Source organism: Pyrus communis, chromosome 6 (genome assembly GCF_963583255.1).
Source record: "Pyrus communis chromosome 6, drPyrComm1.1, whole genome shotgun sequence".
Classification (NCBI taxonomy): domain Eukaryota; kingdom Viridiplantae; phylum Streptophyta; class Magnoliopsida; order Rosales; family Rosaceae; genus Pyrus; species Pyrus communis.
In genome coordinates this window covers 9574035-9646123 of record NC_084808.1, presented here as the reverse complement: position 1 = coordinate 9646123, position 72089 = coordinate 9574035, and the positions used below count along the sequence as shown (strand labels likewise).

Below are 72089 nucleotides of genomic sequence, written 5' to 3'. Positions count from 1 at the left end.
GTTGTTTTGTTTTGCTCGAGGACTAGCAAAAGATAAGTGTGGGGGTATTTGATAGGAGCATATTCATGCGACTTAAATGGCTTGTTCTCGTGCATTTACGTTATGTTTCTTTAGTTATTTTAGTACTTTAAGCTATTTTCGTGTGTTTGTAGGTCCAAAGGGCTAAAGGAGCAAAAAGATGCATTTTGGAGACTTTTGGAGCACTTTTGGGCTAAGGATGGATAGCTTATGCTTGGAGCCAAAGTGTTGGACGAAATTGAAGACCTAATTGAAGACCAAAGTGTTGGAACCTTGTTCCCTTTAGTTTTAGGACATTTAAACCTTTCCTATATCCTTAGCCGTGCATAACATTCCAACATTCCACTTCTTCATTTCAGCCACACTCCCACATATCATTACTTATCATCACCACTTATCACTTATCATAATCACATATCATACACTTATCATCACCACTTATCACTGATCATAATCACATATCATACACTTATCATCACCACTTATCACTTATCACTTAACATGCACCCATCACCTAACACAAAACCTTGCAGCCACATCCATTCCACTTCATTGCACATGCATCTTCATAAATCAGCACATACCCTCACCATTGCCGTGCATACCCTCACTCTTTAATCATTTCCAACCCACATGCACCCATAATCATTCACATAAATCAGCCACATGCATTCACTCTTCATAATTCAACCACTATGCCGTGCATCCCCTCACTCTCTAATTATTTCAGCACATGCATTCACCCTTTAATCTATTGCAGCCACCATCAACAAAGAACCATTCATTAACCATTTACTCTTTAATCATTCAAACACATGCACCCATCACCCAACACTCTCCTTTGTCGTGCACATCACTTCATTCCAGCAATCAAAACAATCTTTGCTGTGCTTCCCCATTCATTCCAGCCAAATACACACTTTTCCAACCTAGCATTCATCATCATTCCACACCTCCATGGCAGCCACCAACCAACCTAGCTATCATGTTTCCCCTTTCATCATTCCCTCACATTCTTTAATTCAGCCAACACATGTTTACACATGCATTTTCAGCACCAAAGAATCCTTGCCGTGCACATTCACATTCATTTCCAGGTTGTCCCCTTGCATTGCAGCCACATATTCATTGCACATGCATTTCCAACCCACATGCATCCTTTAATCATTCAAACATGCAGCCACATTCCCTCCTAGCTGTCATGTTCCCCCCATTTCACCTATAAATAAGCATCCATTGCAGCCACAATTCATACACTCATTCATACACATTTCAGTCACAAACACCAACCATTTCCTCATTGCCGTGCTCTCCCTTACAATCCAAACACCATCCTTCCATTTTCACCACTCCCCAAACCATTCACACCATCAAACTATCCTTAGACCTTGTGCTACAACGAAGAGGAAGAGAAAAGTGCCTAAACGTTCATACAATTCAAGTTTGAGTTGTTGGAATGTTTGGGTGTTTCTTTGATTTCAATGTTTAAATTCAATTCTCTTTGTTTTGTACGTATGAGGAATGGAAGAGAAGAGTGCCTAAACGTTCATACAATTCAAGTTTGAGTTGTTGGAATGTTTAGGTGTTTCTTTGATTTCAAAGTTATGAGGAACTAAACCCCCCCTTGGCTAGGGGGGGATTCGAAATATATGTTTATGCTTGCATTTTGATTTGATTACTTCTAATTGCGTTTCATAAGTTGTGGATTCAATTTGTTTAACTGTTTGATTGATAACTTATTTATGTATGTTTATTGAGAGTGCACACTTAATTTTCATACATGAATATGACGCTAGAATATAAGTAAGTTTCACCTAATAGTTACGAACTTATATTCACAAGTAGTGGAGGTTGCTTATAAACAATCGCGTTAAACGAATTCTTGGCATAAGTTTCATGTGTATTCCATAGTAACGAATGCCTCGTCAACACTTATAATTTTCATAGAGCGTAATGATTATTGCTTGTATCTCTATTATGCAATCATGTAGGGGACTTGTGGGGAATGTTTTGGGTTGTCGTATGCAATCATCCAATTCAATAACGTTAGGAAGATTTGAAAGTTAATTTAAGCGGATCTAATTAACTTGGAGCATTGAGAATTCATGGTTCGTTGAAATGCAATTGTAAATCTTTTTATTATGCAAGTATAACATGTATAGAGATGAACCCCGTAGCTAGCCTTCATTCCATTCAATTCTATCACACATTCACATTTACATTTTGCTTTAATTTACAATCTGTACATTTAGTTTAATTTCGTCAAAACCTAAATCCCCCTTTACTTATTTGTCCAATTTAGTTAGAAAGTATCTTAGTTTGTGTTTTTAAGAGTTTTGATTAAATTTATTTCCCAAATTCGTCCAAAATCACCAAAGTGCTCAAAACTGCCCAGAAAGTGTTTTTAAGGCAGTTTTGAGTGTTTTGGGTGATGTTTGAGTCTTTTGGTTTGTTTTAGTGTTTTAAGCGTTTAGCTTCGCATTCCTTGAGTTTAGTTTAGTGTTTTAAACTTTATTTTACGTTTTTGAGTCAGTTTCCAAGTGATTTGCAATCCCTCCTAATCCCCGGTTAAGAACGATCCCTACTTATACTTATACTACAATTGACAAAAAGAGGGTTTAATTTGTGTGCGTATAATTATCGCATCAGCTATCCACCACCAAATAATCATGCAAACATGTTATGTTTCATTCAAATTCCTTCTATTTCCAGATGAAGATGCTCAAGTTGGCTCAATGTTAGAACTCAACCTATTACTCTTTCTTATGTAGTATGTTAAGAGAATGGCGTTTTCAACTTAACTTAGTCTCTAACATGCAATCTAGAATGGTGTGTTCATAGATTTAACAAGTAGAAATCATTAAGAATGAAAAGAGTTTGAGTCATCACAAGGCATCGTAAGTACTGGCGTTGTCTTACTTATCCTAGAAATTGGTTCACATGTTAATCGCAATTAATAGGTACTACTCTAGAACATATGTAGGTCCTCATTCGACAAGGGCAGACACACACATATTCATAGCATTAGAATCCTAGATATGCTTACTAAGTATGCATCCATAGAAAACACATAAAGAATTCATCAATGAGACAAGTAGTGAACCAATTTTCATCCATTCATAAAAGTAATTCAAACGAAATGTCATAACAAACTTGTAATCATATTCGGGGCTTCAAACATCCCCTAACTACTAAAAATTTAGTTACACAATCCTTAAGTTAAAACAAAAGATAGACATGACTTTGAGAAAATAGAATCGAAAGAAATCGACTGAGGCCTCCCCTCTTTCCTTCCTTCCCCAACACTACTTTTAAACCAATTCTTGCTGCATCATTTTCTTCTCCTTAACTCACCCACTAATAGCCATTTAGTGATGACAATAAGTGAGAGGAAATGGTGAAACAATTGTAACTCCTTGGGTAGCCTTTATGCCAATAACTCCCTCTTAATCCTCATCTTTAATTCCATTTCCTCTGATATTTGAATAGGTGTCAGCTGGTTTGTTCTTGATTGCATCAGTTTTGGCTGATAGTTTTATTGGATTTATTGCTTTCAATGCTTTCTTGTCAGTTACAAACTGCTCAGCTTGTTGGGAACCTTTCAGTGTTAAAACGGCCATAACTTCTTCTAGAAAAATGATATTAACAATCCGTGAAATGCTCCAGAAAATAGACATCCGTAGCTTTCCAAACATATAAGGCTCATTCTCTAATTCATTCTGAGCTGTCCGTAACTTAATTCCAAAGTCAGCTGACGTGCACAGGCAGTTTTGACGAATTTGTTACTTAAAATCCCACTTGTGCTATTTTTTTTTCGTTGCTTGACAAATCCTACAAAACACAAAAACAAAGTAAATAGCTCAAAAATATAAGGAACTAACTAAGAAAAGACAAGTGAATTTGATATAAAATATATATAAATATGAGCTTGTCATAAATTAAGGGCTAGTAGGGGACTATGACCGTGCTTGGTTAATCCGCATTGGGGGGTCACTAGTGGTCCTGCTTGGTTAATCCGCAATGGGGGACCATATTATTTATGGATCGCGCTTGGTTAATCAGTGATGGGCGATCCTTATGGCCATGTATACTTAGGAGTGATCATGCTTGGTTAATTCGCGATGGGTGATCACTGCCTAATAGTTCTATAGGTGTGACTCTGCTTGGTTAATCCGCTATAGGGGGTCACTACCTACTTGGTTATCTTGACCCTGCTTGGTTAATCCGCGATTGGGGGTCACTAGTGGTCCTGCTTGGTTAATCCACGATGGGGGACCATATTATTTATGGATCATGCTTGGTTAATCCTCAATGGGTGATCCTTATGGCCATACCTACTTAGGGGTGATCGTGCTTGGTTAATCCGCGATGGGTGATCACTCCCTAATAGATTCGTGGGAGTGACTCTGCTTGTTTAATCCGCGATGGGGGGGTCACTACCTCCATGGTTATTCAGGGGTGGCTCTACTTGGTTAATCCGTTATGGGGGCCACTTCCTGTTTGATTACTTATGTAGGCTTTGGCCGAACCGCGTCCCTCTAGCTCTAGTTTCTAATGTACATATGAAAGTTGGGTTTTGAGAATCTTGTGGTTTGAATTAGAAAAGCCATTGGATGTTTGGGTGACTCATTTGGAGTTTTCAGCAACTTGATTATGATTTCATAAAGCATGATTCTATACTTGATGTTTATAGATTGTGATCAATGGTTTGTTTTTATTGAATATCACATACTTATATTATTGTCAACTCATCCGAGCTTCGCAGCTTAACCAAGTTCTGATTTGCCAGTGCACCATTCCCTTGATGTAGGCACTAATTTTACATACGACAGGTCTGGGTAGATTACGAGAAACCGTTTGGTATTTTGGTTCCGTTGAGTGGTCAGGAACCCGATGTTGTTGGATTCCGTTAAGTGGTCCGGAATCCTTACTTTCACTAATTCCCATAAGATTAGTCTAGAACCCTAGATTCGAGTGGATGGGAATTAACCCTAATAGACCTTGTGATTATAAATTAGAATTACCATGTTTATTACTCATAATCCAAGTAGGGAATTATGCAGAATTCCTTAGTTAAATTCATGAAATGATAAGTTATCGTATTGATTGATTAACATAAATAAATGCTAAGATCATGCATTTTTATTCTTGAATTGATTAATTGATGGGATTGCGGAATGACTTTGGATATGGATGTTATTATTATGATTACTCTAGTTGATCAATGTGGCTTGAGAAGAATATTGTCCTTCGTCATTTTTTCTTGAACATATTGCATGGTATGCATTGTGATATATTATTGAGACATAGCGATTTATGTGATAAATGTTCGAGTATAGTGAAATGGTGAACTACGAGGCTTGATCCTTATTGAGGGTACATAGGCAGTCTAACGAGAAGGTTAGATGCAGCCATAAAATATACGAAAAATCACTACTCAATTTGAGGCTTGAGCATGCTTGGCACATATTCTGGAGGAGGGGTATGTTAAATATACGGATACTTGGTGACGTCATGTATCAATCCTGGATGTATGTAAGGATCGGGGCTTGACACCATGGCTAAGGCTAAGCCAGCAGCAAAGCTGCTGGCGTGGGCTGAGACTAGGAATCGGTCCAGCAAGCCAAGAAGGCTACTATAGATGAGCCGGAGCTTCAGGTCCGTGTCAGGGATAGGCCCAGCATGCTTCTGGCATGCATACTAGGTTGAGTTTGGACTAGGGCTACAGTCCCGTGTGTAGCCAACCCAAGCCAAGGCCTGGTTGAGTTCCGAGAAAAATAGCAAGCCCAAAGGGCTGCGTGCTAGGTCCAAGGCATCGGAGATGCCGTCCCAAGGTCTGTCGCCACGCATTTGGGATTCAGGCTAGCACGATGCTGCCATAGTGGTGTTGCGGTGGTGCCGCAAAATCCCATAATTTTTTTTTTTGGAATTCTAGGGTTAAAAACCCTAATTGCTTCTAAATTAATTTCGATTCGTTGACTCACAATTCCACATAGCATATATGCTAAATGCATGAACAATTATATATATTGACAAAATATATGAACATATATACGATATATATAATTGGAAGGAAAATATACATATAGAGGGTTCATGCATCATGGGGAATGTTTTTATGCTTCAAGGTTTTTTCAAATATCTTTATTTATTTTAGAAGAACCTGTGGCAGAAAACAATTGAAAGCCCTTGAATTTGTAGAAGATAGCCTCATCCTATGATCCTTCAGTTCCTTAGCTTCTGGTAAGAGTGTGCTGATAACGTGTTGTAGGCCTATTTGACTGAACTGTATAAATGACAGATTGGGAGAGGGGCTGGCAACAACAAAGAAAGAAGAGAGAGATTTAATTCTAAGGTGTGTGTTGTATCACCCCCTTATGCCTTTATTTATAGTAGTAGGATAGGTAGAATCCTTACCCTTTTAGGGTTACATCTCTTAATAGGTAATCAACTCCTAATAGGAATAAACTAGATACTCCTAGATATACTAGGATTTACACAATCATCTTCATAATCCAGTAGGACTGCAACAAAAACAAGATTTTATTTATTTATTTATGTCTACTTGATTATCAGAACACTAATTTTCGTAACTATTATTTTTATTTTAACAAACGATATTATATACAATAGGGTGCAGGAGTGGGCTAATTTCCAGGAGTGGGCTAATTTCCGTAACTATTATATCTCTCTCAAATTCTCAATTAAAAGGCTTATTTGAATTAATTCTTAATTTAGACAATATTCAAACAATAATTGTAGCCTTTCAACTAGTTGGCATTTGTGCAGCTGAAGAAAAGTGGGAAAGAAGTGCAAAGCTAAAAATAATCTCAAAAATCATGGAGCTGACACGTGGATTACTTCCCAAGAAATATGCCGCTATTAAATGAGCAGGAAATATTATCATTCACCATGTGCAACTGAGGTAAAGCAGACAATGATCAACGACTGCTCAAGGCACCCCTGCTTGTAGGAAAAGTTAAAGGTATCTATGATTGGATAATTCTTTATTAATATCATAAATACATTCCTAATCAGAGAATACCTCTTTCAAGTAAGTAATCATAATTCCATTTATTTAGGATATTTACCTAATTACTCCAAGATATTTATTTACACAAATATCTTGGAATATTCTCGCTTAAACACAAGCCTAGGGCTGGGCCACCCCTAAACCCTAGAAGGCTAGCCCATTAACTCCATCTCTCCTATAAAGACCCACTTTATCTCCAAAATTCCGGGGGCTTTTGCTACTCGCAAACTTCTAAACATATTCTTTTCATAATTCTAACTTTGGTATCAGAGATTTTTGGACCAAAGCCCCTCCCCCCCCCCTTCCAATTCATCCTGGGTGCATAAGGCTTTTGGCCCTAATCTTAGGTTTATTATTTTGCAAGTGCTTTTTCGTCAAAGGAAGAGATGGCGGAAATTTGCATCCACAAGAAGGACAAAGAGAAAACTCGTAGAGAGATGTATTAATGCTAGGTGTAAAACGTACATTTTATTTTAATAATGATGTGAGATGATTAAATTCGTTGGACATGAATGGTCAATATTTATCTAAATACACGTAAATATATGAATAATAAATGTAGAGACTCGAGATCTTTTCCTTTTTTCATACAATTTAGTTATATAAAAAATCCGACATTTCAATCTTCAACCATTGGCCGGGTGAAGGAAGTGCCTCATTTTGTATTGCGCATGAGCCACAAAAAGCCAGGGTCGACCTTGACCTCCAAGGACCTAAAGATAATGAAGAGGTAATCATACATACATCCATACTAAGCCCACCTATCTCTCCTATGCATTTTTTAAAGTCTCAAGTCGAAAACTTGACCGAGTCAAATACAAGTTACATTGAATGATTGCTACATTGAGAATTTATTTTGTAAAACCACACATCTTGCACACGTGATTAAGTTAAAAGAGTAATTTTAGGTAAATTAAATAATGTGTCACCAATAAAAAATAAACACGTTAATCAATATTTAAGTAATAATTCATCAACTTCCATATCATTTGTTTACAAAGTCTACACATTTACTCTTCGTAGTATTATCTAAGTTAGATTGGTACTTTCCTTTTCTCTCCGAGAGTGAGACCAAAACTAAAGTTTTTCCTTTAGCCACCACCCCTAATTCCAATTAGGCTCGGACGTAGCCCTTCCTTATTCCTCTATGCTTCCTCTTTCTTTTTTTTCTTTTTTTTTTTTTTCTTTTTTTTTTTGTCCTATTGTTTTTCCCTACTTTCCTTCCTATTTTGCTTACCTTTCCACCTCGATTATCACAAATTTTTTCCTACTACCCTCAGATCAAAGCATCCATCCATCCATATACATGTCCTTCATTTGGCTTCCACTAATACCATCTTTGTTCCAATTTGCAATCAATTTTAATTGCAAATTGTTGCAGTCTTCAATTGAAAAGGTGCCTAAAGTTCCGTTGTTCACACCAGCTCCGCTGGCAACAGCACCTCCTTCTCTCTTTCTGCCTTTTCTGGCATTGTTGCTTGTGGTAATCCCATAGGCTTCTTTGGTTTCTCTTACTCAGTGACTGCAATCGATGAGATGTTATCTGACAGAAGACGAAATTCTTCTTCTTTCCATCTCTCATGTGCTGGTTCCTAGCTATAGTTGGTGGTGGAGGTTTGTGATCGTCGTGGAGTGTTGTTCTAGCACTTTCAGCGGCGGCATTGAAAGGAAGTAGTTAGGGTTAGCCTCTGTGTTCTTTTCTGTTTTGAGCTTTTGGGTTACTATTGAGGTCCGTTCTTTTGCTTGTGTGAATATCGTATTTGGGCCCCTAATTGTGTAATTTAGTTGTGTTTTGTTATTAAAGTAACTTTTAACAGAAAAAAAAAAAAAAAAAAAAAAAAAAGAAGGGCCATGACCCAAGTTAGAAATAGTATCAACACTCACCTCTTTCTATTCATTTAAACATACTAAACACTAGACAATGGGGGAACCACTTAATGACCAGATGGCCTTGGCCCCTTGTGACCACCATGCCTAATCGTCGAGACCTTTGCTCTTTTACTTCTCATATGAGGCCATGGCGACCTGGAGAGATTGGTAGAGTTGGTTTTGGGGTTGAGAGAGTTTGGAGATAGGATAGAATAAGCAGACAATTCTTTAACCAATTTTTTATTTTTGGTATTTAAACCCATTTAATCAATTTGGGTAACTATTAAATTATAATTGGGGCCCATCCTAATGAAAAAAGTCTGAAATTTGTAGAAGTTAGTACTTATTTGATAACCATTTCGTTTTTAGTTTTTAAATTTCACTTTTTATGTTTTAGATATGAGAAAAATATATGAGAGAAGTTAGAAGTGAGGAATAATGATGGGAGACTCAAATTCCTCCATTTAAATTGATTGTACCTTCGAATAATTAGTAGGTAGTTCAACCTTTTTTATTTTTTCCTTCATGGTAAACTAAAGAAGAAATAAGCAAGAATGATTGAAAACAAAATCTTGAAAGTCAAATCTGAAGATGCAGTATTAAGTTTTATATGGATTTTGTTGAGTTTTTGAAGTTTATAGACTTTCATGAATTTAGACTTTTACTGAATATTACTCCATAAAAATTCATACACTTTTCAACCATATAATTCTATGGGAAATAAATGAGGTAAATGATAAAATTTTGCAGAATTCTCATTACTGAACTGGTGATCATGACGAGGACAAAGTGGTCATTTTGTATGTTTTTTCTTGTATATTTCTTCTTCGTTTCTCACACCATTCTTTTTTTTTTTTCGTAAACTTCTCACACCATTCTTATCTACCATTCTTCATCACACACACCCTCATGTATCTTCTTTTACCATTAAATGTTGAAGCACACAATTAGACCAACGAACAATATGGTGAAGTTGACTCCACATGTGCACTTCTTTTTTTGTTAAATAAATAATATATTAAAAGGGCAAAAGCCCACAGAGAACAGCAACAGAAAGCTGGGCAAAGAAGAAAATTCAAGGCACCAGCAAACGAAAGGGAAAGCCTAAAAACCAAAGTCTAATCCACGCAGGGGAAGGCAACAAACAACTTAGACACTAAGGAGCAACAACATTCCAGTTATGGAAAACCTCTATGTTAATGGTGGAAGGCTTAACTTTTAAAGTACACAATCGACACCGAATCATATTGATGATCAACTGAAGAACTGTAGCAGGAGGTTTCCTACAGTTGTTGAAGATGCGGTTATTCTGCTCACACCATACGCAGTAAACAGTGACAGCCGGTGAAAGTTTTCTAACCTCCATGGGAATCCCCCACCATTGGGCCGCTACACACTCCACAAAAGAAGGCCATGGAGGGTGGAGCCAGGGAACCTCACACCTCATCAACACGTGCCGCCAAAGACCTTCACTATAAGGGCACTCAAAGAAAAGGTGAGAGTGAGATTCCAACTCAGAGTCACACAACACACAATTAAGATTGGCAAGAGGAGCACATTGATCAATGCGATCTAGCGTAGTCAGCTTATTCTATATGGCTAATCACAACACAAAACTTGCACGTGGAATAGACACACTGTGCCACACTAGGTGGTTCCAAGAAATTTTAGGTGCCACAGGACGGATGCAATTCCACATAGAAGACGAAGAGAAAATACCATCTTTGCTAGGAGCCTAAAAGAAAGAATCCAATTCTGAGAAGAGGGCATAACATTGTAGGAATCTAATTGAATGTTAAAAAAAGTTTGCTTGGTAGTAAACGGCCAACACCACTCAAGGGCCCTAATCACAGAAAATAGCTTAGAATTTATACGAAGACCAGAGGCCAACACTACTTTGCAACCCCAAACGTCTAAGAGAGGACCATGAGGGTGCCAGTTATCATACCACATAAAAGTAGACGACCCCACTGAAACATAAATAAGAGGCTTAATAAGTTCCCGAAGCTTTAGAAGTTTCCTCCAATTCCATGAGCAAGTAGACGGCACTTTTAGGCTCCAAAAACACTTATCTTGAAGGAAATATGCTTTGATCCATTTAGACCACACATTACCACCTCCATGACTGAACAAAAACCAAATATGGCGAGCCATAAAAGCTAAATTCCAAGAGTGCAAACCTTTAATTCCCAATCCTCCTTCATCTTTGGGGCAATAAACCTCCCTCCAAGACACTTTAGCAAAATAATTCCCCGATACCTTGCCGGACCAAAGAAATCGACAAAAAAACTGCTCAATGTCTTTCGTAATCTTTTTGGGCAAGAAAAGGTGAGAAGCTCAATAAACCTGAAGGCTACCTAAGATTGAAATTACCAATTGTAAACAACTAGCAAAAGACAATGATTTATGCTCCCAGCTACGAATACGATTATCCACTTTTTCAAGTAAAGGCACACCATTAGCATATGTCAACTTAGAACTGATCAAAGGCACCCCAAGATACTTAAAAGGAAGACACCGCTCTTGAAACCCAAAGCAGCTCACAATTCTAGTTATGTCTCTAGTTTTTACTCCAGCTAGAAAAATATTACTCTTAGAAGCATTTGGAGTTAAACCGGAGAGGTGAGAAAAGTAATCGAAAGCCTCCTTTAAAACCTTTGCAGAGAGTAAGTCTCCATGGTAAAAAACAAGCAAATCATCCGCAAAAGCCATATGAGTAAGTCTAATCTTATCACATCTCCAATGGAATCAAAAGTGAGGGGAAACAGCCACTTTAGCATGCATAATTAAGGAAAAGACCTCCATGGCAATAACAAAAAGGTAAGGGGACAGAGGATCCCCTTGTCAATGACCACGCTTCCCAGGAAAAAAACTAACCAGCTCACCATTAACTGCCACGGAGAAATAAGTACTACAGATACAACATCAGATCCGTTGAATAAACCTTAGATGAAAGTTAAAAGCTAACAAAACACCAAGCAAAAACTTCCAATCCAAAGTATCATAGGCTTTGCGAATATCCACCTTAATCACTCACCTAGGAGTTCCATTATTCAGATGGTCAGCACGAAAAAGCTCTTGGACAAGAAGAATATTATCTCCAATACGACGACCTCCCACAAAGGCAGATTGCATATCACTAATTATGGTAGGTAGAGATGATTTTATAAAGGGTGTTACAACAAGAAATAGGCCCAATATCCCCCATGGAAGAAGGGTTAGGGATTTTAGGCACAAGGGCAAATATAATGGTGTTAAGCTCTCACAGTAACTGGTTGGAGTTGAAGAATTCCTAGACTGCAAGAATAATTTGATCACCAATTATAGGCCAAGCTTTTTGAAAGAAAAGGGCATTAAAGCCATCTGAGCCTAAGGCTTTATTAGGCTTCAAACTGAAACGCACCTTACCAATTTCTTCACCAGAAACCTCTCTTACCATAGCATATCAGAAGGAATAGGACTTGTGACAAGGTTAAAAGTAGCAAGGTTGACTTTAGAGGTAGGAAAAGCAAAGTCACAGCCAATAAGACTTTGAAAAAACCCCACAGCTTCATCTTTGATCTCCCTTTCAGCAGTAGTAATAGACCCATCATTTTTACAAATCGAGGCAATACGGTTTCGGTTAGCCCACTTCTTAATAGAATTGTAGAAAAAAACGGAATCAAGAGCAGCCTTAGCATTCTTAACTGTAAGAGAGACATGAAGGGAGGGAGCACATTTTAACTTCTTCAACTCAGCCTTAACAAGCTTTAGCTTCTTAGCTACCTGGAATTGATGGCAACCTTGGATATGAGTATTAAAAGCTTGTGCAACAATAGCTCAAAAATTATCATGGTTAGCATAGAAATTGAAGAATTTAAAAGGTGACTTTCTTTGAGTTTGGAAAAGGCCCACAGGAACCACCCTTGGGTAGTGATCAGGGGCACCAGGAGGCAAAAAAATAGTAGAGCTATTGGGAAACATAGATAAGCAACCACTGTTGAGAAGGACATGATCCAACTTGAAATAGATTACCATGCCATTGAATTGCTTATTGCACCAAGTAAGAAATTGACAAAAAAATATCAAATCATCAAGGCCAACATCAAGTAAACAACACCCAAACTCAATAATAGCATTAGACCTCAAATTAAAGCCCCCATCAATTTCGCAGTGAATCAAGCAACATTGAAGTCACCAAGGACAATCCAAGGGGCATCACAATGGAGTGTCTAAAGTACCAAACATTAGCCCAAAGAGCCTTGCAATGATTTTCATCATTGGAGCCATAAATAAAGGAAGTATAAAAACTTTGCCCGTTAAAAGAATTTGAATCTGACAATGGATAGCTTAATCAATCTCCACCAAGTGAGAAACATGAAGAATAGTAGGATTCCAACCCACCAAAATTCTGCCATTAAAATGGCAATTGTAATTGTTGATGGTCATTCAATTCCGAAAGACAGATTAAGCAACAACATCAATATTATTCACACAAACTCTAGTCTCAACCACACCAACCAAACAAAGCTTATTTGTATCGATGAAATTACGAACCTCGAGTTGCTTAGGAAGCCCATTTAGCCCCCTAGATTCCAACAAGCGAGATTAATCATTTGAGATTAAACATGATCGATCATGGGCACTACAACCCTTACCACCAGCCTTAGCTGTACCTTTACTTTTATTATTCTTCTTTTTCTTCTTCTTATGGTGAAATCTCTGGGATGGGAAAACATCAATACCCTTACCCAGAATACGGTTAGGCCAATGATATGTATCTAAAGTGGTAGTGGCCTGAATTTCAGAGTCAAAGACATTCTCCAAAAAATCAAAGGCTTTTTCAGAGACATTTTCCAAAAATTCAAGGGCTTCAAACGAATTTGACACTGTCATAACATCCTTTGAAGGAAGGATATTCTAACAGGACTAGAAAGGGAGAGTGGGGTTGAATAGCAAAATAATTGGCATGCAACAAGGCCTTTCCAATTCTACGTCCTTTTTTAAACTCAGGGGTTCTGAAAATTTCATGGTCAGTAGTAGGTGGTATTCTGGATGTTGCAATGGTGGGGATTTCAATAGGAGTAGGTTTAGGTTTGTGGGGACAAGAGGGTTCCAAATGACCAAATGTTTTACAATGAAGACAAATACGGGGTTTACACTAATTCTTAACTTTTACTTCCACAGAATGGGGAATTTCCCCTTCCTCCTTGTGTTGGACGTCAAGATTAAAGGAATCAATAAAAGGCTCAGAAGCATCAACTTCCACAAATATTTCCTTCATGGTGGTGGTGCTCCTTGGTAGCAAATTTGCTCATCTTGCCATCGTATTGGGCCTTGTGGATCATCGTGGTGGGGCTGATTTTCGTCCTGCATCATTTGATGCGGATCTTTGAACGTAGAAACTTCTGTTCGCCGTGGTTTCCAGATTTCCCATCACTGTATTTTTTCCCTCACCTCTATTCAAAGAAATAAAAAATTCAAGGAATAAGAAAGTATGAAAAAATTTACGAACGAACGAGAAACACGAAACTTTGAATGCAAGAGTCTTCTTCAAGCGTGTGAATCAAACTCTCAATGAAAGTGAAGGAAATATTTGTGAAAACTAGTTCATTTGAGCAACATCTATGCATGCAATTAACAATTAAAAGGCAAAATCATGCTTGTATGCACTCAAAAATAAAACTTTACCCATAAAATTTAAAGCCTAGTAGTTGGGTAAACCAAGACTGAACTCAAGAACAAAGTGAGTTGAGAAATCTTATACCTTTTTTGATTCCTCTTTGCATAAGCAAAGGCTAATCACCCAAGGAGAGGGCCTTCATTCCTTGCTTCTTAGCTCCATGTATTTCTTGGAGGAGGATGGTTGAAAGGATTCTCCAAGTTCCCAAAATAGAGAACCTCTAATTTTTCCACACCAAGGAAAGCATTGATGAAGAGATGAGTGACCTAGGAAGAGATAGATGCTAGTAATCTCTTCCAAGGTGGCCGGCCTCCTAGAGAGTCAAGAGAGCTTTTGTTTTCATCTTTTCTCCAAAAAAAACCCTAAGGATGAAATAGCTATAAAGTTGCGCTTATACCACTTCACAGTGTAGTGGCAAACTTGCAATTAAAGCAAGTTCACTACTCTTTCTCTATTTGGCCGGCCTTAAAGGTTTATAGGGCTTTCAAGCCCTTTGTATTTTCAAGTTGTCATACAACTTGACTTATTGGACTTGACATTCAAGTCCAATTGGGCCTTGCAGCCCAAAACTAACCCGAGGTCTAAAATGAACTTATTCGTTTGATTAATCATCATATTAATTAATCCTTGCCATAAATAATTAAACCATTTAATTATCCTTCCTCATCTCCATTATTTCTTCAATCTCTACCTTACACGGTGTACGATCCATTAGGTTCCTTTTAGCGAGGCAGTGGGCGATTATAACTCTTCATATCGATTGTGAATTGAAACTTACTTTCAATTCTCCCTTTAGTAATTATACACGTTTAGGGCTTCCACAAACCATGAGTGACACCTAGCCGTATGTCATGGTTACCCAAGCTAATCAGAAGAGGTGGAGAACCTATTCAATTTAGGATTACAATGCAATACGGTCTTTCTCTAATACAATTCTCTTGACCAAATTGTTTGGTTTGATAGTTTATTCATGTCTACTATCCAATGTGATTCTTTTACTTATATGATTACCTTGAATGTGATTTGGAACGACTTCCTAAATCTCATTCATACTCTGACTATAGATTCTTAATCATATCATAGAGTATTCTTCCTCAAACGGTTTGAAGGTTAGACATCCCTCGTTGCACATTCACTTGCCTCGATGGCTAAGTGGCTTAACCCCAACAATGTCATGGACACCCTCTGATGAAGTGACTTTGACATAGTCAAAGATTAAGGACCTAACCACAAGACAACTATGATGCCTCAAGTCAAAGGATTACTTTGCATTATCCCAATCATGAGTTTTCATGTGACATGAGTATGAGAACTCCTCGTTGATCGTGTTCAATGAACTCATTCTCTATTGAGCACCTACATGCTTGTCTTGGTGTCAATCACATCAATGACTCGAGACCAGTCACTCTCCTTAAGAGAAGACATAGCACATACTGATCTTAACGGACTGTCAATGCCCAATTGGCAATCCTATGATCAGGAACGTTTAGGATATGTATACGAAAAAGAATGGTCTCATGTATCTAACTTCTTTAGATCACATTCTCCTAGTTGCATATTCCTTGGACTTATTGTTTAAGCACATAATATTTATATGAGACGGCTTAAAACAATAATTTTTGCCCTTTATATTAAAGTAGATTACTTTAAAAAGTGAAATGTTCGTAAAGTGCCATTATATGATTGGTTTTAGGGCACATTTCCAACAGAAAGCACCAATTTGTGGATGCAAATTTCCGCCTTCTCCTTCTTGGACAAAAATGCACCTGCAAAACAATTAACACCTTAGTCAAGGCCAAAAGCCTCACTCGCCCATGATGAATGAAGAGGGGCTTTAGCTGAAGAACCTCCGATGCCAAAGTTAGAATTTGAGGGAAAAGTGTTTAGAGAAATTTGGAGAATTTTTCTAGAGAGTTGGAATTAGGTTTTCAAAGACATGAAGTGGTATTTATAGGGGTTTGGTTGGCCCTCTTTGGAGAAATGAGAACTGGCCACATATGGTGGTTTTTGGTTGTAATTGCAAGATAATATGTCAACATAATATCTTGCAATCAATTAAAAAATTAATTAATTAATTAGGAAATTAATCAATTAATTTAGGTGATTAATCCTATTTTGAATGAATAATTGAAGGTTACCTTGTGGGGAGGATTTGATGAGGATGGATGAAATAGCTTTTGAATAAATACCTATTTTGATCACTTTTGACCTTGATTGTACCATGATTGTCTGATGCTTGTGCGTAGAAGTTCCAGTGCGCTTTAAGGATAATATTATCATTTTCCACCCAAAAGTACACGTGTCGCCTCCATAGGCATGGTAGGGGCAGCCAAAAGCCACCCGTCAAGGGTAACGAAGCCAAGGCCTACCTAAGGGAGGAAACCGAGCCCAGAAGCGCCTTAAGGGCAAAGCATAAGGGCAAAGCATAAGGCCCCAAACTTCAAGAATAAGGGCAAAGCATCTGAAACCATGGATGCGGACATGTGCTATCGCTATGGTTCAAAGGACCATGGGTCCTGTGTTTGCCGAGATCCCCAAAAGGTTGTAGTTGAATATCATTCTTGTTGTAAGAAGTTTGAATCAAACTTTGTGCAAGTGGAAGAACCAGAGAGTACCAAGATAGAGGTTTTTGACTTTCAGGAGGATACCAACCCTGTGGAAGATTAGAATCTGGACATGAACAATTTTTAATTAAATTTTAGAATAATGGGGCCGAATTCCACCTAGTGGCCAACTCATCCCCCCCTTGTTTTTGGTTTAATTTTGAACAATTTCCTTTATGTTTGGATTATTTGTTAGTGATTTGTTTTTGGATATTAAGTTTTTATTAATTACCATCCTTGAATACGTAAATTATTTTGAATGGATATTTGTTTTAGAACTTTTATGCATAAGACCGATTCAAATTAATTTTTATTTCTAGGTATGACTTGTGGGAAAGTTAGTTGTCTAGCAGATAATGCAACCACGCACATCGTTTTGCATGAACGTATCTATTTCACTAACTTCATACCTAAGAATACACCTCTGACAACCCTCTCAGGCCCATCCAACCTGATCGAAGGATACAATAAGTCACGTATAATGTTGTCCAATGGTACAATCTTAACCATTGATAAGCCACTTTATTCTCTACATTCTGGAAGAACATTGTTGAGCTTCAAGGATATTAGAAATAATAATTACCATACTAAAACCTATGTAAAAAACGGAGTTGAATTTCTATGTATCACTTCCTACGAATATGGCTAGAAGCGTATTCTAAAGAAGATAGAGCGTGTTCCGAGTGGTTTGTATACTACGACCATACACCATATAGAAAGCCACTATGTGGCTGGCCCTACCTCTGGGACCACGCACGAAATTACACTTTGGTATGATAGTTTAGGACACCTTGGACTATCAGCAATATGTCGTATCCTCAAATCATCACATGGGAATCCACTAACCCGAAGTTTAGGTTCGATTCAAGGAATCACATGTCAAACCTGCTCCATGGGAAAGCTCATTATTAAGCCTTCTTATGACAAGATTCCTTCGAATCCTTCTATTTTTCTACAAAGGATTCATGGGACAGTTATGGACCGATTCATCCTCCCTGCGGACCATTTAGATATTTTAAGGTTTTGTTTAACGCTTCCACACATTGGTCGCACGTGTGCTTGTTGTCCACAAAGAACGCTGCATTCTCCAAACTCTAGGCTCAGGTTTTCAAGCTCAGGGCTTACCACCCTAATTATTCGATCAAATCTATTCGATTGGATAATGTTGGAGAATTTACATCTAAAACTTTGATGACAATTGCATGTCGGTTGAGGTTGAAATTGAACATCCAGTACGCCATGTTCACACCCAGAACAGCGTCGCAAAGGCATTCATTAAGCTTTTACAAATGATTATTCGATCATTGGTCATACGTACCAAGCTCTCAATCGTTGCTTGGGGCCATGCAATATTGCACTCAGGCATGTTGGTCCGCTTGAGGCTTGTTGCAACGCAACCATATAGTTCCCTTAAGTTGGTTAGCGGATACAAACCCGACATATCGCATCTGCGCATTTTTAGTTATGCGGTCTAAGTGCCAACTTCGCTGCCCTTATATACAAAAATAGGGCATCAACGAAGGATGTGAATCTATTTTCAGATATGATTATCCTTCAATCATTCATTGCTTAGAACCTTTGATAGGCAATCTATTCACTACTTGTTTCGCGAAATGTCACTTTTATGAGACAGTCTTCCCGTCGTTAGGGGGAGATAAGAATGTCAACGTTCCTGAAGAATGACGTGAATTATCGTGGACGACTCCCACTTTGTCTCATTTAGATCCCCGCACTGCTCAATCTGAGACTGAAGTGCAATGCATATTAGATTTTTAAAGCGTAGCTCAAAGCATGCTAGATGCTTTCACCGATCTAGCGTCAGTGACATGATCACATATTCTAGTTGCGAATGTGCTTGCAAAGATGGATGTACCAAATGTACCGACTTCCCTCATAGAGGCCCGGGATGCCACTTTGGCTAATCCATGTACATTAGCAGCAAGCCAATCATCTACCCCTACACACAAGAGTGGCTGACCACTTGGTTCAAAAGATACACACCCCTGGAAGAGGAAACCCACAACACAAGCCCCTGAAGAGTCTACCATGAATTCAACTGTCGCCTACTCATTCTATCCAACTTATGAGGAAATTCTAGATTACAGAATAGTCCTTGAAGAGACAAATCTACCTCCTGAGAATCGTGATTTCGGTCCATTATGCTAGCTTGGATGATGTTTAGTGTAAAAATGAGATGATCGTCGACGATGCATTAACATAGTGTCTAATTCAGTGATCGAAGCATCCGAGATAAATCTTTAAGTAGAAAAAGTCTACGAGGGCTTAATAGGGACTTAGACCATGACTTGTCCTGATATTACATTATGGTTACCAAGGCAGTAGCTACTGAGATCATGTTGAGCGATGACATTGAACACTATTCCATTGATGAATGTCGACGTTGAACTGATTGGTCAAACTGAAAATAAGCAATCTAAGTCAAACTCGATTTGCTTGCGAAACGTAAGGTGTTTGGACTTGTAGCTCTTACTCTGCCATATGTAAAAGCCCGCTGGCTACAAGTGGGATTTCGTTCGGAAGCTTAATGAGAAGAACAAAAATGTGCGTCACAAAACTTATCTTGTTACGCAAGGCTTCTTACAATGCCCTAGGATTGACTATGACGAAACTTATTCATCCATTATGGATATGATTACTTTTCGCTACCTTATCAGTTTGATAGTTTCCGAAAAACTAAGTATGCAGCTGATGGATGTAGTAACTGTGTATCTCTATAAGGATCTTGATACGGGCATTTATATGAAAGTTCCTAAAGGACTTACATTGACTAGATCAAATATTTCCCAACCCCGAAACACGCTCTCAATTCGGTTGAGCGTTCACTCTATGGTTTGAAGCAATTTGGAAGAATGTGGTATAATCGTCTGAGTGAGTTTTGACTAGTCAGGGATATGTGAAGAATGAACTATACCCTTGTGTGTTCATTAAGAAGTCACATTTCGGTTTTGCAATTGTTGTAGTATATGTCGATGACTTGAATCTCATCGAAACTCCTGAAGAGCTCGCGAGAACTGCCGCGCACATAAAGTCAGAATTTGAGATGAAAGATCTTGGAAATATTCAATACTGTCTCATTCTCAACATAGAGCACCGTTCGGATGGAATCTTAGTACATCAATCGAACTACACCCAGAAGGTGTTGCGGCTCTTTAATGAGGTTACAGCGAAGCCTTCGAGTACTCCTATGGTTGTTCAATCGCTAGATGCAAAACAAGATCCCTTCCGTTCAAATGAGGATGATGAAGAAATTTTGGAGCCTAAAGTTCCTTATCTAAGTGTGATAGGCGTTTTATTGTGCTTAGCTCAATTCACTAGACCCAACATCTCTTTCGTTGTTAATCTTTTGTTAAGATACAGTAATGCACCAACTTGCAGACACTGGACTGGTATTAAAGACATCTTTCGCTACCTTAAGGGTACCATGGATTTGGGTTTGTTCAATTTCCCACTGGGTTTTTGCTACCTAATAAGGTTTTGACGGGGCACCCACCTTTGGTTGATCATATCCCTGATGACGTCCCATGGACATTTCATTTGACTTTGCATTACTCACCCATTTTTCCTTGGACTATGGATTTTTTCCCTACTTGGGTTTTTACCATAGCCTTAGGGATTTTTATTTTTTTTTATTTTTTTTATTTTTATTTTTATTTTTTTTATTTTTTTTATTTTTTTGAGACTTAGTTCCTTATGTAAGTTCCAACCTTATTGAGAATAGCGTGTTCCCAGAATCAGTGTCGATGAGTTGACTTCCTCAACTACTACATGATGCCGAATCTACTTGAGTATTTATACACTCAAGGGGGAGTTATAAACTTATTATTTAAGTGTGATTGTGTAAATCCTAGATTAGATTTGATTCTAGTTATTCTTCCCTATTAGGACTTGTATTCCTTGGAGGAGAAGGATTTCTTCTCTCCATTATTACTATAAATAAAGGCACTGTGTAGTGGGATTAACACATCTCTCTCTATATTTTCTCTATGCCACCAGCCCCCTCTCCCTGTTAGTTAAATATAGGCCACAACAGTTTTCAGTTTTTTTGAAAACTTTCAAGTCTTGTATGATAACCAAAAATAGTAACCGAGCAAACTTTAAAAAGAGTACAAACACAAACTAAAATTCAAAGGGTGGTACCATCCAAATGCCTCTCTCAAATTTCTGCAATCAAATTGAGTGAATTAAAAATAATCAACAAAAATTAACAAATGGTGTTTGAAAGGTAAAAAGAGATGTGTGAGTAGGTTGCAGTCTGTTGTGCCATTTTATGTGTCTCCTCCTTGTCTTATGACTTAACTAAGAGATATTTTTGTTAACTTTTATATTTGGCACTTAAAATTTAAAAAAAAAATTCTAAAATACGAAAAAATACGTGAGCATCGTATGGAGGTCCGTTTCAAGGAAAACCTAGCAAAACTCTAGCACTCTTAATCTTTAGTTTTTTTTCCCTTGATGTTGGTTAACAAGGTGAGCAAAGCTCCCAATCTTTTCACCATCGTTGTACTGCTATTTTTTGTATACCAATTAAAATCTGAATGGAAACTTTAGCGTATTTTCTTGTGCAACACCTAGTTCAACATATCCAATCCTTGAGAGTTAACAACATACACACAATCTCAAGTGAATATGAATTCTCTCGATGAGCACCTAATACGAGTACTTGGCCACCCTATCAGATAATTATAAAGTTCTTCATTCGCATACTCAACTTTTCACCAGTTGGCAGCAGTATTCCGTTTCTTCGAATCGTTTTATCTTCGTGAGATTTATTGTTTGTCATTTCGTTGGATAGCAACCTCTACACACACTTCAATGGCAAAGATGACACCGTTCATGATGACCACCACGACGGATCCGCCATCCAAATTGTATGAAGTCCGATCCTTCACCCCGGTCGTTTTACCATTCTTCTTTGTTCCGATAGGGTTTGAGAGGTGGGAGGGGAGATCGACGCGTCACACTTTTTTCTTGAAACGGGCCTCCATATGCTGCTTGCGTATTTCTTCGTATTTTTAGATTTTTTTTTTTTTTTTTTTTTGTAATTTTTAAATACTAAATGAAAAATTTCAGAGAGTAATCACTTAATTAAGTAATAAAACGTGTCAAAATGTTAGCAAGAAAACAAAATGAAAAACGTAAAAGGGACAGACACAAATAATAGAAAACCGCCAAAAAAAATCCGGGTATCTCCCCGCGGCACCTACATTCATGATTCATTCATTGGACAGCAGCTTCCGTTTCCCTGCTCATCTCCAAATCTGTCGTACCTTTACTCAAACACTTTATCAAAATCCAAATCTCTCTCTCTCTCTCTCTCCCCTAAAACACATGATCGCCGCTAATTCTCCGCTCAATTCCGCAATCCTCATCCTCCGCACCGCCGACCCGACCCGAAAGCACTGCTCTTTCGAGCCCCTGTGTTCCAGCAACCACCTAAGTTTTAGCTCCTCCGAGCGTGGGTTGTGCATCACTCGGACCCGGATGGACTTGCTCCGCCGATTTGTTACCGGAGGATGCGTCCGTGACCCCGATCACCAGGGGATAAAGGTGGAGATCGATAGCGGCGGCAAAGATGTATTTGCCGCCGACCCCAAGGGCAGCGGCGTGCCGGAACATCTAGTCATAATGGTCAATGGAATCATCGGCAGGTACGTCTTCTTCCCAATTATTTCAATAAATGCATGTGTAGAATTATAGTGTAACATTATGTGATAATATTGAGCTGCCATATCAGTAGAGAAGTGGATTTGTGGTAAATCTAATGGCAAGATGATTTATGTATGTTATTGACTAGGCTAGACCGATACAGAAACTTGGGTTCGTATTGTGCTCAACTCGCAAAAGAGATGCGCCAAAATCGAACAAAATATCGAGCTTGTTAAAATCAATCTCAACTTTGTATAGGCAGTTCAAGTTTCATCAGGTCGAGATCACTTGAGTTTGACTTGAGTGACGGATAATTCAATTGAGCTTGACTTGTAAGAATCGTTGTGTTCTCGTGTCCAAACCAAGCCAAGATGAGCTCAGGATTGGCTCATCCTATATACAAAGCAAACCAAGCTCAACCTCGGAAAGCAATGCTCAACCCGAGTTTGATTCCAGCATACTTCAGTCAAGCCAGGCCTAATCATCCCAATACTTAGCTTGCTTTAGATCATTTACACCCCTCTGCATTGCCTCTTTGGGAATCTCATTGGTTTAACATAAGTAGAGCCTTGCATAAAAACAAAAACTACATAAAACGGTGTAGCGCTCAAACCTGCCCTCAAAGAGGATGTACAGATGAACAAGAGTTGAATCTCATCCCTTAAATCATTTTTGTGCCCGTACTTTGTGTGCCGATCTGTGGTTTCAAATAGTTATTCTTCCTATGTTTGAGCTTTTGGCAGACTTCACTTCAAATATCAGTCTCTATTTAATTGAAGATATTCTCATTTTAAGGCCTCGCTTGGTGTCTAGAACCTTATTGGAATGGATAACCCACAGTATTGAAGGTATGTTTGAAGGAAGAAATGAATGAATTTTGTCCAACTTGAATGTAGGTGGATTACTTATTAAGAAAACTTCTCCATTCCAATCATTAACCAAAATGGTAGGATTAGGAGGGATAAGTTTTCATGTCTAATGCCCTCAAAATGAAAAATCATTAACCTCTACCTTCAATATACCTTGAATATAGTGAGTTATCTATTCCAATTCAATCCTAGAGACCAAGCGAGGCCTAAATTCTTATTTTTGTCCTTCCCTGACAAATATTTTCTTTGTCATTTTGTAAAATTTTTTTTTTTTTTTTTTGCATGTCATGTGAAATTCTTTTTCCACGATTTCAGTGCTTCAGACTGGAGATACGCCGCAGATCAGTTTGTGAAAAAGCTTCCTGATAAAGTAATTGTGCACCGTGAGTGCTTCTTTTCACTTATGATTTATTTCTTACATGTGTGCCGAAGAGTCTTAATCTCCAACCGAAGGTTGGCCAGAAGGCTCATTTTAGCCTTGTCACTAAAAACCATCTCCAACCGAGGGCCAAAGAGCGAAACATAATTTATTATTTAAATTTAAAAACTACAACAACTTAAATTTAAAAACTACAACTAAATTTTAAAAAAATACAACTTAAATTTAATAACTACAACTAAAATTTAAAAAATATAACATATGTGAGAGGTTTTATTTAGAGTACTTAAAAAAAAAAAAAAAAAAAAAAAGGAAGTGGGTGGGAGAGTCCCACATCGGCTGTGGGAGAGGAAGTAGGAAACAAAAATAAAAAAGAAGTGGGAGTCCCACATCGGGGGAGTGTAAAAAAAAAAAAAAACAAAGGAAGTGGGTGGCAGTCCCAGATCGGCAGTGGGAGAAACTTGAGCAACCTCCAAAGCTTATAAAAAGAACACCCAAGCCTTTAGTTAAACATACTTTGTGGGCCTATAATTAAATATTCTTTAAAACATTTTGGCCCAAAACCTTTACTTAAACATTTCTGTAAATAAATAAATAAATATAAAAAAAAAAAAAAAAAAAAATTATAACGGCTAGTTGACATCAATAAATAGCCGTTGGAAATTTGAAATCCAGCCCGACCCAGGGCTGGCTGGCTGGCTGGATTGGGCTAACCGGTTGGCCCTTTGGCCCTTTTAGATTCCGTGGGGCCCACGAGCCCTCTAGCCTGGCCTCAGTTGGAGATGGTTTTCGGGCTATTTTCGGCCCTCTGACCCTCTAGACCCTTCAGTTGGAGATGGCCTAAGTATCTTAGTATATTTCCAATTTGTAAAATTTATTGATTGGGGAGGGTCAAGTTTAAAAATCCCGTTTCCAAGTCCCTTTTGTATCTAATATCTGTTAGTGATTGAAACTTGTAAATATGCAAGCTCCTCCTTGTTTGCTGCAAATTTACTTTAGGAATCATATTATTTCCAAAGTACATGATCTGTCTGACCTAGAATTTTCCCAGCAGGTAGTGAATGTAACTCTTCAAGACTGACATTTGATGGTGTTGACTTGATGGGTGAGAGGCTAGCTGAAGAGGTATTTGGTAATAGCATATTAGTCCGCATATTTTAGCATAGCATGCCTTGGTTTATGATACCAAAGTGGGCATTTTTTGAACCATAATAAATTGCTTATGGTACTCACCAGTGTATAAGAAAACTGCAAGGATAAATCTCAATATTATAAAGTTATTTATTTCAAACGTTGGGCAAATGTTAAATTCCATAGCTAAAAATAATGCAGGTATTAGCTGTCGTCAGAAAGAGGTCTGAGGTGCGGAAAATATCTTTTGTGGCTCATTCCTTAGGGGGGTTGGTTGCAAGGTATGCCATCGGAAGGCTGTACAAACCTTTTCCAAAATCAGAACCCTCGGGTCAAAATGGTAATTGTGTAATTGAAGGGCATACAAATAAGTTGACACAATCCATTGACCAGCCTCACCATGGTACAATTGCTGGACTGGAAGCAATGAACTTTATAACAGTCGCAACACCACATCTTGGTTCAAGGGGAAATAAACAGGTAGGAAATGCTTATTTTCTTCATATTTGCTATGGATAAACAAAATTGAGCAATTTACGCACACAAATGATGACTATATAGAATGTAGTGATGAAAAGTAGCTGCGAATTGAAGAATTCCTTTTATTACTTTCATTCTACATTAGAGAATCTTGTAAGAAAATATGGAAGGAGTCTTGTGAACGTAAATTTTTTAACTTTGTTTCCGCAGCTCCCGTTTCTCTGTGGTCTTCCTTTTCTCGAGAGAAGAGTTTCTCAAACTGCACACTTTATTGTTGGGAGATCTGGGAAGCATCTCTTCCTAACAGACGATGATGATGGCAGACCTCCTCTTCTTCTTCGAATGGTTAATGACTGTGATGACCTAAAATTCATGTTAGTATTAGAATGTCCATAATTCTCCATGATTTCCCGAAAGATTGAATTATAATAATTTGTAGATGGTAATATATCTTTTTCTTGCCTGTGCAGATCGGCTTTACGTGCATTTAAGCGCCGTGTAGCATATGCTAATGCAAATTATGATCGTATCCTTTTTCCTGTTTATTTTGCTATTAAAATTTGATTATATGGTATATTTGCGTATTTTCACTTTGGAACCAGTTGAACTTGTTTATGTTGACTTAATTTCAAGATATGGTTGGGTGGAGAACATCATCAATCCGGCGTCAAGATGAACTTCCAAAGGTAAGCCTTCTTGTTTTCTCATCAATTGCCTATTCAGGGTGTGCCTTTCTGTTATGGTTCCAAACTGACTCCATTTTATTTTTTTTCTGTTTTTTTCCTTCAATTCTTATTTGCAGTCCAATCTACTTGTAACCGATGAGAGATATCCACATATCGTATATATCAAGCGAGAAACTTTTGATGATATTCATATGAAAGCTTCTTCATCTGCTCATGACGTAAAAATAGACTTGGAAGGTTTGTCAAACTTATCTTCTGAGTTGTGCGTAACTATTGGAAAAAAATTACAACCTGAGCTTTGGCCCAAATGGTGATGAGGGATGAGTGGGGACTAGTTCAATCCTAAGTTTATTTCTTTCCACCAAGGTTATGAGGACATACGTTTTCAATTTGTATGGACTCAGTGCTTTAAAAGTTGAAAGTTGATCTTGTTAGCAATTGGTGTGTTATGTAAATACTCTTCATGTTATGTCAGCAGTCGGCACATATAGATACTTCTTGAACATTCCGTAAATGTGTTGCACACACTATCTATATGCATCATAGTTGGTGATCCACATTCGTGGATCATTTATTATGTGTTCTGTTACGATCACAACCAAAAAACATACTGGCTACTTCTATGGATTGGAAGAGAAAGGTGGTGGAAAGTAATAGTGTGGTTTGGCAGTTATTTGGATAAGGGAAAAAGAGGAGTGGTCGTCAGGGGAAGCACAGAGTATTGTTTCTTATTATGATTTTCATATATTCAAAGTTTACTTTCAGTTTTAAGTAGCGTTTGTCCTTTCCTGTGTGTAGAGGAGATGATTAGAGGTCTTACTCAGATACCTTGGGAACGTGTGGATGTCAGCTTTCAAAAAAGTACACAACGATACATCGCTCATAATACCATTCAGGCAAGTTTTGGTTGGCCCCATTAATACTCGTAAAGTTCCCAATTAGCTATACTAGTAACTAGTAACAACATAGTCTCGTAAAGAAGCGTGTTGTGTTCTGTGTTTTCTTTTTCTTACATGTATCTATTCCCTCATACATACAGGTGAAGAGCTATTGGTTGAATTCTGATGGTGCGGATGTGGTTTTCCATATCATAGATTACTTCCTTCTCTAAGGGCTTGTAGAAGCTTTTATTTTTTATTTTTTCTGATTGGCGATTCAACAACGGATTAGACTGCTACTTTATTGTAATTTTTATCATTTATAAAGCTTATCAGGTACATTGCCCACCTTGAAGGTAATGTGATGTATATTTGACGTCAAATGTAAATGCAGAGATGTGTAATTTTTCACTATGGTTTCAAGCCAGTTCCGAAATGTCAGCTCCTACGTGAACGCATGTACAAGGTCTTCTAACGTGAGGCTCTCCACCTTAAGGTCCGTTTGATTACCATTTTGTTCTTAGTTTTCATTTTTTGGGTGCTCGAGATATTAGGAAAGTATATGGGTAAAACAATGGATGAAGAAGAGGGATTGATTTTGTGCAATTTCCTCTACATTCCTTCAGTTCTCTATATCCCTCATTTCTCCCATGTATTTCCCTCAACCTTAACACAAAAATGAAAAACTCAAAGCGAAAACGCTTATCAAATGAACCCTTCAGACAACAGAGACAATTCCTGAAAGTTAGAAAATCACTGTGTGTTGGATAAGAAACTAGAGTTGATGCTCAAGGAAATGTTGGAATTTTGTACGGTTGGCATGTAAATCTTGGGATTTAGGAGATGTTTACAACTAAGATTTTAAGGGAGTTGGAAAGCGTAGCTGTACGTGGAAGAAAACGTAGACATTGCCACTGCCGCCATTGTCAGCTTATAACCACCCAAGGTTGCACTTTTACGAACACTCCAACTTTCAGGGGTATGCGGTGCCAAACGAGGAACAGAGTTGCACGAATCAGAGATCAGACGGATTCTGTTCCACGCGAATTAGATTCGTGCAACTCTGTCCCAAACTACTATAATCGATAGCGTTTGAAAGTTTCAGAAACATGTCCTTGCTTGGATATGAAATCTCTCTCTGGAGAAAGAAATAAATATGCTTTCGGGAAAATTAATATTTATTTACTTTCAAATACAGTACAAATGGAGAATCACAAACACTGTGATCCCCTGTCATCTTTGATAACTTATTTTGTATCAAAAGTGAACGGGAAATTGTTAAAATTAAATACACAATAACATTTGAATTTTGAAGCAAGCAAGAAACGTTCCTCTTCTTTCTTTTCTGCTTGTAAGGAGAAAGCTTTGCAAAAGAATCAGGTTTTTCTACTCTAGATTTACATCTTCCTTTACGATCCATCAGGAACTTGGTCTTGAACGAAAAAAAGAAGCTCGTCAAGACGATGAATAACCGCGGTAGTCTTTGATTGTTCTGGAATTCATCTCCTCAGAGCTGCATATAATTATCGAAAATACAACTAGTCAGCCAGCTGCAGCAATCTATGGTATACCGTTATCTTTTCTTGACACATTGCCTTGACACATTGCAGAATGGTTTCGTTTTACCGTTCTTTTTCTTCGATACTTTCTCTATCAGTGTTGACAGCCTCAGATTCTTGCTTCGGTGATGAAGCAGCGGCTTTGTCTGTCAGCTGACTTGATAAACTTTTACAGAACTGAGATCATTTTCAACAGAATATTGTCTCAGTAAGTAAACATTTTTTTTATCATAAGTGCATATTTAGCTAATGGATATGGTGATCATACTTCTTTGTACGGTCTAAGCTCCCCTGCAGATCTTGATATTTCAACGACACAATTCGTAGGAGCAACTTCAATCACCTGCCATTTTCGCCTGGATGGTCAGAGATCGAACTTAAAATCCTCTATTCACGACTCATTCCAATGTATGGCAATTTCTTACCTCTGCTGATATGTCAATATATGATCTACAGCATCTAGTCATAATCTGTTTTGCATGCATTTTCATCTGATGGAAGAAAAAAAATCACCATTAGTTGGCAGGAAAGAACTTTGATAAGCAGATGAAGAGGCAATCGAATATGATTTCCGTATACCCTGAAGTTGTTTGTTCTTGCTACTGAAAGGCTCGCATCTGTTGCAGCAGCTTCTATTTTCTTCATGGTTTCAGTAATGGTATGCTTGGATCCAATCCTTGTTTTCTGCTTGTTCTCGTCCTAAATTAAGAGTACGGTTCAGCATTATTACACGTTATAAGCGAGAAAAAAAAAAAAACAGTAGGATTATAAATATTTTAGGATATCTTTTCCTTCATTGTGAACTTGCCTGTTCCTCGAAGAGACCTGACAGATCGAGATCATTTGACATGGCTATCAATTGGAATGCATTTATAAAACTTGAGGATTTTGGAATTTTTGTCTCCGCCACATTCTCCTGCAAGGAACAAATAACAATTGTACAAAATCAGATATGTATCTGCAGTGAAGGTGAGATTCTAGCATTTTTCTCCGTGTTACAATCATGCGGAGCTTTTACCTCAATCGAATCAAATGCAGCATTAACATCATCAAGGTAGATTTTTTCGTCACTATCGTTTCCATATGTGGCCACATAATCTTGTTGAAACCATTCATTTTCGATAATCTCTGGTATCGTTATCCGCTGCATTGATAAAAGGAACACATATATGAGGCCGTGTAATGAATCCCAACACGCTATCGCAAAATGCTTAAGAGTGTGGAATTTAAGCATCAGAGCTATACCGTTCCAGGATTTGGATCAAGTATTCTGGAGATGAGCTTCTTCTGGCTTTCTGTAAACCACCGCGGAATTGTGTATTCTGCTCTGGATATCTTTTTGTATAAGCTCATAAGGCTAGATTCATCAAATGGTAGATGACCAGCTAATAATTCGAAAAGAATCACTCCAGAAGACCAAACATCTGCAGCTGCTCCGTCGTACACCTTACTCAGGATCAGCTGTTCACGAATATTGAAATCGTCAAACCATCTGATGAAATGAAACTCAGGGTATGACTTTTGTATGTATCTATAACCTGCATACCTCGGGAGCTACATAACTTGGAGAGCCACATTTTGTTGACAAAAGGTCACCAGGCTGTCGATCATCAAAGTTTCGCGCAAGCACCAACACAAATCGTCAGATTTCAATAGTAAAATTAAAATAACTGAACAACGGCTCGAGAACATAAGGATTTATGTGGCTACCTTACGCAGTGCGCTGAGTCCAAAATCGGACATCTTCAGCGTTCCATTACTGGCTAGAAGCAAGTTTTCAGGCTGTATACGACACCATAGTCAGTTGAGGAAGCTCCAATTGTGAAAAAAAATGTTGCAAATTTAGGTTTTACTCACCTTTAGATCTCTGTGATAGACACCTCTGTTGTGACAGTAGTCCATTGCATCAATCAATTGCTGAAACAGCTTTCTTGCCTCCCCTTCACTAAATCTTTTGGCGTACAACTTTTTAAGAGTTTGAAACAAAATTAGATAAACTTGTTCACTTCAATCAAAAGCAACCCGAATCACCAGATTTAAAATCGGACACGAAATGTAAACTAATCTCACCATCTTGTCTGAGAGTTGACCTCCAGATACATATTCCATAACTATGTAAATTTTTGTCTTTGTTCCTATGACCTGTAAGTGAAAATTTTGAGAAACAAAAAGATCACTATTAATTCAAGAAAAAATTGATGCAAAATATGTACAACCGATAATCTTTTAACGCGTTAAGATACATACCTCGTGAATGCGAACAATGTTGGAGTGGTTGAGAAGCTTCATTGTTCTAATTTCTCTCTGGACCTGTAATTTTGGGCAACAATTTGTTCTGTTTTTCTTTAATTTCTCCAAAACAATAAATCAAAAGGAAGAAAAAATGAAAGGTTTGGAAATATGCCTGATTCTTGAGATTGGTTTGCATCACCATATGCTTATCCAGGATCTTGATTGCAACATACTTGCCATTGGTGCTGTCGAGTGCCAACTTCACCTTGGCGAAAGTACCTTCTCCAATCGTTCGCCCGAGCTGGTACTTCCCTACGTTGCTGGCAAATCCCATGTTTCTGAAGCGAATTCTCAGAGAAACCAAATCATAAACTAATGCGACGTGCTCCTGCTTCTTGTCTGCCAACAAACAATTTATTCTTGTTCCTAAATAAATCTCCTGCAAATGTTTCTTGAATTGTTATATGACCGCCGCTGCTGCAACTCTTGTTTGAATATTGAATGGAACAAATCAAACTTGGCAAGTAGTTCGTGTTTATTTGTAGTAGCTGCCATTCCATACTTATGGTGCTGAATTGGTGACATTAAATAATTTGATATTATGAGGGCTACACTTCGGTGACTAGTTGTGGTTCTTAAATAATGCTAGCTACAAAGGAAGAAGAGTTTCCCATTTTGTTTGACAGTTTGGCAGTTTGAGAGAGAGATAGAGAGAGAGAGACAGAGAGTCGCTGCATGGAAATGACTGGTTTGGCTAGTTGGTATGAACTGTGAACGTGTTTTGAATGGAAGGTAGCCGTTGATATCTGGGGCCATATAGAAAGCGTTTTCACTTGGAAATTTCTGTCTTTTATTTTTTTTATTTAAGAAAATTATCTACCACTTAATGCTACAGTCTATTAGTATTCTTTTTAACTTGGTAGTGCAAATAGTTGTATAAAAAAATGAATACTATTTAGACACGTAATGCTAGGGATATCATATTTTTGTGAGGTCACATTGCAATTAATTTGTATTGCCTCTCTCTACTATAAATGAACCTCACTATTATTAGTGCTATCCATACATCCTCTCAATTATTTACCGTCGAGTCGAATAAATTAAAGAAGATTAATGACAAAAAATTAACAAGAAGGTGTTAGAGGTAAAAAAATAAGTGTGTGAATATTATCCTTATTATTATTATTACAACAATAAGGATAGATAATTACTCTAATTTCATCTTAACCCGGAAAGTGATTTGAACTTGATTGCAGATTGGTGGAGCACACTATTCTAGCAAACTTATCTAAGCTCAAATTTACATATTTTTTGTTTCGGTCAAGCCCAAATTTACATCGATTTTATGAATTTTGGAATATAAAAGGTTTTCATATGGATAATAAGTCAAGGACAAGAGGGACCCATAGATTAGAATGATGGTGAGCAAAACCAAACACAATTGTGTAACACAACGTTGTTATCAAAGGAAATACAACCGCCCAACCAAGCGTGGGTCATATATTTAACAAAATGAAGTCATACTAGTGGAAATGGTTGGATATGGTTTTTTTTTCAATGCAATTGGGAAATTAAAGGAAACCCGGAAATTAATTAAATTTGACTCAATCGTCAATACTACTGAACTGGTCAATGATAAGTTTGACGAAGAACTATCGCACACCAAACGTTTTGCGTTTTCCTTTTTGATTTTGTCCACGTGACCAAAGAAAAGAGATTTATATGGCTATAAATTTACTTTAATCCTAATCGTCCGATGGTAGCTAGCTTTTCTATGGGAAGATGCATGGGAAATACTAGTGGCCTTTTGCTTTATCATTTGAAGCGTTAAATATTTAGCTTTTAGCCCACTCCGATTAATTTTATGAACATTTTAATCTAAAAAAATTTAAATTCTGATAAATATTGGGTGGAGTCCACTCTGATTTCTAGGCTAAATTTTAGGGGGAATTTGGCATTGGCTTAGCATTTAGCATTTAGCCCAAAATTTCCCCTTGGGTTGGAGTGGGTTTGGAGGGAAATTTTAGAGGGTAATTTAGCTTTTAACCCACCATTGGAGTTGGTCTAATCGTCCGATGGTAGCTAGCTTTTCTATGGGAAGATGCATGGGAAATACTAGTGGCCTTTTGCTTTATCATTTGAAGCGTTAAATATTTCTAGCTTGACTTTTATTTTTTGTGTGATCAACAAAAGGAACCAGTATTTTATTACTAAGCAAAGTTGAAATTTGGGTTGTCTGATATATACAGGAAAACTGAAATGACGGATTTTTTTTTATTTTTTTTATTTGTGAATTGTCTTGTTTCATTAACCTAAAAGAATAATATGAAAATTAATGTGTGTATAGAGTTATTAATATATAAATGAGAGATACAGTTAGAAACTATGCTAGTAGTGGTGGTGTGACGACGATGGTGGTGATGATGGTTGGTGATGGTGCCAATAGCGGCAATGGCGACAACGGTATGTGGTGGTGGCGACGTGGAGATGTGATGATGATGGTGGGTGATGGTGGTGGTGAATAATGGTGGTGGGTGGTGGTGATGGTGGTCACCACAATGGTAATGTGATTTACCAAAGAGACCGGATTTTAATAAATCACATTATATTACCTCTGTAATAGGAGAGTACATATATGGAAATAAGTTCACCGCCATGTAGCATCCCGATCTACTAAATCAGTGACATTTGTGTATTATTGGAACGGGACGTTATGGTGGCAGTAAGTTCGTTTCATGTAAGACTTTCTCATGTAATACATCAATTTTAGCTTCTCACATACCTTTTTATATTTCGAGTCGCCAGATAAAAATTCAAACAAAAACAACTAGCAAAATGAAAAAGGAGTACATATAAAACTAAAATGGATATGTGTGTTTACTGTTTAGCGTTTTCCATAATACAAAGATGAGGCGCATAATAAATTGCTCATATATAATAACAACTTGGAAAAAATATGTATAATATCCCCAATGTATGCAAGACCTTTCTATTTTGGTCGACAGCATTGACGATTAGATGCGTGTACAATAGAAACAATACCATCTTCTATTGGTTGTTGCATGTGATGTGTGTTGTTGAGAAATGCCCAATTCTTTCAGGAAACGTGTGTTTTCTGGAGTGCGATGACAGCTATCTTCCATATATATATATATATATATATAGACACACACACGCATGGGGGAAATTAGAAAGCATAATATTTTCATTAATTTTGTTAAAATTAAAAAAGAGAATTTACGTATCCATTGCCCACGAGTTTTACTTAATCAACGGTCCTACATGTGGGCGATGTCGCCTAAACATCTCATTAAACAATTAACTGAACAGCCATTATTACGTTTAATGATATTTTTCTTCATTTATAGGTAAGAAGTCTTATATTCGATTTTCGTCAAAAGCGAATTTGAACTACATTAGTGCTAGCTCATTGTGAATTTTAGCTCACTCCGTCATCCTTTTAGTGTAGACAATATTGTTTATACAAAGAAAAAAAAAATCAAGAGAAGATGCTAGATTTTTTAAGGCTTAAAATACTATATCAATTATCACCAAATTTATCAAAATCCCTTATAGTTCGAACTTCTTTAAAATCAAATGGTCTTTTGCTCTAGTTGTTAAGATTTTCTTCTTCAACTCATTGTCTTCTGAGTTCAACCAACATCTAGCATCCACAATCCATCTAATTAAAGGTTAGCCACCTGATTAAGGAACTGTTTGTGACTAAGCCACCAAGTTGAGCAAGTTCAAGTTGAAAAGGTCTTAATTAATGAGTGATTTGGTAATATATGACAAGTAATTGAATAAATAGTGGATAAACATTCATTTGTATACGCATCGTTATGATCTGTTGGGGGGATTTGCAAGAGAGAGAACTGACGAGTAATGTCTTCCATAAAGCCTGGCTTTCCAATTTATATGTTTTTTTTTTTTTTTTGGTCTCTTTATCACAGGGCGCATACCATGTGATCAATTTTATTTTGTAACTGTATAAAGCGTGCATGTGTCTGGTCCATAAAGCTTGCCTTTGCCACTTGTATGAATTTTTTTGTTTTTTTTTTTTTTAGGTCTCTTTATCACAGGCCACATATCAGGTGATCAATTTTATTTTGTAACTACATAAAGCATGAATGTTTCTCTGTTTTTCACAATATTGATTTGTCATTTATGCAAAGGGGCTAGGGAGACTGAATGTTGATGATTGACTATTATTTACGTGTTGATAAATGTGTTTATATTTTATTGATGATATATCATTTAATTTACAAATTTAGTCTACAAATTTAGCCTAATGAAATTGTAGCAATGACCTCTCAACTTTAAATCAAATTAGAGTAGTGGTCCCTCAACTAAAAATTCATAATCATTGGTTCCTTAACTCCTTAAAACATGCAGCTATGATCATTTTCATCAATTCCATTAAAACTTCTGTCAAAATGAGTCACGTGACACACACATGAGGCTGAATCGAGGGGCAACTATGGAAAACCAAATGTGAAGCAATATCCCTCAACTTTAATGCAACTAGAGAAATGGCCCCTCAACTTTCACCCAATTGTAACAATGGTTCCTTAACTTTAACCCAATTATAGCAATGGTCCTTCCAACATAATTCATTTGGACGGAATTCTTACAGAGCGAGAGTGGTCCTTCCAACATATTTCATTTGGACGGAATTCTGACGGAGTTAGCGAAAAGAAACCAATGGTCATGGATTTTTAGTTGATGGATCATTACTCCAATTGGGTTAAAGTTGAGGGACCATTACAACAATTTTCTCAACTTATTCTATCTAGCATTACTCATATGCAAATATATTTGTTGATGTGGACTTTCAAACTGAATGAAGAAGGAATTACTTTTTCCTTTCTTTTTAACATATAAAGTATTTCATCACACAAATGACAGACTAATATTCCTTTTTATGCAATAGTGTCACAGATCAAACGATAAGCAGAGTCAGTGGCCACAAAAAAAAATGCATTTGTGTAAGTTTTGATTTAAAATGCTGAATTAATGGAAAAATAGTTGAGATAAGTGTTCGAACCAAATTTGCCCACCGTCGTAGAGGGTGAAGATACTTAAATCCATGTACCTGTAAAAAAAAAAAAAAAAACAGTCGTGAGCAAGCCAAAGACCAAGGAGGGGTGTGCCAGTCAAAGGCTCTCTGATAGTTAAGTTAGTAACCAATATTAAGACTCAAGAACTAGGCAAGAGAATAAGTAAACACGAATTACATTACTAGAGATGAATCCTAGAAGGATGTGTTTATACCAGTCGAGGAGAGGAAGTTTTAGGATCACATTTAACAAAGGGCGGCCCTTTGCATCATCGATCATCTTCAACCTTCAGACACATGAATCTTTAGGTAAGACTCTTCGAATTCAACAGTTAAATATTCCAATAATGCCTCTTTAAATAGCCCAACCTTGGCTTGGTTTTTTTAAACACTTTCCTCTAAGTTTCCAGCTTTGTCATGGAACCCTTCTATCTTTTCATGCTTCAGGTTTTAAACTCAATTTCTACTTGAGGCATCGATGATTAGCATTTGTAACCAAGAAACATTCTATATCCCTATCTATTCTTATCAAGAAGAATCAAATAAAGTATGGATTAGCTCTAACATTTTAATGACTAGCCTTGCTTTCCTTAATAGGTTTTGTAGTCACCATCCTTTGCTTTACCATCGAAAACATCCTTATTGCAGTCTTAGCATATGAGATCAACTTCAAGAGGGTGTTGAAATTATTCAGTGGGTTCTAACTTGGAGCCTACGGGTTCTTTTATGAAGTAGAGCTTTCCAAGTGGCTTGACAACAAATTGATCCTCTTCAGAGTTGATGATCTTGGTTAAGTCAATCATGTAGCATGCCTAGAAAAATTTGCATGCTAGATGTGAAGGCTTGTCTCTCCCCAAGATATGTACTCCTTTTTCCCTATTCATGGGACTTCGATAACAAGCATGTAGCCATATGTTTTATGGGAATATATAACTTTATCCAAGCCATAAAGTGTTTAAAACTTTTCATTATTTGCTTCTTAATAACGGAATAATATTTTAATTTGACAAATCTTTCAAAAGTAAATCTAACTTTGGAGTAAGGAGTAATAGACTAAAACAAGAACAAGTTTGTAAGCCCGGGACAAAGCTTAACGATCCCCTTGGTAATATTGATTCGGAAAAATAGCACCTCCCAAACTTGGTGTCATAAGGATTTCCATTGATTCGGAATTTCCTCTGGAGCTCGACTTGGACGAGTCCTGCTTCTTCCAGATGGCATGTCATTTCATCCATTCACCTTGCCTCATTATGGGCCTGAGGATTTTAAGGATTGCAACATATTACCGAAAAGGGGTTTCCTTCTCAATTCGAATTGCATGTCCATTCTTACTGAGTCTTAGACAAAAGTTCATTAAGGACTTGGTCACTTGCATGTGGGTTAGAAATACTTATGGAATCCTTTTGCTAGATGTGTTGGACCTGAGCTTCTAATCAAACTACATTTAGCTAACTTGTCTAAGGCATTTTCGAGTATCGGAGCTCCGTTGGAATAAAATTTCTCGTAAGGATCTCCTAGTCTAGTCCTCCTTTGAACCTGCTTAAAGACAAGGTATTGCAAAATGTACTTAACTTTGTACGCTGGTCCAGGATAAAGTAAACAGACCTGTGCTTGGGACTCGAATGGCATAAAGCACAAGTTTGAATGTTATAACCCACAATCATTAGGTTGGAACACTACAGAGTGGGTTAAATGAGATTCCACTGGCACTATCACTTTAAATTTTTAGACTTGTAAGTGCGCAAAATTTCAAAACTGTGTTATTAAGAAATTTTGGGTTATTCCATGTTGCGCAAAAGAAAAGAGCGAACAAACATGTAGCACATGCAAGTAATTCTGAGAATTCTTTTACTGAAGAAAATATGTGTTGACAAAGGGGGAGTGATTGAATCCAAAAAGGACTTCCTACATATCTCTGGGAAGGAGAATCAAATCACTAGTGCAGTATAAGAGATACAATCTAAAAATTGTCATTGGGGATCATCTTTGATTAGTGGCCATGGTGAAGTGATAAGGAGATGAGTTCTTTAAGAACTTGTCTATGAGTGGACGGCGACATTTAAGCATAGTACCACCTAAGCTTGGCGATGTTCCATCAATTGGTGATCGGAGTTCCATCCATGCGCACCAAATTGTAACCCTTTGCATCCTACTCCGACGACCTTGTAGGGCCCTTCCCAATTTGCTCCAAGTTTGCCTTTTCTAGGTACTTTGGTGTTTTTAAGGACTTCTCTTAGGTCCAAGTCTCCAACTTGAAGGCTTCGACGCTTAACACCATTGTTTGTAGTAGGACTTGATTTGCTGTTGATATGCTGCAAATCAGATTTGGGCACATTCTCTGCGTTCTTCGGCAAAGTTGAGGTCAGACTTCAAGATTTCGGTGTTCTCTAGAGTAGTATGTTCCTTAATGCATAAGTTAGGCATTGAAGGGAAAATTGTGAAAAACTGAGTTCATTAAGCAACATAATACATGCATTTAACGATTAAATGGCAGAAAAATGTTTCTATGCACTTTAAAACAAAACTTAAACCATGAAATTCAAAGCCTAGTAGTTGTGGTGAACCAAGACTCAACTCAAAACACAAAGATAGTTGAGAAACTTGTATACCTTTGTTGAATCCTCTTTGCATAAACAAAGATTAATCACCCGAGAAGAGGGCCTTCATTCCTTGCTTTTTTGCCCCATGATTTCTTAGAGAAGGAGGGTGAACGGATTCTCCAAAAGTCTCCAAAGTTTGATACCTCTAATTTCTAACACCAAGGATGGTGAAGGAAGAAGATGAGTGACTATGGATGAAGAACATGGTAGCAATCTTCACCCATAGTGTTCGGCCTGCTAGAGAGAAATAGGAGTTTGTGTTCTCTCATCTTTCCTCAAAGAAACCATAAATGAAGAAAAGGCTATAAGGATACTTTTAAACCCATCTTTCCTCAGAGTCTTCTTGTATTTTGTGGGAATCTATCAAAGAGATGTATGGCAGCAAAAATAATGCTGCTCGTATATTTCAACTCAAGAAAGATCTTGTGGGCTAAGGCAAGGTGACGAATCCTTCATGCAACACCTTGGAAGCATGAAGTCCATGTGGAATGACCTCAACATGTACCATCCACATACAACCGATTCCGCTGCACTTCTTAAAAGAGTTGATGAAGACAAAGTGTTCCAACTCTTGGCAAGTCTAGGAGCTGAATATGAAGATCTTCAAAGTGATTTGTTGATGACAGCGCCCTCATTTAATAGTGTTTATCAAGTTGTCCAAATGGAGGAAACTCGAAGAAAACTCATGCACATTGAGCCTAAGTCTAACTTTAAGGCTAGGGCTTTCACTAGCAATCATAAACACACTGGTGAAAAAAAATTCATTGGAAAGAAGGCAAATTGGAAATGTACGTACTGCAACATGAAAGGGAATCTAAAGGAAAAATGCTGGATCTTGCACTCAGAGTTAAAGCCAAGGTTTGATAAGGAAGGAAGAATGATCAAAAAAGGGAAAGGAACCACTCCAAAGGCTCTCCAGTCATCTAGTTTTTTTATTAGTAAATTTTCAAACTTCACTGCAAACCCAATAGATTTGATAAATGAATTTGCAAGTTTTCTTCAAAGAAGAGGAAGCACCATTGAAGATGAAGAAGTGACCACTAAGAATCCTACTGCCATGCTCGAAAAATTCGCGAATTTCTTGATTGAGACCACAACTTAAGACAATCTTTCAGGTATTATCACTGCTCTCTCCACTACACTCAATGACATTACACATGATTGTTGGATTATAGACTTAGGTGCCACTGACCATATAACAAACAAGTCTTCTTGCTTAGATGAGTTTCAAAATATACCTAAATCTACAAGTGTGTCTATAGCAAATGGGAAAGGAGAACCTATTCTAGGAAAAGGAAAACTTAAACTGTTAAGTGATGAGATCGAGTCAACAGCTTTGTATGTACCTTCATTTCCCTTCCAACTTTTGTCCATAGGTAAAATCACAACCACTCTAGATTGCCTTGCCATATTCTCTCCTCACAATGTTGTATTTCAGGATCGAGTTACTCGGAAGAAGATTGGTGAAGGGTTTCTCTTGAATGGACTTTATTATCTCTCAAAGAAGTTCGAGTCTATTAAGCACCCTATTGCCAACCTAAGTCTTCTTCAAGAATACCAACTTTGGCATCGTCGACTGGCCCATCCCTCAGAACCTGTGATGACCAAACTTTTTCCTAACTTTTGTAAAACACCACATGAGTGTGAAATCTGTCAAATGTCCAAAGCAACTAGACTTCCTTTTGTTTCTTCCAAGTCTAGAACCAGTAAACTGTTTGAGGTTGTTCACTCAGATATCTGGGGTCCTTTTCGTGTAGACTCATTTGATGGATATAAATACTATGTCACGTTTATTGGTGACTGCTCTCGGGTCACCTGGTTTACCTTTTGAGGTTCAAGAGTGAATTTTTTGATGCTTTCAAAGACTTTCATAAACTAATCACAAACCAATTCTCATCTAAGTTAAACATCTTACAATCGGACAATGGCACTAAGTACACATCCAATAACATGTCCAATTATTTGAGCAATCATGGGATTTTACATCAAACTAACTGTGTTGGTACACCACAACAAAATGGTGTAGCTGAGAGAAAGAACCGTGACTTATTGGAGAAAACGAGGTCCCTTATGTTTCAAATGCATGTTCCTAGAAAGTTTTGATCTCAGACTCTTCTCGCTGCAGCTTACATCATCAACAGATTACCTACTTGTGTTTTGAATTCAAAATCACCTATTGAAGTAATGAAGGGAAGGAATATTGACATCTCACACCTCAGAACCTTTGGGTGCACTTATTATGTTCATGTTCAAGTTGCACATCGAGATAAGCTCGAACCTAGAGCTGTCAAAAGTGTGTTTATGGGATACTCGAGCTCTCAAAAGGGATATAAATACTATAATCCACATAATGGAAAGATTGGAGTCTCAAGAGATGTTTGATTTGATGAGCTTGCTCCATTTTTTTCACAAAGGTTCCAGTGAAGAACCTCAAGGGGAGATTCTTATGGGCATATTCCCTTTGCCTACCTCAGCAAACCTACATGAATGCAATTCTCAAAATGTTCCTCTCGAACCTCACTCGGAGCAACATGATAGTGAGGAAACATCTCCTGATCAAGACAACTCAATCACAGCTTCGCAACCTACTTCATAACCTGCTTTGGAGCCACGAAGAAATTGATGTGAAAATTAACTTGACACACAAATTAAACCCTATTTGTGACAATTGTAGTAATGAAGTAAGTAGGGATCGTTCTAACCGGGGATTAACTAGGGGTGCTAATTTAATTTGAATTGACTTAAAAACACAAAAACTAAACTTAAAGACTCTTAACAAGACTACTATGACTCAAAACAGATTTGAGACACTCAAAACTGCCTAAAACAATCAAATTGACTCAAACAGAAACTAGAACTTAATTTGGACGAATTTGAAAGTGTTTATGACTCCAAATGCTTAAAAACACAAAATAAAACAAATTTGAATGACTAAGACTCAACAAAATATGGGGGGATTGTGGTTGGACGAATTTAAACTAAATGGGCAGATTGTAAAGAAAACAGATTGTAAGACAAAATTGTGATGAATCAATGGATGATGGAATAGCTAAGGGGTTCTTCTCCACACATGAAATATATGCAACGTAAATCAATTTCCAATTATCAATCCAATAAGTTATGAACCTCGACACTCCAAGTTAATTAGGTCTGCTTAAATTAACCTTCAGATTTCCCTAGAATCATTTAATTGGATGAATATGCATCGCAAACAAATTATTCCTAACAAATTCTCTATATGAACAGCATGATAAAGACATAAGTTAGAATCATTACGTTCTTTGGAAATCATAAGCATTGACAAGGCATTTGTAACTATGAAAAGCATGATACGCTTGCCAGGAATCTACTTAACATGATCGTGACTAGCAACCTTCACTACTTGTGAATATAAATTCATGACGATTAGGTGAAACAAACTTATATCCTAGCACCAAATTCAAGCATGCAAATTAAGCGTGCACTCTCAATCAACATACAAGAATAAGTTCTAAATCAAACGGTTAAGCAAATTGTATTCAAGACTTATGCAACGATAACTGGAAGTAATCAACGTATTTCACATATATAATCATGGTTTCGAATCACCCCTAGCTAACTAGGGGGTTTAGCCTCTCATGTTCATAGAAAGAGAAACAAAATTGAAATTAAACATAAAGAACAAAAGATTGATTACACCTAAAACGCCCAACAAATCCGCTTGAATTTCTGCGCGTCTAAGCTCCTCTTTCTTCTTCTCCTTGCTGCGGCAGAGATGGTGTGGGTGGTTTTTGGATGATTTTCTGGTTTAGGGATGGATTTATGGTGATATGGTGGTGCGGCAAAGTGGTGGAGTGATGGAGGAAGGTTTGTATGGTGGCTGGAAGGGTGGGGATGGCTGCGGCAAGGTTGAATGGTGGCTGCAATGGGTGGTGAAGGCTGCGGCTGGTAGGTTTTTGGGTGATGGGATGTACGGTTTTGGGAGAGAGGAGGGATGGTGGCTGAATGAGAGAATGAGAAGTGCTAGGGTGAATATTAGGTGCGGCTGAGATGGATTGTTTGGGTGAAAATCAATGGGAACTTGTGGCTGAGATGGATTTTGGATCAATGAAAGGCTACGGATTCAAGGGAGTGTATAGAAGGGTGCGGCTAGGTTGTAAAAATGTGTAGGGTTTCAGAAAATAAACCCTAGCTTATTAAAATGAAATTAAAGTTAATTCAAAGGCTGCTAGAATTAGGGAATTAAATCAGAAATTAAAGGGGATGGCTTAATAAGTGCGGCTAGGGTTTAGGGTTAGGGTTTTTGTGCATAAAATGGGACCAAAGTGCCCCCCCTTGCACGACAAGGGAAGGAAAGAAGGGGAAAGGCACGACAAGGGCTGGAATTTGGGCTAGGGCCTTTGTTTTGTGTCCTAAAGTGCATACGAGGCCTATAAAGTGGCTAGAAAATACGGACGTTTAAGATTAGGAAAGGTTACCAAAACGGGAAACTTAGGGTTAACTTTCCTACTTCAAGTAGGAATCCTTGTTTGAGTAGGAATCCTCGTTTTGGTAGGAATTCATCATTGGAGTAGGAATTCATCGTTGGAGTAGGAATTCATCGTTTCTTCAAGTCTTCAACTCATTCATTCCTCTTTTGCTCCAAAAGGCTCCAATTTGCATCTTCTTGCACACTTTGGCCTTATAATCTGAAAATGCACAAAAGTGACTTTAAACACTAAAATAGCTAAGGAAACACAACATAAATGCACGAGAACAAGCTAATTAAGTCGCATGAATATGCTCCTATCAGAAATCCTACCCAAGACAGGCATCCTCCGTTAAGGATGCAAGAGTACATAACATACAATGCAAGACATCCCATCAACATTTAATGCAGCATTTCTCAATCAGTTGTCCACTCATGTTGAACCAAGGAACTTTAATGAAGCTGCTCATATTCAAATGTGGCAGGAAGCAATGAAAAAAGAGCTCAAAGCACTAAATGACAACCAAACATGGAGTGTGGTTGATCTTCCAAAGGGAAAAAGGGTAGTAGGGAGTAGGTGGATATACAAGACAAAGTTCCATTTAAATGGCAGTATTGAAAGACACAATTAGTAGCCCGTGGTTTCACACAAACTTATGGCATTGACTACAAGGAGACATTTGCTCCTGTAACCAAAATGAGCACGATACGAGTACTATTGTCTGTAGTAGTTAATCATGATTGGTCTCTATTTCAAATGGATGTGAAAAATGCATTCCTCCATGGTGAACTTGAAGATGAGGTATACATGAAGCTTCCTCCCGGACATCCACAAGAGAACGAAACTAATAAAGTTTGTAAGCTTCACAAGGCTAAATATGGACTCAAGCAATCCCCCCGAGCCTGGTACTCGAAGTTAAGCTCAGTTATTGAAGTTGCAGGGTTCAAGAGGAGTCATGTCGATTCTTCATTGTTTGTTCGCAATGGTACAAGTGGTAAGCTCATTATCCTTATATACGTTGATGATCTTATTATAACGAGAGATATCAATGCCCTCAAATCCTCTATTCATCAACAATTTGCTCTTAAGGATTTAGGAATCTTAAAGTATTTTCTTGGCATTGAAATGGCCACATCCTCCAAGGGTTTGTTCTTAAATCAAAGAAGATATGTGATTGATCTATTGGATGAAGCTCACATGTTGGATTGCAAGCCAGCATGTACCCCTCTTGTGAGCAAACTTCAATTAGATGTCCAAAGTGAACCACTGTCAAACCCTAGTGTCTACCAACGTATGGTAGGAAAGCTAATCTACCTCACAATTACATGACCTGATATTGCTTATTCAGTAAGCCTTGTCAACCAATTTATGCACTCTCCCACACTGATTCACTGGGAGCTTGTAAAAAGGATTCTTAGATACTTAAAGGGGTCAATTAGCAAATGCTTGCTCATGAAAAAGCATGGCTCAAATCACATTATGGCATACACAAATGCTGACTGGGCAGGTAATGCCCTCGATCGCAAGTCTAACACTGGTTTATGTACATCTGTTGGTGGTAATCTTGTGACATGGAAAAGTAAAAAACAAATTGTGATTGTGCTATCAAGTGCTAAGGCTGAGTATAAAGCCATGGTAGCCACAACTTGTGAATTAATTTGGTTAAAGAGTCTCCTAGCTGACCTTGGCTACGTCGACAAGGAACCTATGAATTTGTTTGTGACAACCAAGCTGCCATGCGCATAGCTTCGAACCCAGTTTTTCACGAGATAACAAAGCATATTGAGGTTGATTGTCATTACATCCGTGCTCAAGTCCAATCCAAAGTTATCAACACAGTGTACACTCGAAGATACAATCAACTTGCTGATTTTTTCACAAAAGCTCTTGACTCTACTCAATTCCAAAGATTGCTGAGCAAGCTTGGATCAATTAATCCTCTTGATCCAACTTGAGGAGAAGTATTGAAACTGACCGGTTATGTGCATGCTAGAGTCTCGTTGGGTCTATGTTGGAAGGTGTTCAAGGCACATCACAGCTCATCAATGTTCAAGTTGCAACTGCAACTCTAGTCCTTATTCTCAGGTAGAGTTGCAGCTGCCACTAAACCGTCACTTTTGTTACCAACTTGCTTTTGTTACAATCCCTTAATTCTAGGGTTTGTGTCTTCTTGTAACTTGTAACTAGGACTAGTTTCTTTATCTTTTGGTTTCTTTCTTGTAGTTGATTGTAATTGTACAATGGGTCTTTTACCTAGCTCGGCCTCTCTATAAAAGCCCTCTCTTGTAATTCTATCTTACAATGAAAAATATACAAACATTTGTTGAACTGAAAATCAACACGTGTGCACAATATTTTCACGATATATGTCGAACAAGCACACCCCCAATCCACTTCCCAAGAAAATTATGAACTTCAGCAATGAAATATGGAAAATTAATCCACGTGAAACACTTTGTCGAAAAAAAAAAACATGTGAAACATGAGATAGACCACTAGACGATTTTTGTGAGAGGACTATCTGGGTTCAACCGGATCCAACCTAGACTGACTGAAACCTATATATATAAGAAGGATGGAACACACGTTTTTAATAAATATTTTGACATGTAAATGTAGGATCTACTTTGTAATGCATTGTAACTCGGTAACATAATTCATTCATTTGTTTCTTTATCTCTAAAACATATGCAATGTACTAATTAATTAATCTTCTAGTCAATTACACAACTGGGACATATATATTGTTTTTTACAAGAAACGATAGAGACATTTCATTGATAAACAAGTATATGTCACATGGGTACACTTTTTTTGGCGACCAATAAATACATTAATTTGAAGATAATTTTCACAAATAAACATAAATGGTGATCCCTTAAATAGCTACCACAAACACAACAAACCTATATACGCACACACGAAATTGAGGCATACATTTATCGTTTTGGATGTAGCTTTCAAAGTCCCTGGAAATTTTAATCGCGAAGGGCGAAGATACAATTTTCTCGAGGATTCTGTACGTGTTTGTTTTATGAATTAGCCATTGCATATTAATTGGACAAAATATGAATAATTTATATGTTGTTTATTAATTAGTCACAAGTAAACTATTTGAGTGTATTAGAAAATACGTCATGAGTTACGGCATGTGCTTGCCGTTTGCGACTTTCGGTCATCCCATTTTGTACACATGCATTCGAGGAGACTTGAAATATTGGATCCAATAAGTTAGCCACAAACACAAGTCAGACTTAGTTTGTAAACCAAGTCAAGTTTATCTTCTTATCACCAAAATTTGTAATGGTCGTCATATTTTCCTTTTCAACTTTGACGACAGCTACGGAGGGAGGGAGGGAGGGAGGGAGGATATATAAGGACCAATTGTAAACTAGGATGAACAGTTCTTCTTCTGGTTCAAACATGTTGCTTTGTGTTGAAAGAACCCGTTTATTGGGTTGTCTGGCTTATTCTACCTAGTTATATCGTTGATTGTCAGAACTGATATGGTGGATATGATGGTTACGAATTGCAGGGGTGATTGCACGAATGATTGCACCCCTCCCACATGTGGTACATGAGGAATTCTTGGCTTTGTCCTGGAGAATTTTGTGTTCATGTTCTTGCTAGTTGTTCGTCAAGTTTCCACCATTTTATTCAAAAGTGAATTTGAATGGCGAAAAAGTGAAATCAAATAAAAGTAGAGAAACGGATAAAATTTCTTACCTCAAGAACGATTAAGTATTACTCAAATTCTCATTGAAACCACCAATTTGTGGATGCAATTTTTGCACTAGCGTTCTGCTATGCAAAATGGCACACCCCAATCCGAATATTTAAGTGGAGACCGAAATCGAGGCATGCTATTCGACACCTAAAAGGTGACAAAGCCATAACATGTAAATGATGTGTAAAAAGTTCGAGCCAGTTAATAGCTTATTTTTAGCTACACCCCTGGAACTTCGTTTTGATCTTACTTTGCCCTTGAAACTCAAAAGTCACCGCTTTACTCCTTATAAAATTCGTTCCATTTTGATTTCTGGACTCTCTGTTGGCCCCCAAACTTATAGGTGGCCTACAAAAACATATGTGAGACCCAACACTCTATAAAAATATGCCACATATGCAATAAATTTGATTATAAGGAGGATGTAGTCAAACTCGGATTTGAGAGGATTTAAAAAACTTTAAAATCTTGGAGTAGTCAACTAACAAATTTTAAAGGATTTTTAGAAGGGAGTTTTAACAAAAAGCCAACCGTACTATTCACTTTAACGAAAAACCACATTTTTACACTAAAAAGTCAATCCTGGTACTATTCACTTTACCCTTTATTTTGTCCTTATCATTAAAACTCAAAGTTTTCAAGTCATTTTCATTAATTTTCCTTTTTTAGAATCCATGCAAATCTAGGTGTATTAAAAAAATTAAAGATTTTGTAGAATTTCATTATGTTGTGGATATTGTAGAATTTGAGAGCAAGAAGTATATATAACCAAGACCAATTAGAATCATATCTCACCCCATAGAATTTCAAATATGGCTCTCTCTTCCTCTCCTGCCACTTTGTTTGCTCTTCTTCCTTCATCCCTGCAATTTTTTCTTCAATTTTCCTTGCTGGGTTGCATCATTTATGGATAAATAGGATGCTAGGTTGCATCATTTCTCATATGGGTTGTATATGGGTTGCCGGATTCCTTCATTTAAGTCATTTAAGGATAAATATGCTGTTGAGTTCATCGTTTTCCTTCATCAGCTTGTTTGGTAATTGGTAATTGGTATAGTGTGTGGTCGGCATGTATCATTTCATTGTTGGGTTCCTTCAAACCAGTAATCTTTATCTCACGCTTAATTTTGTATTCGTCGAAAATTAAAAATTGCAGAGACTTGTGATAAGGATTATTTTATCTTGGCCATGGGTTGCATCATTTCGGCTGGGTCACAAATCTTTAGACTTGTGATCATTTTATCTCATGCCCAATTTTGTATTTGTCGAAAATCAAATGAAATTGTATTTGTTTTCAAAATTTGGTTAGCTGAAGATACATTTATCACTATTTGATTTATTTAATGGTAAAGATTCAAAGCTGCAAAGTCTATCAAAATCCATAGCAATTTGTTATATGAATCTTCTAAAATCTTCCAAAATCAATATTGACACACCCCAACCCAGAATGTCCACCTGGACTTCGAGTTGAGCCGTGATAGCCGACACCAGGAAGGTGACGAAGCCACAAAATGTAGTGATGTGGAAAATGTGAGTAAATTTAAACCTAAAAGTGACAAAATGCAAGAGTGCGCATGTGAGCGGGATTGAACCCATTTCACACGTTATGTTAAACTATAAGCAAAGTACAGTAGAAGTAGGATAAGGATTATACTATCGAAGGTACTCCCCTATACCAACATTTGCCACAAATCCTCGTCAACACGAGCTCTGCCACTAAAACCTGGAGGGATGAAAAACACGGGTGAGTGCGCCTGAAAATAAAGTTTTGTAAAACCTTTTCGAAAACGTAATAACCCCTCGCCGTAAAACAAGTATAGTTTCCAAATATAACATACTATGTAAAGTATGAAAAGACTCACTGTAGACAGTAATATCTAAAGAATGCAACACTTCACAATATTTCGTAAATAAACACAAAACATTCGGTAATCACAATATCTCGCATAAACAAAGGTATCATATCGAGTGCTCATTAACATATGCTGACACACGAGTTCATGCAGAGATATTTTGACATAAACATGACTGGGTGTAATAATGATTTACGCTCTAGTCCTACAATCACGTGAAGACTGGCGTTATGCGCATCACATACGAGTCATAATTGCCTATATCAATTTAGGATAGGATTGGCACCTGCATAGATCCAAAGTGAGCATACGGTGCGAAGTGAACATACACGTGAAGACTGGCCCTGGCCCAGGTGAGTACTAACACCAGTGTAGCACATGATGAGCAAATACAATGGTAAATCAATAATTCTAGTCGACATAATACTATTTAATAGAATATTAATCATGGAAGTAAATAAAATTCCATAATAGTATGCATATTTGTGCATCCCGTAGGATTTAGTATAATTTCGTAAATTCCGTCATTCCGCTAATTCTTATAAACATTAGTGTAATATGGGCATACGTAGAAGATACTTTATAAAATATATATGTGGAAACTAAATAAATATATAAAATATTGAAAAGTAAAGACCCGCTCACAAATATTTGCGAGGTCGCAATTGTTCGAACTAGGAATGCCGAAGTCTCCAATAGTAATCACACCTAAGCATAATATTGGGACTCATTAGTAAAACTCAACTAAAATGATAAAATTTGGGAAAATGGATAGTGGATTTGGAATCAGGACGTCGAAATACCTTAAGAAGAGTCCCGAGCAAATTTTGTAAAAAGTCAACGGAAACTCAAAGGTCAACAAAAAAGTCAACCGAGCCGCCGAGGCGGTCAACTACTTTAAAACTTCGAAATTTCACTAAATGGATGCCAAAAATGGACTCGGGGCATCAAAATTAGCCTACGAGGAATTTTGAGAAAATTCTGAAAAAAGTCAACTAATGGTCAACAGTTAACTTTAAAGGAATATTCCATCCTCAGAGAGAATATTCTATTAAAGTTAACTGGAAGTTAATGAAATATTCCAAGAGAATATTCCTGCTAGATTCCTAAATAGATCTGGGTTGGGATCTGAGTTTGGCATTTTTTTGTATCAGGTAGGGTTGACCCGATCTAGGCTGCGGGTCGACCGATTTCTGCGAAGAAGAAAGCCGAAACTCGTAAAGGGATGGCCGGAAAACTTCAAAGGGCCATAACAGGTTCAAAACTCAACCATTTTAATCCATTAAAAAGCCATAATGAAGCTAGGGAGATAAGGATTCAAAATATACCTAAATGAGACTGAGTCGTGGTCGAAGTTGGCTGAAAAATGCCTACAACGACCGGGTTCATTGCCGGAAAGCTGGGGAAGTTCCCTCGAGTTATCTCTGCGTCCAAACAACACCAAAACATCTCAAAAACATCCTAATTGTATTCCTAAACACAATCCACGAAGATCTTGGGGATTTTTTAGGCTTAGCTTTGCTGGGAACGGTGAGAAATCGTCGGAGAAAGTCTTGAACAGTGGCAGTGCCACTGTGCAATGAGAGAGAAAAGGAAACCTTGGCCTAGATTGAGCTCGCCAGAGTGGAGAGGCCAGTGGTGGTGCCTCGGTAATTAGCAAAGAATAGAGGGAGTCTGAGTAAGTTTGGGGGAAGAGAGAGTTAGAGTGTGAGAGAGAAACAGGAAGAGTGTTAAAGAGGAGAGAGATGAAGGAGAAGATAGAGAGAAGAGAAAGAGTCCAAAAGTGTAAGGGAAAGAGTGTCACGGGGCAAAAGAGTGAGGGAGAGGTAGTGTGTGGGTCCCACTAAACAAAAACAATATTAAAATAAAATAAAATGATGAGGAAATATCTAGGATAGTGAATTTACTAAATTTTCCTTCACTTTGTTGTTCCGTAAAATCTCCATCGTAACTCTGATTTCGATTCCGCTTGTGCCCACGAGTTCGTACGCTCGAGTATTACGAGAATACGTTAGAATAATAGCTCATACGCGTCATGAAATGACAATCAATGAAAGTCAACAATCTCGCCTCTAGGGGCATCTTGGTCCATTCACACATTTAAAATTAATAAAGTCGTAAAATTAGGGACGGGTTGTTACACATATGGATTTTGTAGAAGTCACATAATCCTATGAAATCCATCACTTACCAAAATCTATTAAAATCTTCTCAAATCCTAACTTGACTACACCCCCCTAAATCTCCATTATGCATTAACATTTAGAAATCATTCTCTTCAAATGCACAAGGCAAATAAACTATTTTTCATTAATCAAGTCTTCTATTCAAGGATTTCTAGTATAATATTTATAAGGGTTTACAAATTAATAGACCTAAAGTTTCTATAATACCCTTACAACTCTGACAATAACTTAACAAATTCCTAAGTAATTAAAATAAAAAACTTCATTTTAATCCTTAAATAAGATGAGTTTAAGACTATAACTGTCACATCTCGGTCCGGGGCGGATCACTTCCCGGGCCCGCTCCACCACCGTAACACGATATTGTCTGCTTTGGGCTTACCATTCCCTCACGGTTTTGTTTTTGGGAACTCACGAGCAACTTCCCAGTGGGTCACCCATCATGAGATTGCTCTAGCCCTCTTCTCGCTTAACTTCGGAGTTCCTACGGAACCCGAAGCTAGTGAGCTCCCAAAAGGCCTTGTGCTAGGTAGAGATGAGAATATACATTTAAGGATCACTCCCTTGGGCGATGTGGGATGTCACAATCCACCCCCTTAGGGGCCCGACGTCCTCGTCGGCACACACGCGGCCAGGGTTAGGCTCTGATACCATATTGTCACATCTCGGTCCGGGGCGGATCACTTCCCGGGCCTGCTCCACCACCGTAACACGATATTGTCCGCTTTGGGCTTACCATTCCCTCACGATTTTGTTTTTGGGAACTCACGAGCAACTTCCCAGTGGGTCACCCATCATGGGATTGCTCTAGCCCCCTTCTCGCTTAACTTCGGAGTTCCTAAGGGGCCCGACGTCTTCGTCGGCACACACGCGGCCAGGGTTAGGCTCTGATACCAAATTGTCACATCCCGGCCCGGGGCGGAACCACTTCCCGGGCCCGACTCCACCACCGTAACACGATATTGTCCGCTTTGAGCTTACCATTCCCTCACGGTTTTGTTTTTGGAAACTCACGAGCAACTTCCCAGTGGGTCACCCATCATGGGATTGCTCTAGCCCTCTTCTCGCTTAACTTCGGAGTTCCTACGGAACCCGAAGCTAGTGAGCTCCCAAAAGGCCTCGTGCTAGGTAGAGATGAAAATATACATTTAAGGATCACTCCCCTGGGAGATGTGGGATGTCACAATAACCTTGTGCTAAATTAAAATCTAATTTTAGTCTTGATACATTTAATCATCTCATTTACTAATTATATTTCGTTGTTTTATTTCTTTCATTTTTCCTATTTTTAATGTGTTAATTACATTTCATTTTCATTTTCATTTGATTGATCATAATATTGAAGTCTACATTTAGGTAAACTAAATTTTATTTTTATATAATATAGGAATATACAATTTGTATAATCTTCATTTAGGTATATTAATTCATTTGATATATTTTTGTATATCCATTGATACAAATATATATGTACATTAATTCAATATAATTCACATTTCGGTATATTTATTTCAGTATATACATTTCGGTACCTTAATTCAATATAATACATTTCGATACATACATTTCAGTATTGACATTTAGGTATATTAATTCAATATAATACATTTTGGTACATACATTTAGGTTCATATATATGTTGGTACAAACATTTCGGTACAGTCATTTCTATACACTTATGTATTTACATATTTATGTGTCACTAATTTCTTTTAATATTTTCTCATTTATAGAGAAGTATTATTGGCACTTCAAAAATCTCATTCTACACTCCTCATAAGTGTATTTTTCTTTTCAAATATAGAAAATTTGGAGTGTAAATTGAGATTTTTGAAATGTCAATAACAATTCCCCATTTATATTCATATACAATTGAAAGAACTAATACGTAAAATTTTCGTTTATTTTTTGACTCGCTTCTGCGCCTCTTCCACAGGAGAGAACACTGTGAGCACCCCTGGTCGCCTAGCGCTAATCATATGGCTCTTTGTGGTTTTGATAATTAGCACATGGTACACCTCTAGTCTGACATCAATACTCATAGTGGATGACCTATCTGCTCATATTGAAGGAATTGAAAACTTGAAAAATAACGATGAGTAAATTGGTTATCAAGGTGGTTCATTTGTTCAACATTATTCAAGTGAGGAACTTGGAATACCCAAGAACAGGCTTAGTGCTCACCAGTCTCCTCAAGCAGATGCACCGGCGTTCCAGCATGGTCCTAAAACGGAGGTGGAGGTGTTGCTGCGGTAGTTGAGGAACGCCCTTATGCTTAACTCTTCCTCTCTATGCGTTGCAAATTTGGGGTTGGAGGATCAAAATTCACCAAAAAGGGATGGGAATTTCCGAGTTTTTTTTCATACGACATTCGTATTTTGAAAACAGGAGCATTACATCTTTTACAAGTTAGCCGAATGTTAATAAGAACCAAAGCTTTAACATGTCCTCTTTGCCATAACAGGCATTTTGAAGGAACTCTCCCTTTGGCCGCTGACATGCCAACTGTAATTTTACAACCATCAGAGGATAGCAGATCCATGATAAGTGGCTTAAGCAAGGGCAAAGGGCTTGCAATTTAGAGACCACTGAACATACGTCAGACCAGCATCATCTTAAAAGTTTTTGGGGCCTCTTTCTCATATCCGGAATTGCTTGCTTCATTGCTCTCTTCGTATATTTTGGGATGTGCTATCCACATATTCCATTTTCCTTTTCACACATCCTTGATAATTTCGGTCTGTTGATCTTCTTAAATTCATCCGATTTGACAGTCGAAAATTAAAAAGGAGTGTGAGAAGTGAAATGAGATGTGTGGATATCACATCCCATATATTTTTAGAAAAACTAATGAAAATGGTTTGGAAACTTTAAGTTTTAATGGTAATGACAAAATAAAGGATAAAGTGAATTGATTTATAAAAGTATAGTTTTTGTTAAAATGAACAGTACAAAGCTTTTGTTTCGTTAAAGTTGCCTGTGTTTTTTGCAAGTTTTCAACAAGCTACGCCGTGCTGAACTCAAACAACCTATTTCAACTAGTCCAGGTAACTCGCAACCAATAGTTGAAGAGATGGAAAATCACTCCAACAGTGGAACTAAAAGAGAGAGATTAGTTAGATCATTGTCCGACAGTTGTTATATACTCCAACAGTGAAGTAGAAGAGATCAGATAATATTGTTATCTTACCAGCCTTTTAACTGTGCAAAATACTTGTTGGTATCTTTGGAAATGTTCAAGGGCATGGGATGCATGAATGACTGAACTCCAAAAGGCATGAATGGCTTAATTAAGTTTGGCTTCTCATACACCAAAATTGACTAAGAATGACTGAATTCCAACATAAAAACTTCACAAAACTCACTCAATAGTGCCGCGGAAAGGTCTTTGCCGCCGCCTCGACCTAATCTCTCGAAGATTCGATCAGATTGCCGCCCAAGCTCAGCAGCAAAAAGGTCTCCGCCGCCTCCTCGTCCTCATCCAAGCTCAGCCCCTTTCCTCTTCCTCGATACATTTGACTCATCTCCTCCGTCCGATCCTAATCACTAATATAATATAGATCAGTACGTACATTTTGGTACAGTCGACTCATCTCCTCTGTCCGATCCTAATTACTAATATAATACATTTCAATGCATACATTCCGTCCTATCTTAATTACTAATATAATACTTTTGGTATGTACATTCCGATGCATTAATTCAATATAATAAATTTCGGTACATACATGTAAGTTTTATTATATATATGACGATACAAATGTTTTGGTACAGTCATTCATGTACCCTTATGTATTTATATATTTATGTGTCACTATTTCTTTTTTACTATTTTCTAATTTATGTTCACATTTAATTGAAAGAACTAATATGTGCATATTATTAAAATTAAAATTTTAATGTGGAGACATTAAATAACAAAAATAGAACATAAATTTTAATAAAAGTACACTTTAAGGGGTTCAATTGGATTTGTAATCTAGCACCAGGTTTTTATTTTAAATTATAATCATTTGCAAGGATTAATGTTCAAAAACCCCTAAATAAACTAAAGCAAAGAGTAGTAATTCCAGCCACTAGAAATAAATTGCTTTGAATGAGTAAATGTGACAACCCGTTCTAAATTTTACGTTTTTATTTTATTTTAAAAGCGTGAATTTACGAAATTGCCCTAGAGGCAAGGACTTTGACTTCTGTTGACCATCGTCTAGAGAGACATATGACTTATTCTTTTAACATATTCTCGTAATACTCGTGGATGTGAACGCATAAGCGAAAGCCGTTTGCGAGTCCGGATTATAACGGTATAGTTACGGACGTTCGAAATTGGTTATTCAATGTTTAGTGTTAATTAAATTAAATCCCCAATCAGAAATTGGTTATTTAAGGTGAAGCCCAATCAGAAATGGAGGAAAAGAAAAGAAAAAAAAAAAAAAAAGAAAAAAAAAAAAAAGAAAGTGGCTTCCCGTCCACCGCACCCACCACGAGTTCCCATTTTCCAAGGCCGATTCCGGCCAACTCCGGTGGAGTTTTTCGATGCCACCACCACCATCTTGAAGCTCTCATTCCCCTCTACAAAACCCACCCAAGAACCACCTTGATTAACCATGGTATGTGGCGGTTTGAGGCCACGAAAGTTAACGAAAATCAATGGTGCTCCGGCCACCCTTTTCGATTTTCCAGCAAATCGGCAAAGCGATGGCCGATGCCACCACTTGGGCTTTGTAGCCCATCATCCCAGGAGCAAAACCCAACCAACCTTGACCCCGTTGGACCACCGTAGACGACGAATCGATGTTGGGAAGTTTTAGGCACCCGACGGCTTTGTGGGCAAAATTGACCATCTTCCGTCCACTTTTGGACTTCGTGGCAGGTATGAAAGTTTCTCCACTCACTGAGATCTTCATTTCTGCGAAGTTTGAGAATTTTTGGAAATAGTTGGATTTTCCGGCTAGTCGGGGCGGCTGACCGCCACCCGCGGCGACGCGTGGCCAGTGGGCCGCCAATTCTATTTTTAGGCTATGTCAAATGTCTTGAATTCAGTTTTGTCATTTGAATGACGTAGGTTGATAGTTGGAACCTAAATTCGTTACGATACGTTACTTGATAAAAATGTGAATCGATGATCCGACCGTTGGATCGTCACCAAAACTGGATACATTATAATACGTAATATTTAGATCATAGGAATTTATGGATCGGGAATCCGACTTACGGATCTTCCTGAATTGGATTTGTAAGTTAGTAAAATAAATGTTCACGGCCACTTGTTTTAGGCAGTTGGCGGAGATCTGACCGTTGGATCGTAAGGAAATTTTAATATGTTATTCTAAAAACATATTGTGGATCGTTGGGAGTTGCGGATTGGAAATCTGATATGCGGATCTTCCGGGTCAAGTTATACAGGGTTGTAAACCCTACCGTCGATATTTGATCGACGGTTGACTTGTGGTCAATGGGTCTCAAACTATTTTAGAATGTCGTTGAGGTTGTGTTTTATGTGAATTACATATTCTACGGATAAGAGTTCTGAGATATGATTTGATAATTGGTCACAAGGACCAATCATTCAGGACGCCTCAATGCGTGCGCTAGAGAATCATAGCGTGGACTCCAGGTGAGTGCATCTTTTCCTTTTTATCGTACATATTATTGAGAGTTCTATCGACAATTTTAAATTGATTAGGCATATTACTTTCATATATAATTATTGTGAATGCTTGAAGTACTATATGAACTACGAATGACTTGATCTCTGTTTAGGGTACGTAGGCAGTCTAACGAGACGTTAGATGTAGCCATAAAATATTTGAGACAAAAGCCTTGCTTGGGAAATTGAGTAATGCAAAGGAAATTGGTAAAGGCAAGTTTTAGTTTTATGAATTAGTTAGCTAAATTAATGTTAATTGGGTCGTCATGGATAATTATCCCTGAAAATAAGTAGTTCGGGAGTAGGGCGTTATTGATTGTACACTTCACACCATATTGTTTATAATTGAGAATGTTACGACATGGTTGAGTATTAGATTGCATCATGGTATATCAATATGTATATTACTTGCATATAATTATCGGGAATGCTTTCAAGTGCAAAGGTGAACTCAGGACACCCAGGTAAGTTCAGGTGAGTTTATGGTACTAGTTGAATCGATTGCGTTATAGCATGACTACAGTTATGTGTTAGGCAACTTCGATACTGTCGTACTGGTTGCCATGAGTTGCACATGTTATATTGAGATGCATTGAGAGCTCATAAACCTGCACCCCGGTGTTAGTGCTCCCGCCCGTGGCCAGGGCACAGTCCTTCACGTGACGTTCACCTCCCGCACCTTACGCTCACCTTGGATTCAAGGTAGGTGCATAGTCCTGTCGTACATACCACTTTAGGTGGTTCCGACTCGTAGGTGACCCGCGATTATTCGCCCAATCTTCACGTGATCGTAGCACTTGAGCGTATTTATTTACACCCAGTCCTGTCGTACAAACCATTTTAGGTGGTTCCGACTCGTGTGCAGGTATACTTATTGAGCTATTGGCTAGCCAGGATTGATGAGATATGGATAAGTCGTACAAGTCACTATAGGTGACTCCGACTTATATGCTCATCAATATGGATAAGTCGTACAGGTCACTATAGGTGACTCCGACTTATATACTAGCCAAAATTGATGAGATATGGATAAGTCGTACAGGTCACTATAGGTGACTCCGACTTATGTGCTAGCTATGATTGATGAGATATGAATAAGTTGTACATGTCATTTTAGATGACTCTGACTGATATATCACTTTGTATTGATTTAGTTCATTTGGCCTACTTATTAATGTATGGTGGAGTTGATGGCAAACCGTGGTTTTGGTCATTTCTGAGTATGGTTTGGATATATGTATATATGTTGTACTGTCTTATGGAAAACGATACGGGTTTTACATTTAGGGCATTACTTTTAGAGAGGTAATAACTTTGGGAAGCTTGGTTTTATTGCTTACTCACACCTTCTGTTTGGTGCCCTCCAGGTTTTAGCTGCTGAGTTTGTATCGACAAGAATCTGTGGCGAATCTTAGTATTGATGGATATTTATGAGGGTATGATTCTTACCCACATTACTGTACCTTACCTATGCTCTGACATCGCGTGTGAAATGGGTTCGCTCCCACTCATAGCGCACTCTGGTACTTAGACACTTTTAGATTCAAATTTATTCACTTTTTATACACTATCACATTTTATGGCTTCGTCACCTTCCAGGTGTCGGCCAGTACAACTCGATTCAGGGCCCAAGTGGACTTTCTGGGTCGGGGTGTGTCAGTAAAGGTTAAAGATAATAATTGTTATTATAAGAAGGGCAACAGTGCCATGCCATCACATATTTATACTGCACTATTCATTTTAATAACAAAATTAATAATAATAAGGGAAAAGTAAATATTAGTTTACTATATTCCCTTTCTCTTTTCTAATAGTAGTCATGTATCAAAGAGTAATATCTCTGAGAATTATAGGGAGATCAAACCACTGGATATGGCCCAAATTTTAGTTTCGTATGGATAAGAGGATAATGAACAACTTGAATGAAGAAAGCGTTTTGCATATGAGGTTAGGAAGTTAGAGTTTAAAAGTCGTTAACACGGCTATCAACTTCTATGAATTTCATGTCTATCAGTATTTCTAAGACTTTGATTGAGTTAACCGATGGATCTTTCTGGGATTTTGTATGTTATGGGAGTGTCTACATCCTTAGAACAGCAATAGTACTTTCCTTCGTTATCTGAACTAATAAAAGTACAAAAATAACTCTCAATATTTTTCTCTGCTCTCTCTTCTGCCTTTTATCTATTTTCTTTTTCTCTTCTTCTGTTTCTTCTCTTAAGTTTTTATTATCATACTTGCATGCTCTTTGTATTGAGCACTTAACATGCAAAAGTCTACAACACCAAATATTGCATGCTAAAATCCTACACACCTAAATAATAAAGGTCTTTTAGCTAAAATAGTCCATGAGATTTGAATAATTCCTCACTTTGGTCCCTGATATTCGAAATCAATAAAATTAGTCTCTGAGTTTGTCCACAATCAATCATTTTGGTCATTATGTGAAAAATCTCCATAAAATAAGGGTAATATGACAAAAATATCCTCAATTTTTGTCAAATCATTTTGGCTTATTATTTATTAAATTAAGGGTAATTTTATTATTTTGATCCTTATTTAACATAATTTTTCACCCAATGACTAAAATGATTGATGGTAGATAATCATCTTAGGGGGCGTTTGTTGCGCCGGATTATCTCGGACTGAATTAGCTTCAAGGACTAAGCTGGACTGGCTTAGACTAGACTAAACTGGACTAACTTAGTGAAGCGTTTGGTGCAATATTGGACTAAGAAGCTGGATAATAACAAATTCTAATATTATATTATTTAATATATAAATTATTAATATTTTATTATGATCTTATTTTTTTCTCCATCTTTTCCTACCATTTCCGTCTCACTCTTTTCCTCTTCTCTCATCGTCCCACCCTCTCCCTATTTTTTTCCTCTTAGACCTCTCAATTCATTTCTCTTTCTCATTCCTGGTCAAACTCCTTATTGATTCAAGTCTCTATTTCTCTGTCCTCCCTCCCTCTCTAACTATGCGTTGTTCGAACGGAACCTCACGGCTTCAATTTTCCCGACGAGTTGCAGGTTTCCCGATGTGTTTTCCGGCCAACCCTCATTAAATTGGATGAAGTTAGCACCGCCAAAAAATTCATCACCATCCCTGGACCGAGATCTTAGCTTTGAATGCTCGAATCTGTCATGGATTTGAAGAAGCCCAAACAGGCCGAGACTTCCAGGCCATTTTCCGGCCACATTCGACCACATTTTAGCCTCGATTTAGGTAAAATTGTAATCTTGTCACTCCCAGCTTCAATTTGGTATATTTTATATGAAAGTTGGTTGTGAAATGGATCTGAAAGAGAGTCGGAAAGTTAATGATTGATCTAGGTGACCGGAGATGACGAGGAGTCTATCGAGAGTGGTCGTTGAGCATGACGATGACGAGAAAGAGAAGATAGTCTTAGCTAGTCCCATGGTTATTGGGGGGTCTCGCTAAGACCTCTTAGTGAAGGGTTTTGTCCATGCTAGTCCCCTTTAGTCTCATTAATGTTAGTCCCAGCATGGAACAAACACAGTATTGGACTAATAGCTAGTCCAGTCCAGTCCAGTCCAACTTAGTGAGGGCAAACAAACGCCCCCTTAGGGGCCACTTATATTGATTTTAGATCTCAGGGGTTTAAGGTAATTTTATCATTTTGATCCTTATTTAACATAATTTTTCACTCAAGGACTAAAATGATTGATGATAGATAATCTGAAGGACTACTTATATTGATTTTAAATTTCAAGAACAAAAGTAAAGAGTTATTCAAATATCAGAGATCATTTTAATTAAACAGCCAATAATAAATACCAAACTTCTAGTATTGAAGCTTACAAATTTGAATTTCATTCTTCCATTTTACGTGCTTGTTTACGCGGCTCTTCACACCCACTTTACAACGCTATTCACAAGAAAACCATTTTATTTTATTTTCTCAAGTAAATTAATGGACGTCCTCTTTTGGTAATTGACAGTCTGATATCTCCATTCGCACTGCTGAGTCCTTGCCACGTGTGTTTTCCAACTTAGTGAGATAACAGACAATCAAACAATCAAACAATCAAACAATCAAACAAACAATCAAACAATCAAACAATCAAACGGCTGTAAGCTGCACCATCTTCCAATAAAACTGTGCCTGTGAGGCACGTTACCACCTCGCACGTAAAGTTATCATTTACAAACTGATAATCCTTAATCCTAACTGGTGCGAAATTGGATCGAAATAATAGGCAACAAATAGTCCTGTCAAGTGACACATTTGCCCCCATTCTAGTTGCTCTAAAAGACTAAAATGCGCACCTACATGGGTAAAATGGTAAAATAAAATAGATGTACCAAATCGTTTGGAAATTCGAACCACTGTGGATGCTGTAGAAAAGAACGGTGATCGTCAGCTAATCCAATTCAATAAATCGAAACTAAAATTGTGGATTAAATTTGGAAAATCAGGTATTTATACACAGTCACTGGGAACCGCCATTTTACATCATCATATTCGGAGAGCTCATCTCGTTCTGTAAGTCTCTCCCTCCATCTCTCCCCTTTTCTGTCAGCCTTAAGCCGTAAATTTTGGTTTTTTTTTTTTTTTTGGATAACTTTTTTGTTAATTTGTGTTCGTGATAAGTTGTAATTTTGGTTTTTGATTATTTGTTCCCAATTTTTTGTCTTTGTTTTTAAGGTGGCTGGTGATAATTTTGGATGTGGTAATTAGTAAAAGTTAGTGGTGATCAGGCTTTGGTTAATTTGAAGTTTGAACCTTTCTGCTTTGATGAATGAATATTTTGATGGAAACCCATTTTTTGTGTGGTAATTTTGATGATGGGCATTTGGTAATCTCGTAAAATTGAAGTTCTGTTTGGCTCTGTGTTACTGTAATTGTAATTGCTCATGAAAAGTGTGTAAATTCATTTAATGGTCGTGATCACTGGTCGCTGATAGCTGAGCTCTCCACAGAGTGCTTCTCTTGTTGCTGTATGCTTTTTGGTGTCTGTGAGAGAGAGAGGTATCACGTGAATCCGATTACGGGTTTTCACTAGAATACACTTGTGATTATGTGTGTTCATTTGGACTTTGATGGATGTGATCAATTTTGTTATATGGCAGGGCTATATTTGCATAAGACGCTGAAAATGAAGGCTGGGAGGATTTTGTTGCTTCTTCTTTGTTTGAATGTGGTTACATTTGGAGTGGTAACGAATCTTCCTCCGCCTACAATATTTCCATATACATACAATACACAGATACATATATTGTTTAAAGATTAATTCCAACTAAATTTTGATTTTCTTTTCTTATTATCAATGGTTTTGTATTGAACACAGATTGCTGATTCGCCAACATGCCCTGCATCAGATCTTGGAAGTGGGTGCAGTGATTCTGATGAATGGGAAGGGGAATTTTTCCCTTGCATTCCCAAAATTAAGTATGAGGTAAAGGCTTATGAAACACTACTCTTATCTTGATGGACCTTTTCAATTTTCTTTTGTTTAATTCCTAATAAAATTTGAATTATGAAGCAGTTAATGGTTTGTGACTGAAGTTTCTTCATAACCATAGGAGTGGATGAGGTTTAGTGTTGCATTTTGGCACACATTCTGTGGAACAGGAGGTGACCCATTTGGTGCACCTACAAAGAATTGGCCATGGGAGGATGGAACTAATTCTGTGGCTATGGCAAAGCGAAGAAGTGAGATTTTGACTTACTTTTATCCTTTGCATTTGTGATTGATGATTATTGAGCTAACGTAATACATATTCTTGAATAAATGACGATGCAGTGAGAGCCAACTTTCAGTTCATAAACAAGCTTGGAGTTGATAGGTGGTGTTTCCTTGACAGGGATATAGCTCTCGATGGCAAAACCTTGGAGGTGATACACTTTCTAGTTTACTTATATAACTGTTTTAGAATGTGAAAAAAGCAAATTAGGAGATAGGAAATTGCATTGCTCTCTCAAGGAAAGTACAAGATCTTATGAACCTGGAAATTGTTCATTGACCTTGTTTTGCCTGTTGCAGGAATCTAATAAAAACTTGGATGAAGTGGTGGCCCTTGCTAAGGAGCTGCAGGTACTTCTGCACAAGTACAGCAGCACGGAATGATATGATAAACTGACATAATACATGAAGGCAATTATTTTCATGCAAATTAAAGTTTTGTTACATTGATTTCAAGATGTGACATATGCAGTCATACTTAATTCTCCCACTGCAATTTAGGCATGGCTCATCGGTTGTCTGACAATTCTTTTTTGGTCACTTTACTATGGAAAGGGAGACCAATCAATCATACCCAGCCTCCAAAACCCCATGCTAGTCAATGTTTTCTGATAAATTCCTAACAAGGTCAAGTGGAAAATGTACAATACTAAAATGTCCAAGTATTTAGGAAAGCACATTAAATTCTTTCATATGCCCTGTAGGGAACCAAAATTCGACCTTTATGGGGCACAGCGCAGCTGTTTTTGCATCCTCGTTACATGCATGGTGGTGCTACTAGGTAATCTTTGGAACAAATTCTGAAAGGAAACATATTTGTTCCAAAGATTACCTAGTAGCACCAACATGCATCCTCAACTTATTGTATGTAATTGTTTGCACGTTCTGCAGGTTACACATTATGTAGGGGGTGAAAGTTATGTTTTCTGGGGTGGCCGTGAGGGTTACCAGAGTCTCTTGAATACTGACTTGGGAAGAGAGCTTGATCATCTGGTGAGTTCCATTTGCAGTTATTTCAAAATAAGCTTCCTTTCACTGATACATTTCAATTTCTCATTTTCTTTTTCCTTTTCCTGTCGTGTATAAACCCTCCTTTAGCAACTGTAGTTCAAACCTACCTAGGAATACACTGTATTTATGCTACCATATCACTGTAGCGGTATAACCTGTTTCTTGAAGCTGCTGTTGCCGACAAGAAGAAAATTGGATTCAGTGGTATACTTGTACTAAATTTATACCAAAGCTTTATACCTGATACCGTTATAACCTTAACTTCTAGTTTTATACCAGAGTGACTAGTTTCTCAACATTTCTCTTCAATTTTTATTTGTTGTTCTTTTGGTATCCACTACTTTGCTCAGTCAAGCTTATGTTTTTCTTTCCTTTCTGTGCCATTCAGGGACATTGTTGATTGAACCCAAGCCTCAAGAACCTACCAAACACCAGTATGCTACTTGCTTGATTATTAGTAATTTAATATGGTTTTCACTCATCTGTTTTCTCATGATTTTGTTAGGTCTGACTGGGATGCTGCAACATCAGCAAATTTCCTGCGAAAGTATGGCCTCATATGTGAATTTTACACGTACCCTCTATATTCACGAGTCACTTGACTTTGTTACTATTAGTTTTTGGTTAAGCTCCAAAGTTGGCTATATGAATGAGATAAGTTGTGAAATTTTATACAATACAGTAAGTGTTTTTATATTTGGTTTTTGCATTCATGGTGACATGTCATTTTGTAGTCCATTTATTTGAATTCTTTACGTGAAAGTTTTGCTCAATAGTGTGCTAGCCTTCTTTCAATTGAACTGGAAGAGCAGAGATATTGAGAACTATTTTTCAATCATATATAGTTTTCTTACTTTAAAGGAGTTATACTTAACAGCATCATCCCATTTCTTTTGTAGGAGAATTTAAGCTTAACACACTATCTGGTCACAGGTAAATCACAGCTTGTGCCTTAAGTTCTTCATAAGCAAACGCTGACGTTATATTTCTCCCTCGAGTTGTGTGAGCACATCAGAAAATTTGAAATCCTTTGCCAAATCTGTAACAATTGTGTACTTTGCAGCTGCTATCATGAGCTTCAAACTGCAAGACTGAATGGTCTACTAGGAAACGTTGATGCAAACACTGGAGATCCTCAGACTGGTAGGATTATTGTAATACTTCAAATCTTTTTGTAACCGAAACTATATATGAATGAAAGTTGTAAACGGTGATTTTGTCACTGTCACAGGGTGGGATACAGATCAGTTTCTCACAGATATTGCAGATGCAACTCTGGTTATGCGCAGTGTAGTAAAGAATGTATGTCACAAATGACATCAATTTCAGCTTCTTGTTTTAAGGTTTAAAAACTTGTGATTGGTCGGGCATGCAATTTCATGAGCTTATCTATTTCTGTTCTCTCTTTATCTCAGGGAGGAATAGCACCAGGAGGATTCAACTTTGATGCAAAATTGTCAGTTCCTTATATTGACTTTCCATTTTATTGTGAATGCATATATGGTGACATTTTTATGCAGATAATGCTAGGGAGACCAAATTTTTAAACCAAATTCGCAAACCAAGTAATAATCCAATCATCAACCACGACACCATTTGGTTTAAAAATTTGGTCTCCCTAGCATTATCCTTTTTATGCTGGTAGCTAAGTTTTCTTATATTGTTTCTTTTTTCCTTTTTATTAAACAATATTTAGACGGAGGGAAAGCACAGATGTTGAGGATTTGTTCATTGCTCATATCAGCGGAATGGATACCCTGGCCCGTGGCCTCCGTAATGTTGTGAAGCTGATTGAGGTAGTGTGTGCGCGCTTGACTTCCTCTTTCTCAATGAATTATGATTTTGTTTTTCTGCTTGCTAATCATGATACCATGTCTCTTCATTTTTGAATTACAAAGGATGGTTCTCTGCATGAGCTTGTTCGCAAAAGATATGAGAGTTTCGATACAGAAATTGGGGCACTTATAGAGGTAACCACTTTCAAACACTATGTCTAGTTTTGTGGGTTTAAATGGCCTAGATGGCTGCACCTTCAACAGGCCGGTAAGGGTGATTTTGAGTATCTTGAGAAGAAGGCCATAGGATGGGGTGAACCGAGAGTTCCTTCTGCCAAGCTGGTAATACTTGGTTTAGAAACATTCATTTGAGCTCCTAGCATCAAATATCCGAACAATCACAGAAAATTTGCTTCAATACTGGCACTGCAGATGCATATATAATAGAAATAATCGAAACAGAAGAGTCGACGCCTCAGGATATATATTAAGAAATATGTCTAAAATCATATTGCTCTTATTATGTCTGCATCATGATCTCTGCATTCTGGGTGACCATACATATTTCTAAAACCAGTGATGAAAATCTAAATAGGCGATGGAAGATCTGAGAAGTATGAAAAAGATAAAAGAAAAAAAAAATTGTCTAAAATGAAATTGCTCTTATTATGTCTGCACTCTCCTGAAGTTGTACTCAGTATTTCAGCTTCCTTGAGAAAATATAGAGAAAAAAATAAAATTCATTTTTGGACGAATAAAAGGATTCGTAGCACGTGTAAAGCTTGCTAGTAGTTATGAGGAGAACATGAAAATCTGGATGATAACATACTCTCGGTGCAATCCTAGTAATTCATTATTTATGTTTAAGATACGTTGTAATATCAAGTTGTGGGGTTTGTTTCAGGAACTTGCGGAGATGCTGTTCCAGTCGGTATTGTAAGCACGCAGAATAGGATAACGAGTTTTTTGTATGGTAGAAATAATTGATGTAGTAATATTTACCAATAAAGGACAGTGTTTCCTTTGTTCTTGGAGAGTATACAAGTAACCAGTTGATCTAGATTCTTGTAACCATGTAGAGTTACATATTGCCTATATGGGATGGTCTGGAATGCTTATCCTACCTAGTCTACGGCAGCGTTTACGCAGCTTTGAGCCATGATTTGGTATATTGCTGTTGAGGTTTCCTTTTTAAATTTGAACAATATATGTGGTGCATGAAATGGAGCATGATTTGCCTTTCAAATTTCAATTCAGGGGCAAATGTATGCAGTTTGATGATCTTAGCTAGCACATGCCTAAAGCCCTTTAAGAAATTTCATGGTATTAGAGCAGGTTGTTCCACATGTGAAGTCGAATGGCCACACGCACTCCAGGTTGCTCTTTTGTGTTGTTCACATGTTAGGCTTGAAAATTTGTCACACGTGAGGTGACGTGTTAAGAATGAATCTCACATTAAATGATATTGGACAAGCATTTCAAACTAGGGAGTTTGGGAACAATAAGACCTAGGAGTTTGGGAACAACCGATTCTTAACTCCTACGTCATATTATATTGAAGATATAGGACAAGCATGTCAAACTAGGGCCTCAAATCAAACCTTACCATATGCTAAAAAAACATCACAACTCAACAATTACAAATTCATCGGTAATAGAATATAATTCCTCACCATAGAGGACTTATATACAACCAACAAGGACAGTACTGCTCACATAAGGTCCTCACTGTGAAAACTTGTGAGGATCTCTTTTATATAAGTTATCAGATTAATCTAACGGTAGCTAGGTTTATTACTCTTTTTTCTTCAAGAAAAACGATATTATTTGCATTAAAGGGAAATAGGTGGTTTTAGTCTCACAATGAGCTAGCAATAATGTGGTTCAAACTCGCATTTGATGAGAATCGAACCTAAGATCTCACTTACAAGTGAAGAGAAATATCACTAAACCGTAGTACTAAATGACTTGTTACTTTAAATACTCCATGTTACAACTAAACAAAATATCAATTGAAAAAAAAAAAAAAAAAAAACAAACAAACAAAAAATGGAGAATTCACATATCCCTCCATTTACAAAGCCCAGTCGTCTTCGTCGTGTATCTCAACAAAATACAATTTGAACGAACCAGATCAAAGAAAGCCAACAATCCAATCACATAAAACCCTAATAACTTTACAAACCAATTCCACAAATTCCAGCCAATCCAATTCCACAAATTGCTTCAACAATTCAAGAATTCAAATTTTCGGACGAAGACGATGGAAAATCCCAATCGGCCCTCATTTTTACTAGGCAAAAAGAAAAAAAGAAAAAGAAAAACTGAGGTGGAGAAAGGATTGTTGAGTGGAAGGGATCGACGTTAGCCATCATCAACTGAGTGCGAACGATAGCACCCTATTCTTCGCTGACTCTTCATTTGTTTTTTAGCTTAGTTAAAATGGTTTCTGAGATTTGTATAATACATCACTTTATCCTTGATATTGAAAATTAATAGAAATGGTTCTGAAATTGTCCATCATTCATTATTTTGGTCATTCCGTTAAAAACTCCGTTAAGTGTTGCGGAGTTCTTGGCCGAAAGTTTGGGCAATTTTTAAAGTATCGTTTCTTAACCAAATTCAATCCATAATATATCAAAATGAAGAGAGGAAAGTGTAGAACAAGATTATACCTATTTGGAAGCCCAATGGTTGCCGGAGATGGCCGGAAAATATCCTAAAGTGTGACTGATCCACGGAAAAACTAGAAAACTCGCTGGAAACTGGATAAAATTTAAAGGTCCATAACTTCTTCAATATTCAACAAAATTGAGTGATTCAAAACCGAAAATCATACTTCTTGACTAGACCAAGAGAATGGTACCTTTCTTAACGGCTAAATCGCCGTGGTTTGGCCGGAAAACGTTTCGAAATTGGCTGTCTTAGTCTTGAGTTAGCCACTTTTGAGCCATTTTCCGAAAAAGAAGAAGAAGAAGATGAATTAGCCGTCGAGGAAGGTACCATTCTCTTCATCTCGTTGAGAAGTATGATTGTTTTCGAATCACTCGATTTCATTGAGTATTGAAGAAGTTATGAATGTTTTAAGTTTACCCAATTTTCGGCGAATTTTCCAGTTTTCCCACAGATCAGTCACCTTTCAGGCTATTTTCCAGCCATCTCCAGTAACCATTGGGCTTCCAAATAGGTATAATCTTGTTCTACACTTTTCTATCTTCATTTTGATATATTATGGGTCGAATTTGGTTAAGAAACGATTGAGTTACAAAACTTTGAAAATTGCCCAAACTTTCGGCCAAGAGCTCTGCGACACTTAACAGAGTTTTTAACGGAAAGACCAAAATAATGGATGGTAGACAATTTCAGGGACCATTTTGGCTAAAAAGCCTTTGTTTTTTAATTGGTTCCGATCCTACAATTTGTTTAGGTACAACATGGCTTATTATATATAATAAGCTTACTACCGTTAGATTAATCTAACATCTCAAATGAAAGAGATCCTCGCATGTTCTCAAAATCGTCGGTAAAAACAATGTAGCAGTACCCCTAGCAAACAAAGTGTCCCCTAAATGAGAACTTTATACATATTTATGTTATGCATAGAGGGAGCTACAGTTACATATGAGGTGGGACAGGTGCAGTACTATTGCCTTTGCTTCTCAACCGCTCAGATCAGTTGTGTTTTATCCTACTCAAAACAAGTTAATAAACATCACCACAAGAAGCACAGAGAGAGAGAGAGAGAGAGAGAGAGAGAGAGGAAAGAAACAAGATGAAGAAGCTCAACCTACCACTGCAACTATGCTTAACAACCTGCATAATACTGCAGGTACTGACTTGCTCAAACTCGAACCCAACACCGTTGCCATGGCCACTGCAATTCCATGCACTTCTATTCATGGACCTGAACACAACACACCACCAGCTCAGCGATCTCTGGTACGACTGGCCGAGAGGTAGGAACGTCAACAGAATTCAGAAGCAGCTAGGTGGAACGACATAGAGACGGTGACAACGGAAGTTGCGAGATTATGGATTTTGGAGTTGGCATTCCAAGGCCCGATTTTCTTGACGGAGCAGAGTATCTTGGGACGGAAGTCACAGATGGTTTTCTTTGCAATGTGTGGGAGAAGGTGGATTTTATTTGGTACTATGAGGATGTTTACCCTAAGAGGCCAGTTCGTTGGGATTTCTACGATGGTATATGTATGCCATTCTTCTTAGTTCCCTAGCAATTATATTTTCGCTACTGATGAAGCCTGATTCAAGTAATTAGTCATCAATAGGTTACTGCTAATGATTTGTATGATTATTTTGTAGGAATATCTTCTCAGGTAATGACATTTGAGGTTGGCGCAGTGTTATCAGATACAGTCACTCAAGCACCTGCATGCTGCTTCAACAAAGACAAAGATGCATAGACCTTAGACTTTATGTTACGAAATGGGCATCAAGTTGCCCGAGCCATGGTTCGGTTGGGTTCGGGTCTGATTTTAATTTTTGTAAATCATTATATATACGTAGGAAAATGCTAGGAATGTCAAATTTTTAGACTATTTTTTTTTTTGTAGTTCATAGGATGTGGTGGTTGATGTTAGTACCGTTTTTTAAATCATTAAAAATAGAGTATAATCGTCAATCGACACATCATGTGATCTACAAAATATAATTTTAAAATTTGATCTTTCTAGCATCATCTATATATATGTGTGTGCGTTTATTTTTATAGTATTCTACATTATATGTGTAGATGGTAAACGTGTAGTCCATGCATTGACTAATGATCAGTTAAAAATGTTAAATAAAGTTATTGGACTTTGGATTGTAACTACTTTGAAGTCTGAAGGTATCAGATATAATATATTTGATATCTTCTCTCTTCCTTCTTTATTTTTTATTTTTGTTTTTTTGGAAGATACAAGAGGGAAACATTCATTGAGGTTAATGGTCCGACTAGCACCAAAGGAAGGAGTAAAATTTTGTAACCAAATTGGATGAAAGAAAGTCTAAACACCAAAATCTAGGTTGTGAACGAGCTGAATTAAATTGACTGTCACTTTGTTCAAGCTTGACTTGTTTTACTATAGTCGAACTTCATAACGAAAAATTCACAACTTAAAAAATAAATATACAAAACATTACAACACAAAATTTTCAATAGAATACTAGTCAAACATAAACATGTTTTTTCATTTTGATGATTGAAACGAGTGGGAGGCTACATCAAGGGTTTCACTTAACCATTCCCCTCATGCAGCCAAAGTGTTAGTGCCAGGAGAATGTTCTTCGCTTCGCAGGCAAAAACCACCATCTCGGTCTGTTTTCTCATTGTTATCATTTTCCTTCCAAGGGATGGGGTAGGAATGTATAATTACTTTTTTTTTACATGCCCGGGAACAACACATTTTATCTGAAAAATGTTTAATCTAGATGTATGGTTGGACTCTCATTTACTATCCCACTTGTAATTTCTTTGAAAACAAAAGAAAACAGAGGACATAATATCAATTTCGTCTTTAAAGAAATTCAAATTGATGGCAAAACTAAAAACCGAATCTCAAACATGATATTATATTCCATGCATATTTTATTAATAGAATCTAATTTTAGTTGTCTCGTAAAAAAATACTAGTTGTTCATGAGCTTTTACAAAACAAACATACCAATACCAATATCTCGCATTTAAAACTAATGTCAGGAGAAAAGACTTATACTACTAGTACAAGGCCATTAGGCCATCTCAAATGGTTTGGTTAAATGTAGCCCCTGTGCCATTTTTATAGCCCTCCAAATTATTAATTTTTAATGTGTAGTGCAATGTTATATTTTCCATTTCTAATAGTGCGGGGCAATACATAATTACTTTATTGTTATTTTGATAAAAATACTCCAAAATCAATTTGGATTTACAATCTGTATTTTTTGCGGTGGGATTAGTTGTATTTTTCTCTTTCGGTGTGCCTTATTCCCTGCTTTTTTTTTGCAAGTGGTGGGCCACAACTGTGAAATCTCGTCCCCGGTATTTCATTATTTAATTATGTATCTTATTTACATTAATTCTGTATTTATGTTATTTTTATTTTATTTCCGTTAATTTTAGAATTTGAATTGTACAATTACAAGGTATGAATTTTCGTAATTAATTTTTAAAATCCATAGACTTTTCGAGGTCACATTAATGTTTTCGAATGAAGGTCGATTCCATGAACGCGTGGGCAAAAGCCGTTCGCAGATCGAAGCTATAAAGAAGAAGTTACGAGCGTTATAAGTTCGATTTAAATAGTAAAATGGAAATTACTATTATAGCTAGAGTGTGAACGATAGCACCCTATTCTTCGTTGATTGGGAGAGATTGATCCCTTCTTTTTTTTAATGGTTCCGTGCTAGAGTTTCATTATTTAATTATGTATCTTATTTACATTAATTCTGTATTTATGTTATTTTTATTTTATTTCCGTTAATTTTAGAATTTGAATTGTACAATTACAAGGTATGAATTTTCGTAATTAATTTTTAAAATCCATAGACTTTTCGAGGTCACATTAATGTTTTCGAATGAAGGTCGATTCCATGAACGCGTAGGCAAAAGCCGTTCGCAGATCGAAGCTATAAAGAAGAAGTTACGAGCGTTATAAGTTCGATTTAAATAGTAAAATGGAAATTACTATTATAGCTAGAGTGTGAACGATAGCACCCTATTCTTCGTTGATTGGGAGAGATTGATCCCTTCTTTTTTTTAATGGTTCCGTGCTAGAGTTTGTTTAGGTACAAAATGACTTATTATAGCTAATAAGCTTAGTTACCGTTAGATTAATCCAAAAACTCATATGAAAGAGGTCCTCAAATGTTCTGAAAATGAAAGGCTTAGGTAAGCATCACTGCGACACTAGTGAAGAATAAGACTCTTACAATCAAGAAAACCACTGTCACGGCACCATTGAGGAAACAATCTCACAATCATCGGTAAAAACAATGTATGACTACCCCTAGCAAACAA

At 37.3% G+C, this 72089-nt stretch overlaps 2 protein-coding genes and 2 pseudogenes across 2 annotated transcripts; 3 read left to right on the top strand and 1 right to left on the bottom strand.

The window, feature by feature from the left end:
* Positions 1-22384: 22384 nt before the first annotated feature.
* Positions 22385-27686, top strand: LOC137736833 (uncharacterized). The gene is made up of 10 exons (XM_068476116.1): positions 22385-22854; positions 24037-24104; positions 25155-25225; positions 25433-25711; positions 25922-26085; positions 26182-26237; positions 26345-26397; positions 26514-26634; positions 27196-27293; positions 27437-27686. Exons 1-10 carry the CDS (start codon positions 22415-22417, stop codon positions 27506-27508), a joined length of 1422 nt encoding a protein of 473 aa, XP_068332217.1. The 5' UTR covers positions 22385-22414; the 3' UTR covers positions 27509-27686.
* A 733-nt stretch (positions 27687-28419) lies between these two features.
* Positions 28420-31788, bottom strand: LOC137736834 (CBL-interacting serine/threonine-protein kinase 21). The gene is made up of 14 exons (XM_068476117.1): positions 31239-31788; positions 31082-31144; positions 30905-30976; positions 30692-30799; positions 30545-30616; positions 30381-30434; positions 30080-30295; positions 29853-29978; positions 29643-29750; positions 29414-29533; positions 29260-29325; positions 29103-29177; positions 28902-29011; positions 28420-28788 (listed from the first exon to the last, which is right to left on the bottom strand). The coding sequence occupies exons 1-14, from the start codon at positions 31398-31400 to the stop codon at positions 28731-28733; spliced, it is 1410 nt and encodes a 469-aa protein (XP_068332218.1). The 5' UTR covers positions 31401-31788; the 3' UTR covers positions 28420-28730.
* Positions 31789-60952: 29164 nt separating this feature from the next.
* On the top strand, positions 60953-66240 carry LOC137738360 (xylose isomerase-like; annotated as a pseudogene).
* Positions 66241-68858: 2618 nt separating this feature from the next.
* LOC137736560 (uncharacterized protein At4g14100-like) lies at positions 68859-69513 on the top strand (annotated as a pseudogene).
* Positions 69514-72089: the final 2576 nt, after the last annotated feature.

Bases quoted from the DNA above. Each gene is read 5' to 3' on its own strand.
- LOC137736833 (XM_068476116.1), top strand. From the start codon at position 22,415: ATGATTCATTCATTGGACAGCAGCTTCCGTTTCCCTGCTCATCTCCAA. The intron at 25,712-25,921 runs GTAGGAAATGCT...TTGTTTCCGCAG, and splicing joins GTTCAAGGGGAAATAAACAG to CTCCCGTTTCTCTGTGGTCT. The intron at 26,398-26,513 runs GTAAGCCTTCTT...TCTTATTTGCAG, and splicing joins GTCAAGATGAACTTCCAAAG to TCCAATCTACTTGTAACCGA.
- LOC137736834 (XM_068476117.1), bottom strand. From the start codon at position 31,400: ATGGGATTTGCCAGCAACGTAGGGAAGTACCAGCTCGGGCGAACGATT. The intron at 30,435-30,544 runs GTAGCCACATAA...GATGATCGACAG, and splicing joins GACTCAGCGCACTGCGTAAG to CCTGGTGACCTTTTGTCAAC. The intron at 29,012-29,102 runs GTATGATCACCA...AAATGATCTCAG, and splicing joins AGCTTAGACCGTACAAAGAA to TTCTGTAAAAGTTTATCAAG.